General features: G+C 39.3%; 4 protein-coding genes across 5 annotated transcripts; all 4 read left to right on the top strand.

The window, feature by feature from the left end:
- The first annotated feature begins 1,255 nt into the window (after window positions 1-1,255).
- LOC106910586 (putative transcription factor ovo-like protein 3) lies at window positions 1,256-9,687 on the top strand. Its single transcript, XM_014977262.2, has 4 exons — window positions 1,256-1,502; window positions 1,606-1,823; window positions 7,753-7,942; window positions 9,204-9,687. Exons 1-4 carry the CDS (start codon window positions 1,403-1,405, stop codon window positions 9,524-9,526), a joined length of 831 nt encoding a protein of 276 aa, XP_014832748.1. The 5' UTR covers window positions 1,256-1,402; the 3' UTR covers window positions 9,527-9,687.
- Window positions 9,688-24,647: 14,960 nt separating this feature from the next.
- On the top strand, window positions 24,648-32,828 carry vps11 (VPS11 core subunit of CORVET and HOPS complexes). Its single transcript, XM_014977979.2, has 16 exons — window positions 24,648-24,839; window positions 25,708-25,856; window positions 26,034-26,169; window positions 26,252-26,415; window positions 26,514-26,761; window positions 27,413-27,614; window positions 27,706-27,857; window positions 27,976-28,162; window positions 28,303-28,446; window positions 28,729-28,926; window positions 29,032-29,193; window positions 29,601-29,734; window positions 31,044-31,246; window positions 31,482-31,653; window positions 31,737-31,959; window positions 32,137-32,828. The coding sequence occupies exons 1-16, from the start codon at window positions 24,698-24,700 to the stop codon at window positions 32,296-32,298; spliced, it is 2,778 nt and encodes a 925-aa protein (XP_014833465.1). The 5' UTR covers window positions 24,648-24,697; the 3' UTR covers window positions 32,299-32,828.
- A 963-nt stretch (window positions 32,829-33,791) lies between these two features.
- hyou1 (hypoxia up-regulated 1) lies at window positions 33,792-46,489 on the top strand. 2 transcript variants are annotated; one of them, XM_088012362.1, is made up of 24 exons: window positions 33,792-33,998; window positions 35,283-35,358; window positions 35,518-35,611; window positions 35,733-35,811; window positions 35,902-36,056; window positions 37,239-37,315; window positions 37,404-37,585; window positions 37,666-37,781; window positions 37,866-38,052; window positions 38,163-38,297; window positions 38,517-38,599; window positions 38,688-38,820; window positions 38,921-39,108; window positions 39,258-39,396; window positions 39,604-39,661; window positions 40,576-40,652; window positions 40,744-40,902; window positions 41,009-41,160; window positions 41,239-41,326; window positions 41,413-41,669; window positions 42,208-42,292; window positions 42,563-42,824; window positions 42,908-43,015; window positions 44,370-46,489. In XM_088012362.1, exons 2-24 carry the CDS (start codon window positions 35,289-35,291, stop codon window positions 44,417-44,419), a joined length of 2,934 nt encoding a protein of 977 aa, XP_087868488.1. In that variant the 5' UTR covers window positions 33,792-33,998; window positions 35,283-35,288; the 3' UTR covers window positions 44,420-46,489. The 2 variants fall into 2 exon arrangements, with proteins under 2 accessions (XP_087868488.1, XP_087868487.1); XM_088012361.1 differs by having other exon boundaries at window positions 33,793-33,998; window positions 41,006-41,160.
- Window positions 46,490-47,361: 872 nt separating this feature from the next.
- h2ax1 (H2A.X variant histone family member 1) lies at window positions 47,362-48,135 on the top strand. The gene has a single exon (XM_088012363.1). It carries the CDS (start codon window positions 47,519-47,521, stop codon window positions 47,903-47,905), a length of 387 nt encoding a protein of 128 aa, XP_087868489.1. The 5' UTR covers window positions 47,362-47,518; the 3' UTR covers window positions 47,906-48,135.
- The last annotated feature ends 12,813 nt before the right edge of the window (window positions 48,136-60,948 follow it).

Genomic DNA, 60,948 nt, shown 5'->3' with positions numbered 1-60,948 from the left:
ATGGATTGATTCAGACATTTATACTCCCTAACTCTTAGTAACATTTTGCGTTATTTGGACTCTGCTTTTTTGATGTTTGATTATGAGGCTGCTTGCAACCTTAATTATCTTTGGACTTATAGAGGAACAATCTAGAGTCAGCACACAGCTTAAGTTATTACAGCTAGAAACCAGAAAAAGGAAAAGTCTTACAATCTAAAAAAAAAAAATCAGCTTTCTCCTTCCACATGTCGATGTTCTCCTGGGCAAGGCAGTGAAGCCCCAAGTTGGCCATCGATCTCAGTCTCGCTGTACGAATGTGTGTGCTTGTGAGTTGACTATGTGAATGTGGCTCTAGCCTAAAGCTCTTTGAGTGGTAAACTCAGTCCATTTAGAATTCTCATATGAATATGAAGAGTATTTACAAAAAATTTGAAAGTACGGTTTAGTATGGTGCGCTCATAGTCCGGAAAATACTATAATTGGTCTTAAAAGATTTTTTTGAAAACGATTTAATTATCTGCAAATATGCATGAATGTTACTACATTCATGCATCACACACGACAGTGTTGTGGCACTGTTCTGGTGTATTTTTGAAGTGGACATGTTAAGTGCAATTTGAAATAAGAAATGTAAAATATGATAAAAATAAATTTTTGTATTTATTTGATTCCTATTCAATACACTTTGATAAGAACCACTATATATGTAATATAGGCGGCTACAGAGTATCTTTGTTTACATTTTTGTTTGGTGGTGTGCCTCGTGATTTTTTCAATTAAAACAATATACCTTAGCTCAAAAAAGGTTGAAAAACACTGATCTAAATTACTGTCAGACCCTTTCATGAGTCACCTCAAGTGATCAAATGATGATTGTAAAAAAGGTCCAACTCCTCTGTTAGCCACTTACAATACATATTGTGGAGGAATATTCACTAGACATTTATCATGAGAAAAATCGATTTACCTGTCAGTTAAGATTGTGGCTTCACTGTTTGCTCCTGTTACTTAGACCGTGCCCTTCCTCTGAGACCAGGGCTTAGTCCAGAACTTCAATTTGCATGTCAAAAGCTACTTGAATGAGAAGCTCCCCGGATACTCAGTACCTGACATGCAAATCCAATGGAGGACCGGTTAAAATGGAGGATATGCACAGTCATCACAGGTGTATGACTGTCTACACAGAAAGTCTCCTGCCACAGCCTCCCACACCCACCACTGTCATTCTCTCTCCACCACTCTGTCCGGAGAGAATGCAAATTTTTCCTGTGATTTTACTGGGATGTTTCACTTGCAGATTGTCTAGGAATAAAACTGTAGTTGTGAAGGGGGATATATATGTTAGTGAGTAACAGATCTCATCAGCCGTTTCAGTTTTCAACATCAAAGTGTACATTTTAAAAACAAACTAAAGCAAGAAATGCCAAGATCTTTTCTTGTGAAGAAAAAGCGCAGTGCCTGCGGTGCATGGCAATGGAAAGAACCAGAACTGCATCAATGGAAAGAGGACAATACTATACGTAAGATGCATATATTTTTTGTTCTGATTTTATTGCAGTATGGATTTAACTTGGCTCAGCTGTTTAATTCTAAACAAATGCTTTCTTAAATCTTATTTTTCAGTGACAGAAAATACTATGGAGAGGATAATATTCAATCATGACATCCAACAGCCCCGCACAGGGAATCACTTAGAACAGATTGTAGGACGTGGGACAACAGTGGAAGTTAGAGTCCCAGTATCTTCCACAGGATCAGGGGACCAAGGATCAGAAAGAAGCTGGTCAAAAATGGGGCCTTTCGGTTTTCCAGCCACATTAGCTTCCGTCAACAGAGCAAAGGTATTGTCAGTTTTATTGTTTAAACCAACTTTTTTTTTTACCCTCACTGTGTTAAGAATGTTGTCCTAACTAGCAACAAATTGAATAAAAACTTTTTCTTATTGGAAAAACATGAATGCACATTAAGAGGGAAAGAAATCTGAATATATCACAAAGGTTTTTTGACATCCAAGTCAAATTTAAATGTGACAAAGGAACTAATCTCCAAATTAGCACTCTTGTAGTTAAGGACAAACTACCACATTTATCAAATTATCAAAATTCAATTGAAATGTCTCAGATTCATTTACAAGCTCGGTCACATCAACTAAATCACATTGAAGTTCAATGTGATGCTTTGTACAAAAAAAAACTAGCTTTGATCACATTAACTGATCAAACTTCATGTAAATTAAAAAGCCTGTGCTGTTATTTACATATGAGATGGTCAGAGGAAAACAGGGTCATGCCAGCAAGCTGGAGAATGCTCATTTACATGCAAAACCAACATGGAGGCACAACTGAGTTTAAGGTTTGGCTTTGAGTGTTAGGAGTTTCGTTTTTTATTTTTACAAAACTTGGAAGTGTGTAAGAAAAAGATCCAATTCATTAGGACAGTGTATAATTTTTAACACTATGTAGAAGCCAGCAGCACTACAGCACTTTTTAGATTTAATTAAATGCAACTCGGAAGAAGAAAACACTGAAAACCAACATGTTGCATCTACTAAGGTTTTTTAGTTTACAGCACAAAATTAACATGGCCAGAAAAAAGTTGACGAAACAGTGACTTTACTAGTAATTAAAAACCACTGGCATTTACATACCAAGCTCCTATTTATTTAGAAGCTTAATGACTTTCCCAGAGAATGTCCCATCCAGATAAAACAAAATTGTTACAACTCCACAGCTGTTTAACATCATGCTAAACAGAGACAAATACAAGGTAATGCTCAGAGAAGGTTGGGAGAGGCTGCAAAAGACTTAAGACTGTGGCAGAATTTCATAATTCAGCCATGTCATGCAGCCAGAAATACAGGGGAGATCAAAGTATTTTGGCCTATCACAAAATTAGCATAGATAAAACATTTACAATAATGTTTACAGTTGTAACTTGACTAAATTCACATTTGTCAGGTTACTAAAACATTGCAGGGTTTCCCCCAGAAAACTTGCTAAGCCCAGTGGTCGGGGCATTGAGGCGGTCCACCGGGGTTTTGTATTAAAAATGTTATGTTGACAGGAAATGTAAAAATATTACTCAGTAATTATATTGCCAGTGAGATGCTATTTAAACCCACAATTATAGAGTCTTAAAAACAACACATATTCAAGGCCTGCATATTATATATTCCTCTTTGGTTATGCCTTATTTGTCTTATTGCTCAGAAATCTGGGGAAATGCAAGTAAAACAAACATTGATGTATTAGTTAAGTTGCAAAAAAAAAGCATAAGGCTTATTAATAAGGGGGGATACCATAAACCAACTGATAAACTCTTCTTTCAAAGTAATATATTAAAATTTGAAGGTATCGTTTATATAAAAATACTGGAAATAATGTATAAAGCATTGAACAAAAGTCTTCCTTCTGGTATTCAGAAATAATTTAAGTTAAGAGACAATAAATATAATTTGCGATTTGTTTATATTTCAATGTGCAAAAGAGAAGAGCCAGGTAAAATCAAGATGTGTTTCAGTTATTGCTGTGAAACTGTGGAATGAATAGAATGATGATTTTAAGTTATGTCCTTTCTTGGTGAACTTCAAAAGAGCTCTAAAATGTAAAATGATAACTTACACTGTAAAATAGATTTATATATGCATTGTGAAAATATCTTGGTAGGTTGTTGTATAAAATAGGGGAGGCAAGACTAAGCTTGGCTTCAGTCTATTCCTTTTTTGGTAAATTATGTGTTTGTTTATTGTTGTTTTGTTTGTGTCATGTGTTTAATGTGGACAATTTACCAAAATAAAGTATTGATTGATTGATTGATTGATTGACAAATAAAAAATTACAATTAAAATGAATATAAATTATTTGCACTTCTGTTAAATCCAAATTAAGTCAGCGGCTCCATGAGGCCCCCCAGGGCTTTAGGGACCCATAAATGATAATATTTTAACACAGGTCACAGATATATAAATGTAACATTTGTTTATTGAGAATATCAATGCTGCTAAATTTGATTGAATGATTTCAGCATACATAAACTAATAGATTTTACATACTTGAACATTTAAGGCAAGATTTTAAGGAGCTGGCAAGTTTACTTTGTAAAAGTTCAAAGAACAATATTCATAGTTAGATTATTTTGTTATGACATTGACAATCTGATGCTAAGACTTTAATCTGTGAGTTTGAGCTCTGTTCACAAATACAAATTAGTAAACTGCAATTATAACTTATTGCTTTTTAGGTTGGCCAACTAAACTACTGCCCCTCTCCCAGATTTCACTAAGTCTAACAAAGAAGCTGATAAAGATGTTGATGTTTTTAGCAGCAAGAAGGGCCCCCAAGTCAAACTTTGCTCAAGGCCTCATACAGCCTTGAACACGTGTTCTTTCTAAATAAATCAACTATAAACCTATCTTTTATAAATCCATCTTTTAGGAATAAATCTGCTCCGCCAGTGAATCGCTCAGAGAACAGAGACCCTTGCAATTACTGTACAGCAGTGTTGTGTTCAAGACCACCTAACCCGAGACCAAGACAAGACCAAGACCAGAGTGTATCGAGACTGAGACAAGACCAAGACTTTTGGGGTCAGAGACCAAGTCAAGACCAAGACCAGCGGCCCGCGCTACATGACACAATAAAATGTAAAATATGATCGAAATTGCTTCTCAAAATAATCTGAAAGATCCATATTACCAAACTACGGCCCGCGGGCCGGATCCGGCCCGCCACGTCATTTGGTCCGGCCCCCAGAACAATGCCGGATCCGGCCCGCCTCCTCATACCAGAGAGCATTCAGTGTTTTTTTTTCATATATTGTATTTTCCGGTTTATATGTGGATTTTTCTTCAACCACCAGGGGGCTTGAGCAGATGTGAAACTAACTTTCCCTCAATGGAATATATACTAATCAGTCCCAGTCACCGTTTCACTCGCGGTTTTTTCCATTTGCATTCTGGGTAACAATCTATGTAAAAGCGCGAATGTGTCGTCGCGCACCCCCCCCCCCCCCCCCGTGCTCGAAAGTTTCAAAGACAGAACAGCCCTCCTCCTCCTTCTCCTCCCCCTCCCCGCCTCCGTCGACAAGAATTTTCTAAGGTTTCTTTCTCCAAAAACTAAGACCGGCCCCCGACCAGAGAAAGTAACAGCTATGTGGCCCTCGCAGGAAAAAGTTTGGGGACCCCTGCCCTAGAGCTACCAGAGAGGGGCCACGTTGGCACTCCAAGAGAGGGTGTGAAGAGGCGCTTTTGTTGTGTAAATAAGGCCATTACTGACGCACCACAAGAGGGGGGGCAAAGCTGAACTCTGCTGTGGTAGGGACAGATACAGGAAATCTTTCCTGCCTCATGCCATCTCACTCTACAATAAAAGTTAAATCATTGTTCTGCACTAATCAGCGCAATTTTGCACAACTGCACATTTGCGGTACATATATTTACAATAAGCGTGAATTGGAGCAAAAACTGGTCCGGTGAGTTTGGCTCTCCCTCCCCCTGCTGGTCCCTCAGGCTATGGTCACATCTACAGGGATGCTAATTAGACCCTTGAGAGTCGTCAGTTTGGCCACATTTGGATGCTAATAACCCAGTTTGGCCCTCTCTCGGTAGTTCTAGGAAGATACCCAATTTGGCCCCTCTTGGTAGAGATAGAAATTTTTCAAAATCCTGGTAGTCCTAGTGCATTTTACCAATATTAAATATTCAATTTATGTGCTAAAAAGTGTGATGGTCTCGTGCCATCCCTAAAAACATAACGCCCTGGGCATTTGCCCATATTGCTCATATAAGAAACCACCACTGTTGCACCATTAAACATAGCAATTGAGGCAATGCCCTGATGGTAAATAACGCTCAACCATGAACACTGACCAAGGAGCAACAAGCAAGAAGTAACCAAACAGAAGGCGCTCACCGTGACTGTTCTCACTCTCTATCCCAGTACATGAAGCCAGGTAGTCAGACACCATGGCAGACATTACAGCTGCCACTTTGAACAAAAATAATCAAAGAGCAATGTGCATGCTCTGCGTTCTCTTTCGTTCTTGTGTTTTAGTTATTTGTTAATTTAAATATTAACGTACATAATAAAATAAAATAATGATGCAGTGTACACAGAGCATTACAAGAACAAAGAACGGGTGTTCTGTCAGGTCAGGTCATCATACGCTTAGCACAAACTCATGGTGTTCTGTCAGATCAGCATACGTTGTCAGATAGTCGTACGCTTAGCTCAGATATGCATACGCTGTCATTACCATATGATTTTATTTAATCAGCAACATAGAATCATGACGTAGATCATCATACACTTGGTTATTAACAGTTGTATGGCATCCAGCTGCAGCCAGACCTGCTTTAAACACACTTTGAAACCACGACAACGCATGTATATCTATCTAGTTATCATATTATGTCATATTATAAACAATTTAATGACTTATTTTCGTCATAACTTGTTGCGTATACTGACAACTCCACTGACGGTCGGACTTCTTAATGCGCATGCTCTGGCATGGTACTCACTGCATGTATGCTGTCCTGACAGCGTATGGCTATGTGACAGAACACCGGCTATATCTGTCAGACACGTCATTACCATAAGATTTCATTTAATCAACAACATAGAATCATGACGTAGATCGTCATACACTTTATTAACAGTTGTATGGCATCCTGACTTAGCGGTTAAGTGAGTTTTACACGAGCGTGTGTTGTAGCTGACTCCAGCTGCAGCCAGACCCTGCTTTAAATACACTTTGAAACCATGACAACACATGTATATCTATATAGTTATCATTGAAAACAATTTAATGACTTATGTTCATCATAACTTGCTGCGTATGGTGAACTGACAACTCATCTGATGGTCGGATTTCTTAATGCTTAATGCATGTATGCTATCCTGACAGCGTATGGCTATCTGATAGAACAACGGCTCTCAGTGAGTGACACTCCAGTCCTATCTAATAAGTAAAGAGCCGTGGAGAAGAATCGACTGTTTCTGAATGTCACCTCACTATATTGCAGACTTTTGGACACAGCGTTATCCCATATATGCGACAACATCTCCGCACAATAATTCAGCACAGTGAGTGATAAAATTTTTCATCACAATGCTTATGTGTCTCTGTACAGCTAGCTTTGATAACATCACGTTAACGGATCTTACCTTCTTTGAGCTACTTTTCTAAGTGACGAAAAAAGTTAGACGTTGTCCCCACCGTCTGTGAAAGCGAAGCGCTGCTGAGTTAGCTGTGGCCATCGGATTTCTTACTATTTATGCAGCGCTATTATATTACTGACGATTAGACAAACATTTTCTGCCGCTGAGAGGAAACCACTGCGCATGTCCTGGAGCGCCACGCGCGAGTGAAAGGTGGGGAGGAGAGGGGGGAGTAACAGAAACACGTAGTTGCTTGGATTTTAATCAGTGCGTTTTTGCATCCACTGAAAACAAAGATGTTAAACTGGACAGTATACTGTACGTTTAGTGATATTTTCACAGTTGCGGTCTTGACTGATCTTGAAATAAAATGCCGAGTCCTCAGCGCCCGAGACCGAGACAAGACCGAGACCAAATGCGGTCGAGTCCGAGACGAGACCGAGACCATCACAAAATGGTCTTAAGACCGGTCTTAAGACCAAGACCAACTTCGAGTACCACAACACTGCTGTACAGTAAATGGAATGTAGTTCCAATTCTTCATAATAACAGGAAATGAATCCTGTAAAATTCTGTAATCAACTTTCTTAAATTAGTGTTTCTCTTGCAGGCCCGCCCTCGCAGTACGCCTGTTTCAGGTGATTTTGGGTGCTCACTGTGCCACAAAATCTTTCCCCTGCAGCGCATGTTGACACGCCACCTCAAATGCCACAGTCTTGTAAAGAGACACCCCTGTCGATTCTGTGGCAAAGGATTCAATGACACCTTTGACCTCAAGAGGCACATGCGAACACACACAGGTTAGAGATTTCAATTGCTTATATAAAAATAATTTATATTCTCTTCACAGAGAATGAGAAAATGCTTAGGAAAGTAATAGAACATATGGTTCACCATCTGGAGTTCACAGCTTCAAATAACGATGGAATAGAAGACCAACTAAAGAAAAAAGTCATTATATTAAAACATCCAGATTTTGTAACATTTGTTATACTGATCAATTTTCCTTTTTGTGATGAAGTGAAAGGGATGAATCTTGAACAGATGCTGATAATTTAATCCTTGCTCAATGCAGTTTTAGTTTTTTTAACTTCAGACTTTGCTCACCTCTCCTCATCAAAGGGGGGAGTTTGTGTGTAACATCAAATTCTTGACATCCACATGACCTCTGACCTGTCTTGGTCACACATGTCTTTTCTGGAGAAGAAGGACCAACAAAGACTCTTCTTCTTCAGGAAAGTGCTGAACTCTACCCTCAGCTGCTCAGAAACTTTAACAGAGCTGTGATTGAGAACATCGTCTTTCTCAGTATCTTTCTCAGTATGACTGTGTGATATAGCAGCTCCAAAATTGCCCAGCTGACTATGGGTGTCAGCTCCCAGGCCTGAATTTGGTAAATGTTAGCAGATTGCAAAGGAAGGCCGGTCGTATTGCTGCTGATTTCACACTAGACACAAAGTTCTTATACATCTGCCAACCAGGAAATGAGGAAGGCATATAAAGACCACAACCAGCCAGCTGAGGGAGAGGTTTTGAGCGAATTCAGGTGTGCTGGCCAGGGGATGGAGGAAAAGTTGCAAGCCTGGAATTTGCTAAATCTGGATACTGTTCTAAGTTAACCAAGATGCAACTTTTTTTTCCCCCTGTGGTTGCCAAGATTAATCACATTATTGGAACTCTATTATAGATTTTTGCTGCAATATGTCTATCTGACCTTTTTTTGGGGAAATTCACAAGTTAATTTTGAGAAAAAGTTATGCACAAACTACATTTGAATATCAAGGTCAAGAACTTTTTGAAATTATTACAGCTTTTTTTTTCCTGAATTAGATACTTTAGTCCTCTGTGATATGGAATCCATTCATTGATGGTAATGTTTCCAGGAATCATTGTAGTATCTTCTATAGTCCACAGTGTGCATTGATAAACCTCAGATTCAGGAGGACAAATATTTTATGACCTAACTTGCTGCCAAAAGGTAACTGGTTGAGAAAAGATTAAACAACAACCACAGGTGACAGTACTACTATGTTTTATTCTTTATTTTTCTCCCTCCTGCAGGTATCCGTCCCTACAAATGTGAGCTGTGTGAGAAAGCTTTCACACAACGTTGCTCTCTGGAGTCCCATATGAGAAAGATTCACGGTGTTCACCAGCACTATGCCTACCGACAGAGACGCTCAAAGATCTTTGTATGTGAGGACTGTGGCTATACCTCAAGCCGGCCTGATGAGTACTTCCTTCATGTGAGGCAACATCATCCAACCAGTCCTGCACTCCGTCGCTACTATCGCCGACACGCCCATGAGAACAGCTCACTTTCATCAGCAAATTCTAAACTCAACCCTTATCTCTTGTACTCAGCCCAAACATACTACATGTAGAGTTCATTGTACTTCTTGAGTCATGTGAAAACCAATATGTAAGCTGCATTTATTTCAAGGTATTTCACTGTCATTCATTATGAAATACTGGATTGGATTAAATGTTTCATTGTGCAGCATCTATTTTCCCCTAATATTAAACAATCTTTGGTGTCAACAATCATGCTATGCTTTGAGTCAACATTTTCTGTCAAGAATTGAAAAATAGATGTCCTACAAATACCAATTATTTTACTCAATTATAACTCTTTTCTTTCTTGAACAAATAGTTCTAAGGTATTTGAGGATAAACTGAACCTTGTCTTCTCCTGCTTGATAGTCTAAACATTAAAGTAAAAAATCAGGAGCAAAGTCAATGAAGTACTAGACAACTATTGATATACTAAGGTAAGGTATAGATTAGTGGTGTGGAATAAATAATACAATTAATACATATGTTTTATGTCTTAGATTGGTAACAAACAAATACATTTGTAACAACATTGGTGTGCTAGTTGTCCTTTACTGATGTTCTGCAAATTATTTACTGTTATTAAATTTATGGAAAAATTATTTGACTTATGATGCTAAAATTTGTTTTCATTACTTATTGTTAAAACTTTAGCTTTACACAGTTCATATTATTGATGAAGTTAAAGTTATTAAAGTTCTCAGAACTTTATGTTAAATATCACCTGAAGTGATATTAGTAATTTGATATTAGTAGAATTCTACCATAATTTAGGACAGTGTTTTCAACCTTTTTTGAGCCAAGGTACATTGTTTTAATTGAAAAAAATCACGAGGCACACCACCAACCAATAATGTAAACAAAGATACTCTGTAGCCGCCTATATTACATATATAGTCATTCTTATCAAAGTGTCTTGAATGGGAATCAAATAAACATAAACATTTATTTTTATCATATTTTACATTTATTTCAAATTGCACTTAATATGTCCACTTCAAAAATACACCTGAACAGTGCCACAGTACTGTCGTGTGTGATGCATGAATGTAGTTAAATTCATGCATCACTAATTCTCTTGTTTTAATATAAAATGCTCTGTACCTACTGCCGTTTAGTGATAATAAAATTACATGATTACGCCGCTAGTCACTACTATAGCAAAGACACTCAAAGATGGCATTATTTTCAGATAATTAATCCGTTTTCAAAAAATCTTTTAAGACCAATTACCGTATTTTCCAGACTATGAGCGCACCATACTATAAACCGTAACTTCAAATTTTTTTTGACCCCACACCCACTGTCCTAGTCCTGTGATTACAGTACTAGACTCATAACAGGACCAGTGCTAGGTTCGGCTACGGGAGTAGGGAGAAGTGCAAGTGTATCAATGACCACAGACCAGAAAATAAGTTTAAACTGCTGGCTTATTATTTTTGTAGAAAAGAAAATAAACAACAATTTTACAAACAGTTGACATACAACGACACAAAATTCAATACAAAATAGTTTCCCTGTTTCTTTCAGAATAATTTATTTATTCCCTTCTCTGAAATTTAAACCTATTCTTAGGTACTAAAGGATACTATTTATTTAAACCTAGGTTATAGTTCTATTTAAGTTCAAATTGATACTGTTAATCTATTTAATTCAGAGTTTGTTTTAATCTTTTAAATCTATTAAAATCTATAAAAGTTAAACTGGCAGCTCCTCCGGTCTGTTAGCGGAGCTATGCTACTCCGAAAAACTCCGTAGCAATTATTAAAGTAAGAATATTCTGGATGAACTGAATGGATAGACGAAGCTATAAGGTCTACTTTCTCGCCTAAAAAGAAATTTAAATGAGTTTTCATGGCAATTAATGGTGGTAAAAATGCAATACATTTCTGTACTGACCTTCTATATTTACCGCTGCTGGTGGCGCATTGCATTGTGGGATATCTTGCTGCCTCAAGTCCGCAGAAGGATGCATTGATGCGTCCTCGATAAAATGGGCGGAGCAAGAACACATCCGGGTACTTTGAGCGTTCTTGCTTGGATGTGTCATAGACATAATATAAGGATAGACGCCTCATGGACCGCTCTCGCCTATTGTCGCTGACGAGATTTAGGGCGGCCATCTTGGAGCGGTACTCCACTCCACTCAGCCTTATGTGTTTAGCAGGCACAATGACGTATCAGCGGATTTAATCGATCATAACACACTTTTTTGTTACTGTAAACCATATTCAAACATCTATCAAAGCAACATTTATAAACAATTGTATTTTTTAAGTATGTTTTTAATACATAGTTCATCATATTTAAATATGCTTAGTGGCTATAACAATAGAATAGGAATGGAATATTCTGATATCGATGTATGAAGAGCATATTACAAAGCACACAGACGTTCATAATTTATTTAATAAATTATTTAGTAATATCAATACATATTTTATATAACTATACAAACACTAATAAATAAAAATTAATAATGGTACAAATAAATAATGACTAATATTGAATTATATATATATATATATATATATATATATATATATATATATATATATATATATATATATATATATATGTAGGAATGCTACTACTCAAGTAACCCTAGTCAGAGGGGTTACATGCAAAGACTGAGGGTGGAATGGTTACTTCGACACCCACAGTCTACAATGACTGCCAAACAACTAGTAGCTCAGTGCTCCAACATCCGCAAACGGCAACTGCTATCACAACTTGAGATTGACGAGGTACAACACAAATGCTACGGCATAAGGGAGGAGCCCAAAGGTAAGGTCAGGGGGGAGTTAACTACTCCCCACCCCGAGACTGGGTATGCAGCCCCAGTAATGAACGAACTATCAAAGCTGAACGAGACAGCAACTGACCTGAGAGAGAGAATCGTGGCCCGAATGAACACCAGGCAACCCCGACGCCAATTACAACGGCTGAGTGAAGTACCATCAGAAAGTCTCATTGAAGATGTGAATGCAGCATTGAGAACAATCCCTACCAACACCATAACAGAAACCAATGAGCTGATATACAACTCAGCATCAGTGATCCTTGAAATGCTCGGCTATAAGAGCAACCATGAGACCCAATATCCATCATGGAAAAGACGGTTAGAGGCTAAGATCAAGATAACAAGGAGGGAAGTGAGCCAGCTGTCAGAGCTCCTAAGGGGTGCAATGAAAAGATCAGTACCCAAGAAGTACAGCCAGATGCCCATACCTGAAGCACTCGAAACTGCCAAACAAAGGCTCCAAGCCTTGGCCAGCCGCCTAAAGAGATACACAAGAGAGAATGAAGCCAGGAGGATCAACCGGCTCTTCTCCACCCAACCAGCTAAAGTGTACTCTCAATGGCAGGGTACTAACAACAGAGCAGACCCACCAAGGCTGGAGACTGAACAATACTGGAAAGGCATATGGGAAAGGGAGGCGTCCCACAACAGCAAGGCACAGTGGCTAACCTCTCTACGAGAGGACCACAGCAACCTCCCTGAACAAGCCCCGGTAACCATCACTGTGGCAGATGTGCAAGAAAGAGTCTCGGGTATGAAAAACTGGACAGCACCAGGGCCTGACATGATCCATGCCTACTGGCTAAAGAAACTCACTGCCCTCCATGAGCGACTGGCAGCTCAACTGAACCAGCTGCTACAGAATGGGACTCACCCTGAATGGTTAACTGAAGGGCGCACAATCCTGATCCAGAAGGATCCCTCAAAGGGTTCAGTCCCATCCAACTATCGGCCAATAACCTGTCTCTCTACAACATGGAAGCTCATGTCAGGCATCATAGCGGCTAAGATAAGCAGGCACATGGATAAATACATGAGCACGGCACAGAAGGGCATCGGCATAAATAGTAGAGGAGCCAAACACCAACTCCTTGTAGACCACACAGTCGCCCGAGACTGCAAAACCCGACACACCAACCTGTGCACCGCTTGGATTGATTACAAGAAAGCCTATGACTCAATGCCACACACCTGGATCATTGAATGCTTAGAGATGTACAACATCAATAGGACTCTAAGAGCCTTCATTGCAAACTCGATGGGGCTGTGGAAAACCACCCTTGAAGCCAACTGCAAACCGCTTGCACAAGTGTCCATCAAATGTGGCATATACCAAGGAGATGCTCTGTCCCCACTGCTGTTCTGCATAGGCCTGAACCCCCTCAGCCAAATCATCAACAAGACTGGCTACGGATACCGACTTAAGAATGGGACCACAATCAGTCACCTCCTCTACATGGATGACATCAAGCTGTACGCCAAGAGCGAGCGAGACATCGACTCACTGATCCACACCACCAGGATCTACAGCACTGACATTGGGATGTCATTCGGACTAGAGAAGTGTGGCCGGATGGTTACAAAGAGAGGGAAGGTCGTCCGCACAGAAGGGGTCTCACTCCCAGAGGGAACGATAGCAGACATAGAGCACAGCTACAAGTACCTGGGAATACCACAAGCAAATGGCAACCTCGATGAGGTCACAAGGAAAGGAGCCACAGCCAAATACCTCCAACGAATAAGGCAAGTCCTGAGAAGCCAGCTCAATGGCAAGAACAAGATCCGTGCAATAAACAGCTATGCCTTACCAGTAATCAGATACCCTGCCGGAATAATTAGCTGGCCAATGGAAGAGATGAAGGCCACGGATGTTAAGACTCGGAAGCTACTAACCATGCATGGAGGGTTCCACCCCAAATCCAGCACCCTGAGACTGTACACGAGCCGTAAGGAAGGAGGCAGAGGACTAGTGAGTGTGAGAGCCACTGTCCAGGATGAAACATCCAAGATCCATAAATACATCAAGGACAAAGCCTCAACGGACGATGTGCTCAGCGAATGTCTCAGGCAATGGGGAACAGAGGACGAGGTGCTGGAGGAACCATCATGGGAAGACAAGCCCCTACATGGGATGTACCACCGACAAATAACTGAAGTGGCTGATATCAGGAAATCCTACCAATGGCTGGAGAAAGCTGGACTCAAGGACAGCACGGAGGCCCTCATCCTGGCCGCCCAGGAACAGGCCCTAAACACCAGAGCAATAGAAGCTCAGATCTACCACACCAGACAAGACCCAAGGTGTAGGTTGTGCAAGGAGGCCTCTGAGACAGTCCAGCACATAACAGCAGGGTGCAAGATGCTGGCAGGGAAAGCGTACATGGAACGACATAACCAAGTGGCGGGCATAGTGTACAGGAACATCTGTGCAGAATATGGACTGGAAGCCCCGAGGTCAAAATGGGGGACACCCCCAAAGGTGGTGGAGAATGACCGAGCTAAGATCCTGTGTGGGACTTCCAGATCCAGACAGACAAGATGGTAATGTCGAACCAACCGGACATTGTGGTGGTGGATAAAGAACAGAGGAAAGCCGTTGTGGTGGATGTAGCAATACCAAGTGACCACAACATCAGGAAAAAGGAGCATGAGAAACTGGAGAAATACCAGGGCCTCAGAGAGGAACTGGAGAAGGCCTGGAAGGTGAAGACCACAGTGGTGCCTGTGGTCATCGGGGCCCTCGGGGCAGTCACCCCCAAACTGGAGCAGTGGCTCAAACAGATCCCAGGAACAACATCAGACATCTCAGTCCAGAAATCTGCAGTTCTAGGCACAGCCAAGATACTGCGCAGAACCCTCAAGCTCCCAGGCCTCTGGTAGAGGACCCGAGCTCAGAGGATGAAAGAGACCACCCACGGAGGGTGAGAAGGGAATTTTTTTTTATTTTTTATATATATATATATATATACCAGTACCAGTAATTACCAGTAATCAGATACCCTGCCGGAATAATTAGCTGGTCAATGGAAGAGATGAAGGCCACGGATGTTAAGACTCGGAAGCTACTAACCATGCATGGAGGGTTCCACCCCAAATCCAGCACCCTGAGACTGTACACGAGCCGTAAGGAAGGAGGCAGAGGACTAGTGAGTGTGAGAGCCACTGTCCAGGATGAAACATCTAAGATCCATAAATACATCAAGGACAAAGCCTCAACGGACGATATGCTCAGCGAATGTCTCAGGCAATGGGGAACAGAGGACGAGGTGCTGGAGGAACCATCATGGGAAGACAAGCCCCTACATGGGATGTACCACCGACAAATAACTGAAGTGGCTGATATCAGGAAATCCTACCAATGGCTGGAGAAAGCTGGACTCAAGGACAGCACGGAGGCCCTCATCCTGGCCGCCCAAGAACAGGCCCTAAACACCAGAGCAATAGAAGCTCAGATCTACCACACCAGACAAGACCCAAGGTGTAGGTTGTGCAAGGAGGCCTCTGAGACAGTCCAGCACATAACAGCAGGGTGCAAGATGCTGGCAGGGAAAGCGTACATGGAACGACATAACCAAGTGGCGGGCATAGTGTACAGGAACATCTGTGCAGAATATGGACTGGAAGCCCCGAGGTCAAAATGGGGGACACCCCCAAAGGTGGTGGAGAATGACCGAGCTAAGATCCTGTGGGACTTCCAGATCCAGACAGACAAGATGGTAATGTCGAACCAACCGGACATTGTGGTGGTGGATAAAGAACAGAGGAAAGCCGTTGTGGTGGATGTAGCAATACCAAGTGACCACAACATCAGGAAAAAGGAGCATGAGAAACTGGAGAAATACCAGGGCCTCAGAGAGGAACTGGAGAAGGCCTGGAAGGTGAAGACCACAGTGGTGCCTGTGGTCATCGGGGCCCTCGGGGCAGTCACCCCCAAACTGGAGCAGTGGCTCAAACAGATCCCAGGAACAACATCAGACATCTCAGTCCAGAAATCTGCAGTTCTAGGCACAGCCAAGATACTGCGCAGAACCCTCAAGCTCCCAGGCCTCTGGTAGAGGACCCGAGCTCAGAGGATGAAAGAGACCACCCACGGAGGGTGAGAGGGGAATTTTTTTTTTATATATGTGTGTGTGTGTGTGTGTGTGTGTGTATGTATGTTTTTCAGCCGACGAGTTCAAAATCCGATGTGAGATTCATCCGTGCTGCAGTGAATCCGTCTCTCTTTATAGATTTCTCCCTCTTCTTCCTCACATCGTGTCTTTAGGAAACTTTCAAAACAAAAACGGAAGATTTAGGATGTATCTTACTTTTGACAGTGAAAGAATATAAATAATAGTCTTTACCACCTGTGTAAACTTTTCCGGTGAATGTTATAACACATAAGTTTTATAATATGCGTTATATTGTTTCATTTCTAATATAGGCCCTTGTGTCAGATAATCTAAGTCAATGTTAGAGAATAATTATATTTTTTAGATTTACAGAATCTCAGTTAGCCTTCATAGCGGGGCTGAACCCGTATTACACCAAGCACTGTAGCTAATATTAGCTGGTATCTCGCCGGTAGACATAAATACAGTAAAGTAATATTCTAATCACACCATATATACACAATAATATGTCCATCTTACTTGTGAAATGTTGTCTGTGGAGCCCTCGCATCAATAATCCATAGATCCGAACAACAATATCCCTCAGTGCTGAGGCATCTTCTGCTGTTTTGATTGAGCAAAGTAGGAGGGTATACCGCTCCAAGATGGCCGCCGTATTTCCTGCGCCGGAGAGGTCCATGAGGCGTCTATGCTTATATTATGTCTATGGGATGTGTACTTTGAATTGGAACAGTACTTGGGCCGCTGTCGATGACGTTTCACGAGGACGCGAGAACACAAGTACAGACAAGAACGCATATTGATTGCGTAAACGCAATTTAATGTTGATATTAATGTTGTTGATATATGGAGAGAAAAATTCCCAGATAACAAAATCTTTACATGGAGCAATAAAATAGGTTCCAGACAATCCCGGATAGATTTTTGGCTTATTTCCAAATGTATTAATAAAGACAATATCGCTGTTAACATACTTGCCACCCCTCTTACTGATCATAGAGCTATTCGCATTAGCATCCAAATTTATACTCCAGATAATACACCTTACAAATGTGCTTACTGGAAACTAAATAACTCCTTGCTAAAGCATGAAGTAGTTAAAGCTCATATTAATAAATTAATTATATATTATTGGAATAAGGCTAACAAGGAAGGGTCTTTCTGCAACAATTGGGAACTTTTCAAATTTGAAATTGGCAAATTTTTAAGACATTATGGAAGTCAGATTTCTAAATTAAAGAAAGCTGAAGAGGAAGAAGTCATAAGCATGATCACCTCCTATTACCTAAAATGCCCAGAAGAAGTTTCAGAGGAAGATAAATTAAGTTTAATAGAAAATCAGAACAAACTGGATGCCTTGTATAAACACAAGGCTGAAGGTGCCTTCATCAGATCCAGGAAACGATGGCTGGAAGAAGGAGAACAAAATTCTGCTTACTTTTTTAGGCTTGAAAAATACAGATCAAAAATAAACTCTATTTACCAACTAAATATCAATGACATTATCTCAAACAATCCTAAAGAAATTGCAACTTTTTGTGCCAAATTTTACTCTAATTTATACAGCTCAAAATATAATAAAGAGATTTCAGTAATAACACTCATTCCAAAACCAAACAAAGACCCACTCTTTATTGATAATTGGAGACCTATAAGTCTACTTAATAATGATTATAAAATTTTGGCTTCAATACTTGCTAACAGAGTTAAAGAGGTTTTGGACACAGTTATTGATGAGACACAATCAGGCTTTATGAGGAACAGACACATCTCTAACAACATTAGACTTGTTCTAGACTTACTTGATTATTCATATTTGGTGCCTGATGAAAGTTTTATTCTTTTCCTTGATTTCTATAAGGCCTTTGACACAATTGAACATCAATTCATCTTTCAATCTTTAAAAAAATTTGGTTTTGGCCCCTTTTTTTGTAACGCAGTCAAAACATTATACTCCAATTGCAATAGTGTTATTAAATTGCCAAACGGCACCACCCCAAGATTTGACCTAAAACGTGGCATTCGTCAAGGATGTCCCGTTTCACCATATTTATTCTTACTTTGCTCTCAAATCCTTACAACTCATATCTTCAATAGTGCCGTACAAGGAATCAGCATAGCTAATAAAGAGCTCATAATCAGCCAGCTGGCTGATGACACCACACTATTTTTAAGGAATGCAAACCAGATCCCTCTGGCCTTAGAGGTGATTAATACTTTTTCCAAGGCCTCTGGCTTATTTTTACATTAAAAAAAATGTGAATTGCTACCGATTAATGATTGTCATGCTAATGATATTTGCAATATTCCTGTTAAACAAAAAGTTTCTTATTTAGGAATCTTAATCTCTAAAGACCAGAAGTTAAGATGCTCCTCTAATTTAATACCAATTATACAGAAAACCAAAAATAAACTGAACCAGTGGCTTCAGAGGGATTTATCTCTAAGAGGAAGAGTATTGATTTCTAAAGCTGAAGGATTATCCCAACTGACTTATGCTGCTCTCCCCTTACATTTAGACAACAAAATCTGTAGAGATATTGATCGTATGCTTCTTAATTTTATATGGAAAAATCGTACTCACTATATCAAAAAAACTGTTATTATGAATAATTATGAATCAGGTGGACTTAACTTTCTGGATTTCTCTACCCTAAATAACACATTTAAAATTAAATGGGCTAAACACTTCCTTAAGAATCCAGCCTCTATCTGGAACCTTATACCAGAACACATTTTCTCGCGCTTTGGTGGCTTCAACTTCATTTTACATTGTAATTACAATGTTGAGAAACTTCCTGTAAAACTCTCATCTTTCCATAAGCAGGTGCTCTTAGCGTGGACGCTCATATATAAACATAACTTCTCACCTCACAAATACCTCATCTGGAACAACAGAGACATTTTATTTAAAAATAGGTCACTCTATCTTGAAACTTGGGTTCAAAATGGAATTTTACTGGTGGCTCAGCTGATTAATAAAGAAGGACGATTAATCAGTTACAATGAATTCTGCTCGATATATAACTTTCCAGTTAGTATCCAGGAATTCTCCATGGTGGTTAATGCTGTACCTTTGGGCACCTTAATGTTGTTTAAAAACACTAATTATACTCTGTCTGCTCCACCTGGTATCCCTGTTCTAGCCGAATCATCTGTGGGAAAAATCTGTTTTTCACTGGAGTATAGGAAAAGCAATGAGAGAATACGCAGGTTGTTCCAAGAACTTATTGTTTCTCGTCCAGCCATAACATTTTACTGGAGCCGTTATATCCCAGATATTCACTGGAAAACAGTTTGGATGATCCCCCATAAATATTTAATCATAAACAAGGTGAAGGAAGTGTCATTTAAAATTCTCCATAAAATTTACCCTGCTAAACACTATATGATAAAATATAAAAGCGACATAAACACTAATTGCAGTTTCTGTGAGGGCCATCCAGAAACTGTGACACATCTCTTTTGGCTCTGCCCTTTTATACAAAGATTTTGGTCAGAATTTAGCAGGTTTATTATTGACCATATTTTAAAGAATTTTTCCTTACGCTGGGAAAATGTTTTATTTTGTTTCTATAGATTTCATAGAAAAGATGCTAATCATTTCTTTATAATAAACTTACTAATACTCTTTGCTAAATTTTATATTCATAAATGCAAATTTGCTAATAAAACACCTTGTTTCTCTTTTTTCATTAAAGATATGGGTCTATATATCAAATCAATAACGGACTCTACAAATGAAAAGGCTCAAAGGACAATCTCAATATGTACGTCTTTGCATGTTCTTATCTAATCACCCCTGGCTGTGTGTTGCTTGACTGTTGTATACTTCATTATGTTGTTTTGATGTATACTAATTTCATTTAAATAAAGTTCTTTGAAAAAAAAAAAAAAAAAAAAAAGAACGCATATTGAGAAACGGCCATGGGTCCCATAGACATAATATAAGGATAGACGCCTCATGCCCCGCTGTCGCCTATTGTCGCTGACGAGATTTAGGGCGGCCATCTTGGAGCGGTATACCACTCCACTCGGTCCTATGTGTTTAACAGGCACAGTGACGGATCAGCGCATTTAATCGATCATAACACGCTTTTTTGTTACTGGAAACCATATTCAAACATCTATCAAAGCTACATTTATAAACAATTGTATTATTTAAGTATGTTATTTAAGTATTTAAATATGCTTAGTGGCTAAAACAATAGAATAGGAATGGAATATTCTGATATTGATGTATAAAGAGCATATTACAAAGCACACAGCCGTTCATAATTTATTTAATAAATTATTTAGTAATATCAATACATATTTAAATAACTATACAACACAAATAAAGATTCATAATGGCACAAATAAATAATTAATACATATATATTGGCAGTTCTAGGCACAGCCAAGATACTGTGCAGAACCCTCAAGCTCCCAGGCCTCTGGTAGAGGACCCGAGCTCAGAGGATGAAAGAGACCACCCATGGAGGGTGAGAGGGGAATTTTATATATATATCCATCCATCCATTTTCCTTCACCCTTGTCCCTCAGTGGGGTCGGGAGGGGTGCTGGTGCCTATCTCCAGCTCACGTTCCGGGTGAGAGGCGGGGTACACCCTGGACAGGTTGCCAGCCTGTTGCAGGGCAACACAGAGACACACAGGACAAACAACCATGCACACACACACACACACACTCACACCTAGGGGCAATTTGGAAAGGCCAATTAACCTGACAGTCATGTTTTTGGACTGTGGGAGGAAACCGGAGAAAACCCATGCATGCACAGGGAGAACATGCAAACTCCATGCAGAAAGACCGGGGCCGGGAATATATATATATATATATATATATATATATATATATATATATATATATATATATATATATATATATATATATATATAATCTCAGCTGCTTAATTTCAGCAGCTGAGATTAAGTCCAAAATCTGATGAGATCTATCCTGCTGCAGTGAATTCGTCTCTCTTTATAGATTTCTCCCTCTTCTTCCTCACATCGTGTCTTTATGAAACTTTCAAAACAAAAACGGAAGATTTGGGATGTATCTTACTAGTGAAAGAATTACATATAAATAATAGTCTTTACCACCTGTGTAAACTTTGCTGGTGAATGTTATAACACATAAGTTTTATAATATGTGTTATATTGTTTCATTTCTAATGCTCTTGTGTCATATAATCTAAGTCAATGTTAGAGAATAATTAATATTTTTAGATGTACAGAATCTCAGTTAGTCTTCATAGCGGGGCTGAACCTGTATTACACCAAGCACTGTAGCTAATATTAGCTGGTATCTCGCCGGTGGACATAAATACAGTAAAGTAATATTCTAATATATAATATAATCACAATATATACACAATAATATGTCCATCTTACTTGTGAAATGCTGTCTGTGGAGCCCTCACATCAATAATCCATAGATCCGAACAATAATATCCCTCAGAGCTGAGGCATCGTCTATTGTTTTGATTGAGGAAAGTAGGAGTTTATACCGCTCTAAGATGGCCGCCGTATTTCCTGCGCCGGAGCAGCCAATGCGGCGTCTACCCTTATATTATGTCTATGATGGGTCCGGTGTATCCTTCACGGCCCACGATATCCCATAATTCATTGCGGGTTCCAACTGGGCGTTCAGGCAGAGCGTCAATGGCGGTGAATAGCGACAAATTATTGAACTTTATTACACTTTAAATGACACAAGGTGATTTGGTGCAACGTTTTTAGGCGAGAATGTAAGTGTGTAAATCTCAAATATCTGCTCGGTTCATCAATACATCATCTAATTACAATATTGCTCTGACATTTTCGGACCTGTCTGCTACCGCTGCGTTAACAGCCAGCTCCCCGCCAGCTGTCAGCCGGCCAGGCGCTCCAGGTTCGGTACACCGAGAGAAAACGCCTAACTTCTGGCACATTGTTATAAAAACTCCCGCTAGCTTTCCCCAATGAGTGGGAGTTAAACACCGATATTATTCAGACAGGTCTGGTTGAAAATGTTTGGTTTATAAAGTATTTCAAAGCAGAGGCACATCGGTTTGATTGATTAATTAAAGTTAAGCCTTCAAACATAATAGGTTTATTTAACCGTAATGTCCTATCTGTGATGTGGAGAGTATTTTAATGAATAATTTGTATTCCTTGTAGAAAAGTGCAGTACACATTTGAACATTTTAGAATCAAAGTAAGAGATTTCCTTTTTACTATGGAACATCCTTTACTATAAAAAGTGAAGAATAATATAGAAATCAGTAATACATGACTGAAAAACAAACTTCGGCTCCGTTGTTTTTTCTCCTCTCTGCTTCGCGCTGTCACCGTTGCTTGGCAACATGAGTTACGCTGAGGTTAAATTTGCCACAGTTTCAACAGGTTGGCCATCAAGTGAAACTGGATGGCTTGTTTCAGCTCTTGTTTGTCTCACTTAATTAGCTCTTCTTAAGAAAATGAAAAGGTATGTTCTTTTGTGAGGGAATTTATCTTTTACTGTTCCAGTAATGCCAGAATTAATAATAAGTAATAAAGACTTTGTGGTATTCTGATTTAGTAATGTAATTAGATTAGTTGTGCTACCACCCCCACGCCACTAAAGGCAGTGGCAAGCCCGAAAAGATGCTACTAAGGAGCAAATTTAGAAGTACACCGAAAGCTACAGAATTTGCTAAAAACTGTGAACTGTCGTGAAGTTAATAGAAGAAAGAACTTCAAATACATTCTGAGATTGAAACTCCTTCCTAAAGGTGAAAATATATCACATATTTCAAAAGAAAATAAAAACGAAAGTGTAGGAAATAGCGCCCCCTTCACTTCCGGATTGCAATGGTACCATTTCCAAATAAGGTATGAGACTGACAGCGGTCCGTCTCCACCCCTTTCTGTTTGTTGCAGCGAGGTCCTTCTCGCCAGGCACGCCTGACGGCCATACCCGAACAACAACAACAAAAAAAACTTTAAAACGTGACAAACTAACACAAAATCACAACTAAACAAATAACATAAATACCCAGTTAAAAACGGTAAGAAAAAAGCCAAAGATAGAAAAAAATATACAAACACTCTCACTTGCTCTTCTTCCGCTCTTCCTCTCACCCACCTCTCAAACGAAGAAGAAAAAAACGTCATGTAAACCCAATAGTAAATTTAGAAACCAAAAAAAAAATAGAACAGTCCTGTGGAGGTTTTTTATTATATTACTCAGCAGTATTTAGAAATAATGAATGAAAATGACACAAATATATGCAGATGCATCAAAAAAAGATGGTAAAAATAGTAAAACAGGAGTAACAGTATATATTCCTAAACAAAACTTTTTGTACAAAGAACAACAAAAAATGTATCATTTTTTTCAGCAGGGTTGTTGGCAATTATTTTGGCATTGCAAATGGGTGGTGGAGGTGAAGCCCAGTAAGGTAGTTATCTGTTCAGATTCAATGTCATGCCTAACTAGTATTCTAAGTGGAAAATCTGAAAGCCGCCAAGATCTTTTAGATGAAGTTATTTGATATATGGTATAAAGCAACAAAAGATAAGTATTCAATTCACATGGGTTCAGCACATAAACGAATTGCAGGTAATGAGAAAGTAGATAAGTTGGCTGAAGAAGCAGTTAAGGCAAGATAAATTGAATATAATCTCTCTCTCAGAAGAGCAGAAATAAAAGCAATTATTAAAGATAAAATAAATAATATATGGCAGGAGAGATTGAATTTAGAAGAAAGACGAAGGCATTTACATAAAATACAGAAGGTGGTAATCATAAGAAATAGTATAATGAATAGGAGAGAGGAAATATGGATTAACAGGTTGAGGATTCAGCATACTAATTTATATTGTGGCTTAAAAATAATAGGGAAACATCCATCAGGATTGTTCTTATCGTGGGGAAACAGAAGAAGTAGAACATGTGTTGATTTATTGTAGAAAATATATAAGAGCGAGGAAAGAATTGGAAAGGGTAATGGGGATTTCAGTAACTATATCTAATTTATTAGGGAAGCATCAATCCCATGATATAATTCAAGCACTCATTAAATATTTAAAAGATGTAAAATTAGCTGAGAGGATTTAGTATGCGTGTGTGAGTGCATAGTATGTATATAATATAGTTATTTAACGTAGATATATAGGAAAAAATGAATTTCTGAATTACATCTCCGTCCAGTTGATGGCGGTAATACACAAAGTATGTAAACTGTCAGAAAACGAAGAAAGAAAAAGAAGAAACGTCATGTCACGTGACTGCCATCACGTGATGAATTTCTACGGTCACTAGGTGGCTAACCTTACGATAATGGCAGCATTTCTACAGTGGAGAAAATTTGTCTTCTTTGATAAGGACACGGTGAAGGATCCTGCAGATAGCGGAAAAACCTTTATTCTTCCTAAAAGAATCTCGGCGAGTGACTCCGGCCGGGGACATGTTGTTCTGGGAGATATCCTTGTTTAGCCAGACGATGCTACTCCGGTGTTAAGTTTTGTCGGTTAAAGGCAGACCTTAGAAGTACATGAACATCAGTCACAGAAATTGGTTGTAGTTAATTTAACAGGAAGTCGGGGCTGTAATTTTATGACTGAATGGTGCAGGCTAACAACGGAGCAGTCCGGCCGGCTATTAAGAGCCAGTCTGCTGATGTGTATTGTTGCTACAAGGAGAATGAGTGAATTGGTTTGTGAGGCAGTCTTTCTTTCCAAACGATCCCCCCTGCTGAGCTGTAAATTCCGTCTTTCAGGTAAAAAATAGACTTGGCCTGGTGATGAGTAAACAAAACTTACTTTACTTGGATTAAATCCCAGAACTGAATGTCAATGTCAACCTCAGTGAAGATGAAGATTTATAATACTTAGCATTGGACAACAATTCTCCAGTTTTTTGAGGTCACAAAAGTAGGAAAAGGCTGCCGGAGACTGGGTATCTTGCATGGAGGGTTCCACACTTTCTCCAGACTTGAATCCTATAGAACTGCTCTGGGATCAGCTGAGTCACAGTGTTAGGGCTGGTAACTCTGGACCCCAAAATCTCAGTGGCCCAGGGACGCTACACACCAGCAGATGATAAGTCGACTTGTGAACAGCATGAGGCATTGTTATCTAGTTCAACTGAAAGCTAAATTTTGTGAGTAGTGTAGGAATATGCCAGGAGGATGTATGTCATCTCTTACTAAAGGGTTTAGTAAGAGTTCTGAAAGACTGGAATGTTGGCCACTATTAAAGATGTCTAAATAAATCAGTTCACTTCTAACACTTTGATCAGTTCTTTCCTAACATATATTGGCATACAAATTCTTAACTCTATAATATCACATATGGAAGGACAGATCTGGCTGATGACGCGCTCCCTGCAGTTGACGTCATTCCAGGCGTACAAGCTGCGGGTGACTCACTTGTTCCAGCTGAAACAGCACAGTATCCTGGTATCAGTGGGACAGGATGAACATGGCATTAATCCTCTGGTAGGTGTGGCCTTTTACAATCATAACACTAACTTGGATGGTTTCTCAGTTACAATTGTTGAGATACTATATTGTAATTATTATACACTTCTTTGCCAGTTTACAAAAATTAGTATTTTCCTTAGTGGAACCACAGACATGTACAAAATGAGAGACTGATAATGTCTTATTTTTCAGGTGAAGGTTTGGAACCTTGACAAGAGAGACAGTGGGAATCCACTCTGCACCAGAATCTTTCCTGCAGTTCCCAACAATAAACCAGCTGAAGTATCTTGTCTCAGTGTACATGAGAACCTGAACTTCATGGCTATAGGTAAGACAGCTCTCCCTCTGCCTTTAACTTGTGGAAGTCACATGTTCCACTCTCTCCGCTCAGTAACAGTGTTTCTTGGCAGGCTTCACAGATGGCAGCGTGGTTTTAACCAAAGGGGACATCACCAGAGACCGTCACAGTAAAACTCTGACTCTGCATGAGGGAACCTCCCCTGTCACAGGCCTGGCCTTCCGCCAAATGGCAAAAGTTACACATTTGTTTGTTGCCACTCTGGAAAAAGTCTTTGTAAGTCGGCATTCCCCTAAAGCATTGCAGACTGTGTCTGCCAGTTGATCCAACAAGTTCTGAACAAATTGGTTGTGTTCCTGTTTTCTGTTGCTTAGTGCTACACTCTGTCTAACAAGGAGTATCCAAAGGTAGAGCTGGATACCCATGGCTGCGCCCTGTGCTGCTCATCCCTGGCAGATCCGTCTCAGGATTCCCAGTTCATTGTGGCTGGGGATGAATGTGTTTATCTGTACCAGCCTGATGAACGAGGGCCCTGCTTTGCTTTCGATGGCCACAAGCTGTTGACCCATTGGCACCGGGGATACTTGTTCCTGCTGATCAAAGATGTGAAGTCACCCAACAAGTAAGAGCCAAAATCTGATTGATTTGTCAAATGTAATGGTACTCTTGATGCATTCAAAGATTTTTATGATGGAATTAATTAATTTATAGGTTTCTAGGTAGGGAGCTCCAAGGGGGTACTAGGGCGCTCTGGAGGCTAGCTCCAGAGGTCATTGGGAGAAAGGCGGGGCAGGATCTACCCTTGCACGGGTTGCATTCATTTATCGATTTATCAGCAAAGACGTCTGCTAGAAACGTATGACAAGCAACCAGACACACACACTCTTACCAGATGATTAGAGTTAGATTAGGGTGTGGAGTTTGGATATAAACCTCAGTAAGAAATACCCCAAGTCGGGATTTGAACCCAGGAAATTCTACAAAACCACTGTTCTGTCAAGTTTTTACCAGCTACAGGATTGTTAGGCTGATGTGTCAACTAGCAACACATTCCAGAAGAGATGGTTCAGTGTGCTTTGTCAGACGTCTGCCAGAAACATATGACTAGCAGATGTCTTGAAACGTTTACTCAAAATGTAGGACTGCATAAATGTCTGCAATATTTGGTGTAAGATATTTAAAAGTGTTAGGAGACATGGTTTAACATCAGACTTCCATGATTAATAAGCAGTGCACACGAAGGAAGCTGCTGACTGTCTGTTTTTATCCCCAGATCAGGGTTTGGCAGCGGCGAGAGCTCACTGTCAGAAAAGCAAGTTTTAACAATCTATGACCTGGACAACAAATTCATCGCCTACAGCGCCTCATTCGATGATGTCATTGATGTGTTGGCAGAATGGGGATCCTTCTACATTCTGACCCGAGACGGGAAAATGTTTATTTTGCAAGAGAAGGACACACAGACAAAACTGGAGGTCATTAATTGCTGATCATTCACTTCCTTCGAGAAGTCCAATAAGCTTCTCAAACTTTTTTAACACTAATTATGTCTCGTTGTCTTTCAAGATGCTGTTCAAGAAGAACTTGTTTGTCATGGCCATAAACTTGGCTAAAAGCCAGCATCTGGACAGTGACGGTCTGTCAGAGATCTTTCGACAGTATGGCGATCATCTGTACCTGAAGGGAGATCATGATGGTGCCATCCAGCAATATATTCGGTAGTTTATCTTTAATCTGTTTCCAGAGCAAAAGCATGTATTGCTTTTTGTTGGTGTTTGATGTTTCTTTCAGTCAGGACCTAACTGTATCTTTTTGGTTTACCATGTTTCCAATCAGCACCACTGGGAAGCTGGAGCCTTCGTATGTCATTAGGAAATTTCTGGATGCCCAAAGGATCCACAACCTGACGGCATACCTGCAGGCCCTTCACCGCCAGTCTCTGGCCAATGCAGACCACACCACGCTGCTGCTGAACTGCTACACCAAACTCAAAGACAGCTCCAAGCTGGAAGAGTTCATCAAGGTGATTAGTGAGAATTTAATGTCAGTAGTGAAAAATAAATGAAAGAGAGCTCTGACTTGTGTCATTGTTGCTTTTTCATGTGACTTTTGTGGTAAACAGATTAGTCTTTGAGTAATGTTTGTGTGTCTGTATTTTCACAGAGCAGCGAGAGTGAGGTCCATTTTGATGTTGAGATTGCTATCAAGGTTCTTCGCCAAGCTGGATACCACAGTCATGCTGTGTTTCTGGCTGAACGCCACCAGCATCATGAGTGGTACCTGAAGATCCAGCTGGAGGACCTGAAGGTGACGCGTGTGTCAGGTTGACCTGATCTTCTGGAGAACATATGTATGGTTATGAATTGATTCAAAAGAATCTGCAAAAGTAGCTTCCTAATGTGGGAATGTTTTTTTCCTCTGATCTTTTATCAGTTACTGTTTCTTTAGGAGCATGTTAAATGTGTATGTCACGGTTGCTTTTATAGCAGCTCAATCTATACCTACGGTTTCCCGCTGATGAAATATAGTCAATTATATTTCGCTCGCTCATAACACTAACTCAATCATCTCTTTCTGTTCCCACTGCAGAACTATCAGGAAGGTTTGCGGTACATTGGCCGTCTGCCTTTTGAGCAAACTGAAAGCAACATGAAGCGCTATGGCAAGACACTCATGCACCATGTTCCTGAAGGCACCACATTGCTCCTGAAGCGCTTATGCACCAACTATCATCCAAATGAAAACTTGATGGAAAAAGTCAGCCTGGACAGTAGTCTACTTAACAAGGTCCCGGTGTATTATTTTTTTTGTCTCCACTGTAAACCAGTCTGGCTAGTCGCCAACATCTATCAGTAATACTCTCATGTGTGACGTTTGTCATTTTAATTTAAGGCAAATTCTGAAGAATTCATCCCAATTTTTGCCAATAACCCTCGTGAGCTGAAAGCCTTCCTGGAGCATATGATTGAGGTGGACCCTCGTTCATCCCAGGGTGTGTATGACACACTGTTGGAGCTCCGACTGCAAGACTGGGCACATGAACAAGACCCTGAGGTTAGTGCCAAACCAACACATTTTCAACTTTATTTTTTTTTAGAAACAGGACAATATGTATTAATGGACATTTACATGTAAATACATGAGATTATAGTCAAGTTGCTAATTACCATCTCTACTCCCATTAGCAGGTTGATGTTAAAGCACAATAACATATACATGGATAAATAAAAAAATTTTAAAAAAAACGCAGAAACACTTTCGAATAAGAAACGTGTAAAGCCACCTTAAAATCTATATATCTTTACTCAATGTTGACATTTTTGGCTTTCCTAGAGCCACTTTTTAAGATGTTCTGAAATTAAAACACATGAGCTTTTCCTTAACATAGATGTCTGTATTTTCAAACATTTTTTAGCTTTGCTATTACCGATTAGGTTTTCTAATCCACGCATATTTGACAGAAAAAAAAGGTGTGCCAGGGAGAAGCCCTTTCACTGCTCAGAAGTGACAACACTGTGTTTGATAAGGCCTTGGTCCTTTGCCAGATGCACAACTTTAAAGAAGGTGTCCTCTACCTGTATGAGAAAGGCAAACTGTAAGTAGTTTACTCTAAGTCTTCCTAGAGAGCAGGGTTCATCAATTAGCCATGTGTGCTCAAACCAGAACAGACAGGCAGAATTTTTTTTTTTAAATATTACAAATATTTTTTTTTAGGAATGCGTGTTTATATCTGGTATGCAACAGAAATTATTATAATTTGGCCTGCAATAGAGATCTGCAGTCTAGCCGCCAACCACAGTAATGCTTGTTCAAGACGTAATCAGACAGCATCAAAACAGAAAAAGTGGGAAGCAGTATGACTGAAAATGCAAGGGAAAAGCTTGTTTAAAAGGCAGATGCAAAAACGGTTCAGGTTTAACCTCTCGCATGCTTAGCGCGATGCTTAAGAGGAGCACAGCAGATGTAACGGCCGAACAGCAGGAAAGCGAAGGGTAAAAGTGCTCATTTGGATGAACGTGTGATTTTAGAATTTTTTGTTCTAAAAGTTTGGAGGCCAGATGAAGTATTTTTCAAAATTTTTGTAAATAAGCCTCCCACACTTCAACCAACCATGACCATATTAAGGCCTATGTGGTGCACAGCTTGGTGAAAATCTGATCATCAGTTTTTGGGTAACAAATTTTGCAATTGTACAGTGCCACCTATATTGCAGTTGGGCTAAAAAAATAAAAAAAATCCAAAATCTGGTTTTATTTGGCTCAGAGTTGATTGTTTTGGCAAATGCAATTTTCATAGCTCTCTGGGAAATAATATGCTAGTCCAACAACTTTTGCACAGTGGCTAGCTGCCAACCATGGTAATCTGTTGGAGAATATTTCTAAGAAACTTTGCCCACATCATTTTTTGCTAATGTGACTTGTAGTTGTGGAGTTATAAGCTGAAACCATATTTTCTACCATAGCACCCCCTAGACGAGAATGTGGCTGAATATTTGTATCAGAGTAGATGTCCATTGGAAGACAATGGACTTATGCACCACTAACATTTGGCTGTGGGATGTGAAAGGAAAACCTGTGTGAAGCCAACATTCACACACTGGGGGACAGGTGTGGCTATGTGGCACCATGTCCTAAATATTTTGTACTTGCCCTGCCTTAGCAAATTCCCAAAGGTCTTTCACACCCTGAATATGGCTGTTGATCTGTGTAATGAGTGAAAGTGACCCTTCACTTGTTACTTGTATAGTGGCTCAGGAGGAGAAATGTAATCTTGTCATTTAGAGAGTTCATTACTGTTTAATAACCTGCGGAATGAACAGTGGTCTGAATGAGCAGGTGTTCATTACAAAGAACATCTTGATTGTGTTTTCATTTCATAACTTAATGATGTATGTGTATGTGCAGTTACCAGCAAATCATGCATTACCACATGCAGAATGAGGAGTATGGAAAAGTTGTAGATGCCTGCAAACGTTACGGAGACCTGGAGGGCTGCCTTTGGGAGCAAGCTCTCGGATACTTTGCCAGAAAAGAGGAGGACTGTAAGACCTATATCAGTGAGGTCCTACATCACATTGACCAGAAAAACCTCATGCCTCCATTACTTGGTGAGCTGCTCGATGTATTCATAACACAGTGTGCTCTGAAATTGTAATGCGTAACTTGTTGTTGGTTTGGTTTAATGATACATTGTGTTTAAGATAGGCTAAAATATTTTGGACTTTGTTTGGCTTAAGAACCTTACTGTCTCCGTCTGATTTTGTTGCCATTTATGCGGGATGTGGCTTTATTTTCTCTGAGGGTTGATGCTCAGCAGCGAATAACTAGTTATTGTCTAATCAGTCGTGCAGACACTGGCACACAACTCAACGGCTACTCTGTCGGTTATCAAAGACTACCTCATCAATAAGCTGCAGAGAGAGAGCCAGCAGATAGAAGATGACGAGCGTAAAATTTGCCAGTACCGTCAGGAAACTTCTCATCTCCGCTCTGAAATCCAGGAGCTGAAGGCGAGGTGAGTCAAATAACGGTAAAAAACTCATCCCTGCAGCTCTCGTAGGGCTTTTAACAGAAAAATACTGACACATTTCCACACAGTGCCAAGATATTCCAGAAGACTAAGTGCAACATGTGTAACAGCCCCTTGGAGCTTCCATCTGTACACTTCCTGTGTAGTCACTCCTTTCACCAGCACTGCTTTGAAAGTTATGCAGAGAGCGATGCCGAGTGTCCAACATGCACTCCAGAAAACCGCAAAGTCATGGATCTGCTGCGCGCTCAAGACCAGAAACGGGATCTCCATGACCATTTCAATCGACAGGTAACGACGACAAGGAAAACATATAAATATTCTAATCACTTATTTCTCTGGTTACATGTTTAACCTTTTTTTGCCTTTAACTTATTTCTAAAGGTATCTTCCTCAGACTTTGAATATTTTATATTCTACGTTGTCTTCTGCACATGTTCTATAAACTTTTTTTTTTTTTTTTTAAAGCTCCGAAGCTCCAATGATGGTTTCTCTGTGGTGGCTGATTATTTTGGTCGAGGAGTGTTTAACAAACTGACGCTGGTAACTGACCCTCCAGGGAGCAAAACTGTTGGAAGTCTAGAAGTCAACCTGCAGCGAGACCTGCTGATCCACACCAAGAGAAACTGATGGACATCTCAGTCTTTAATTGTGTTCTCAATGCTCAGACCAACCACTCAGGCTTACAGTCGCATTGGATGGTCACTCATTTATCAGCAAAGACACATGCCTGCTTATGGAAACTGCTCTATGAATACATTATCCTTCAATAAATTTCCTGAATCACATTGCTTCATATGTACTTGCTTGTAATTCTTGCACAAAGTGATTTAACACTTTCATCAATATGACGCTCTTCATGAACTGTATAGTTAATATTGTAAAAGTCATTAGATTTTGTGTTTTTTGTCTTTTTTGTCATTTCATACAAACCATTTGTCAGTAGTAAAATTATCTATGATACTCTTAATCACTAAAACGGAATTAGTTGTAAAGGTCATTGATGTGTCTGTTGTAGTTTTATTTATGTCACAATTTCTCGTCTTAGTTAACTGGATCCTACTGCTTTGTCGCATAGGTTGATCAGATTTATTTCAACTGGCCACAGTTTTTGTTACTTCACAAATAAACCTAATTTGTTTATCTCTTTACATAGCCAATATGATTTCTCCTTGTTTTTTCTTTTTTTGGTTTTGGAGTGATTGGAGGGACTTTTTATGAAAACATTGTGTTGCTTTTAAGAATGATGGAAATAGGGCAACACACGGTGTAGAGGAGACACCACATGTACATGGTCCACATCTTTAGTTCTCACTGCAGAGGGTTTTATTTCTTGAACTCAGTAATGTGATAGTTGCTGTGGTTACTGGATATTTTCTCCTTCCCCCTCTGCCCATATCGTTCTGAAACACTGTAAATGCAATGCAAACCACTAGACTTAAAAATTGACTATTGAACCATAATCTATACGTAAGCCCAATGTTGTTCCTAAGCCTGGTTAATTTGATATATATATAGAAATTAGGGTGATGGCATAAGGATATAATTTTCAACGTTACATGTTTTTATAATATTTTTTTATCAGATGTGATTTTTTTTCCAAAGTGATTTTTCTTTTACATTTTAATTCTATAAGGGGATTAATATGAGATTTATCTGTCACTACTGTATGACATTAATTCATGAGGGAACATTCAGTTTGTCAAATTGTTACCTGGAAATGTCGTCACTTGAACGTGGACCAATAGGTTTTAGTTATATATATTTTTTTTAGCTTCGCTCACGTTTCGTGGACCAATCATTCAACATTGCGTGGAATAAAGTGGGCGGGACTAGACCTGTAGAAAATATTCCGGTTACAACAAAAATGCAGCATTTACAAACCGGAAATATAGACTTCTCCTTACACAATAAGGGTACAGTATTTATTTTTTTATCATTAGAATAAAGCACGGTTACAAAGTCACCACGTTTCTCACTAGAGATTACAGCTGCTACCATCATATAAACGACTCCATGTAAAATATACCACAGAGTCATCCTACTCTCTCTCAGTATTTTAGGGTGAGCCGGAAACGGCGCGTCTGAATATTGTTGGCATGACAGCAGTTTTTCACCGGCTACATCTTCGGTAGATCCAATGAGGTAACGCCGCGTTCTGGGCCCGACTGCAACCAGTAAACCTGTGATAAGGGGAACTAAAATTCCCAACTGGGACAGCAGAGAGACTGCAAATCAAGGCAGTACGTAGTGAACTAGTGTTAGAATCCCCCGCTGAAAGTGTATTGTGTGGAAGCTCCTGTACAACTTCATCTGATCACCTGAAGAACGTAAGTTCCTGCTCCGCTTCCGAGTAGCTAGCTGCTCGTGCGCCTTTACTTTGCTCCTTGTTTCCGCTTCATACTGTATTACTTGTGGAGGATGAGTTTGTGTTCATACATATAGTAGGACCTAAAGGTTACTCGTTCTCTGCTTCCAAGCTAAACCTTACCGGTACGATTAAACTTAACTCCACCATAAACTTGCCTTTACTTCAAACAGCACATGCCGATGCTTTCTGAAAGCCAAACAGACTGCATGGAAAAGTCAAGTGACCATTTCTCATCTGTAACGTCGTCGTCGTGTTTGATCAGAAGTTATGTGTAGGTTGTTACTTCGGATGTGAAACTGAATCTCTCTGGTAAAGGGGGCACTGACATTCTCCCTCTCCTGACATTTGACCTCATACTCTTAGTGCGTTCACTGTTTATTGCTAAAATCCAAGGTTCAGCCAGAACACATCCTGGTGGTGTTTGTAATGTTTTTTGCAGCTGTGCACAGCTGGGTGGATGCAGGTGAACTGAGAGGAGTCCCTGATGTGACAAAGGTGATGTCATCTTACTAACGCCATATTAGTAATAGTCAAGTAACTGGACTAAATGTGATCCAAGATATAAAACCAGAACAGCAGTGTCTGTTTCTCAGAAATAAACCCGTGTATCTGTAACGCTGGGTGATAACAGGTTTAATTGAAAAGCTGACCTGAGACTCGGTTGTTGCCATGGCGTTTTTATTTTTTATGCAACAAGAAATTGAGGAAATTGAGTGTCTCCTATATTGCATCATGTTTACAGAAGCATGGATGCATGCAGTCTGAAAATGAATGTTTTATCATGTTCAGTAGGAGGCCCGTTTACTAGTTGTTCAGCAAAGGGTCCTCATTCTATAATGTATCAAGGAATTAAAATGCTACAGTTTCCATGCCACCACCACCAGCATTTTCCATCATACTCTCCCTACAATTTGCAGACCTTAAATTGACACTTCTGTTCCTGCACACTGCCAGTCAGCTGGATGAAACAAGGCTCCCATAGTTGCTCTTCCTTACAAATATTTTTTTCTGGACCATCAGCAGTCAAAGTCTCTATATTTTTTTCTTAACTTGCTGCTTTAAAGTTAAAATAAAACTAAACATTACATGATTATATGTTATGCCATATTATAATTATAATGTATGTAATATAATTCCAACTAATTTATATATTTTAGCAGAAAAACAATTAGTTTTATGTTCCAAATGCAAACTAATTAAAATGTTATGTATTTTTAGCTGGAATCTTTTTGTGTCTCTACAGCTCATAATGGGAATAAGGATCCAGATGGTGGTTGCTCTCACCTCTCTCCTCCTTGCCGTGTTCCCTTCTTTCACAGGTAATCATCCCTCAGCATGAAAAGAAAAAGAAAATCAGTTCCTGGTAGATTTGATGAGGATTTATCACAAAATGTTTGATTTGTCATAGATGGAATAATTTGACCAAACTGTTTCACTGCCCTCCCAACTGAATGTAAGGCTGCTCTTTGTGTTTCCAGTGACTGTAGCTGTGATGTCAGTTGACCTTGGGAGTGAGTGGATGAAGATGGCAATAGTAAAACCTGGTGTGCCAATGGAGATTGTTCTCAACAGGTGAGTAGGAACTGATTGATTAATTTTATTTCATTATGATCAGACAATCCTGGTGAAACATTTAGAAATGCTTTGCAGTCTTTAAACATGTACTTAGCAATATGAAATCCTTCCTCCTCAGTGAGTCGAGAAGGAAAACGCCCACAGTGGTCTGTCTAAAGGAAAACGAGAGATTGTTTGGAGACAGTGCATTAGGAGTGGTATGATGTTCCTTCGGGTTTCAGACAGATTCAGGCCATCACTTAGGCAATTACATCACTATTGTATGCTGTCCTTTGTTTGTTTTTCAGTCTGTGAAAAATCCCAAAACAGTTTATAGACATCTGCAAAGCCTTCTGGGTAAAAAACATGACAACCTGCAGGTGAAGGTCTATCAGAGATATTTCCCTGAGCATCAGCTGCATGGTGACCCAGTGAGAGGAACAGTTTACTTCAACAGCTCCCTGTGAGTTTTCACTTCTCCGTTATTTTCAGTATCCACATTTATATATTCCTGCTTCTATTTAATCTTGAAAATAGCAGCTTTATCAGAAGAGTTGATGGAGACCAGCAAGAGAAACAAATGTTGAGTTCCTATTCCAAGGTTTGCATGCATGCTTCAAACCTTGAAATAAAGTGTTGTAAAAGACTTAAAACTGCTTTAATTTTGAATAAGTATTTCAAGAAGTTTTGTTTCCATCTGGACCTGCTTATATGTACTTACTTTAATAAACAGACTCATAGTTTAATATTGGTACATTAGGTACCAATATTAAACAAGTACAAAGATTGACTTGGAAAGTGACCGATTCTGAGTCGGTGCAATTTGAACTTTGCAACTTACGTTTTATTTGGGGCACAATTTTGTGTCTTTTTTATTGTGTCTTTTTTATTGTTGGTGTGATGTAATATTCTAATCTTAAATGTTGTCTTTTGGTCAGCTTTAAGGAGAAAATGATCATAAGTAACCGAAATGCTGTATAGTTATATAAAATTGCTATATAGCTTGTTTCCATAAACTACTGAAATAAATTCACTTTTTAAAATGTTAATACAGAACAGTCTTGGTTCATTTGATAACATGACTGAGGCGTCATGTCAGGACATTATCAATAACTTTACTCTCTTACAATATTTGAAGCACTGGCATGATTTTTTTTTCATAAATGTTTGGCATGTCTCCATATTCATTCTAAACTTGAACCTGAATTAATTTATAGTAAAATAATTCTTTCATAACCCTTGTCTTATTACACTTATGACTATGAGACTGTTGAGGAGAAAAATGTAGCCATGGCAAATTTCTGTCATTGTTCAAATGTTCTTTTTGTAGGTCAGAAGGACTCCCTCTGGTGGTTCTGTTGAAGTACTGAAAATGATAGTTTGTGGTTAATTAAATGGTCTTTTTTCACTAAGATAAATTAAAAACACATTATTTGCACGTCTAAAAAATGTGTCTTTATGTGTTCAGATGCAACAGGGTGTATGTTTCACAGGGCCTGACTGAGTTATTACTTTGATTCTCTTGTCAGCATAATGTCATAAAAACACAGTCAGGATGCTGTTGTAGTTGGCATGGAGACATCAGTTTTGTTTTTTAGTAGGGTGTGTTACTAATTTCTTTCTGTCCTGTCTCTTTCGCTGGCAGAGAAACTTATTACTCACCTGAGGAGCTGCTGGGGATGATGTTGAATTATTCACGTGGGTTGGCTCAGGACTTTGCAGGTCAGTTTGCTTGAGAAAGTTGATTGATTGTTGATTAACACATGAGAGTAGATCAAGGACACTCTTCCTCTTTCTGTGAAATTTACAGAACAGCCAATCAAAGACACAGTCATCACCGTACCAGCTTTTTTTAACCAGGCAGAGCGAAGGGCAGTCTTGCATGCTGCACAGATGGCAGATCTAAAGGTCCTTCAGCTCATCAATGACAATACAGCCGTGGCCTTAAATTATGGTGTTTTCAGAAGGAAAGACATAGACAGCACAGCCCAGGTGACCCCAGCAGTATCTGTTGGTTTATGCCATCTGTATAGCTCAGAGCGGAGTGTAAGGCTCTACCTGTTTCATTACAGAACGTCATGTTTTATGATATGGGCTCAGGAAGCACGACGGCCACCATAGTCTCATATCAGACGGTGAAAACCAAAGAGTCTGGTACCCAGCCACAGCTACAGATCCGGGGAGTTGGGTGAGTGCAATGATCCCTGATGAATGTGGCTGCTGGTGGCTTCACTACGTAGACCAAGCTATGCTTCATGTCATCTGGCTGAAGGTTTGATCGAAGTCTGGGGGGCTTTGAGATGGACCTGCGACTGCGGGACCACCTGGCCAAGCTGTTCAATGACCAGAAGAAGAGTCCGAAGGATGTGAGAGAGAACCACCGAGCCATGGCCAAGCTCCTTAAAGAGGCACAGAGGCTGAAGACGGTGCTGAGTGCAAATGTTGACTTCATGGCCCAGGTGAGCCCTGATGGCCTCGATGAACACTCATGGGCTGGGTGAACCCGTGTTGCAAATGTAACTAAGCTGATCCAAGTTTAACTGGTTGCCATGGTCCCCTCATCCTACAGGTGGAAGGCTTGATGGATGATATCGATTTCAAAGCGAAGGTGACCAGAGTGGAGTTTGAAGAACTGTGTGCTGATCTGTTTGACAGAGTCCCTGGGCCGGTGCAGGAGGCCCTCACAGCAGCAGACATGAAGCTGGTCAGTATGTCCTTTGCTGCTTCCTTCATTTACATCACACTCTGCTGCTGCTACAGGCACCTTGCTCTGTCCTGTCAGCACCAATAGAATTTCTAAGCTATTTTCTGTTTGATATAAGTTGATATGTCTAAAAGTTGTTTTCTACAAATTGTAAACGGTAGACACACAGTGGTTAACTTTTGTTACAGCTGTGACTGCAAGGTGTCTTTCGGTCAACAGGAAGCTATTGAGCAAGTGATTTTAGTCGGGGGTGCCACTCGTGTCCCCAAGGTTCAGGAAGTGCTGCTCAAAGCTGTGGGGAAGTAAGTATAACAAAGTTTCCGTGATTTGCTGAAGTTCACTGCTTCCGTGGAGGTTTCATTAGAAGGACTGAGTGTGTCTGTGTTACAGAATGGAACTGGGGAAAAACATCAACGCAGACGAGGCGGCAGCAATGGGAGCTGTATACCAGGCAGCTGCTCTCAGTAAAGCCTTCAAGGTCAAACCCTTCCTGGTCCGAGACGCAGCCATCTTCCCCATTCAGGTCAGAGCTGCTCTGGTAGGGATTTGACCTCTGCTTAGAGACTGGATATTCAGACAGCAGACTTTATCAGAATTGTCCCTGTATACTTTTACTGGTTCAGGTGGAGTTCAACCGGGAGGTGGAGGAAGAGGAAGGAACCAAAACCCTGAAACACAACAAGCGCATCCTGTTCCAGAGGATGGCGCCCTACCCGCAGCGGAAAGTCATCACCTTCAATCGCTACACTGATGACTTTGCCTTCAATATCAACTATGGAGACCTCAGCTTTCTAAGTCAGGAGGACCTCAGGTTTGCTTCAACACCTTCTGCTCTTGGAACCTCCAAAACTTCCAAATATTTTTGTTTTTCTCATCATGAAGTTTGACATATGTTGATTCTTCTGCTTTATTCCTTTGGGGGTAATATTAGCTATTTCCTGTCATGGTTGTGTTTGGCAGTGTGTTCGGCTCTCTGAACCTGACGACGGTCAAGCTGTCTGGAGTGGGCTACAGCTTCCAGAAGCACACCGATGCTGAGTCCAAGGGGATCAAAGCTCATTTCAACATGGATGAAAGTGGAGTTCTGCTGCTGGACCGGGTGAAGTCCTCCACAGTCACCAGTCTAAGCTCCAATCGGAAGCATCCTTTCAGTCAACTTTCTACATTTATATGGAAAAATTCTGTAGGGCTTTTCAACTTTCTGGTTGGAAGCAGTTTGTTTTCTTCTAATTGTTCTTCAGTTGTGAAAGGTGAGGAGAAGGTCTCATTCAATTCATTAAAATTAATTTTAATATCCCTTCTGCAGGTGGAGTCGGTTTTTGAGACAATTGTGGAAGAGAAGGAAGAGGAATCTACTTTAACTAGTAAGCAGTGCATCTGCATCAGCAACAAACATGAAGCACCGGAACGGCATCAGAAACACACAACACTGTGAAGTCACAAACATGCAAATGTTGAACATTTACCGATTGACGTTATCTGTTCCTTTCAACAGAAACGCATGATGATTATAAAAGTTAATTTAACCAGTAATTTGTTGGTTTAGCCGATAATCTGTACTCCACTCATGGTTGGTTGGCAGAGAAAACATTAAGACAATCCAGCTTTGCATTTAGATGTCAATTTTGAACCAGGGCTGAACGATATGGCTGAAAAATTTATCATGATATAAGCGTTTAATATATCAGTCTATATCAGTAATTGTCAATATCAATGACTCTTGATGTTTTTTATTTTAAATATCTGAAATACTGCCAAACTGGTGGTGTGACGTTTCCCGTTTTATCCACGGTTTCCTCTTGGGCTTTTTTAAAAATTATTTTTATTTTTTTTATTTAAGCTGTTATGAGGCACGGTGGCAAAACCTGAAACTGCTGCTGCTCAAGTTACTCAACAGGTTGTTGCTAGGATAACCAAAAGTGAGTGATGCCGCCCACCTTACTTAGCTGGGGCCATGAGAGCAGCTAAAGCCTTTTCTCTATCTACATCCCCCAGAATCCTGTATTATTCTGGATTGGAGTTCAGTGAATAATCTATTTATTAAATATTCTACCAGATGTATTATCTATTGAGATTGATCACATGTCTATCACGATATATATTATCAATAACAATATCCAGCCCTACTGTGAGCATTATAAGAATTTTTCCAGAGTAAGCTAAATGCCTACTGTTAAGTTCATTTATCAACTAAATCACATGTACAAATTGAACTGCGTTTAAACTATCATAATGACAAATTACTTCTAATTAAAACTAAAGTTTTGCTTTTTGTCAGAACTGGGCAATACCATTTCCACGCTGTTTGGAGGAGGGTCCTCTGAGCCAACTTCAAATGTATCCGAACCCGTTCAGGTAAGTGTCCCTCAGTGATGTGGTCCGCCCAAGGCGACAAACATCATAATGTGAGGCCTGGGGATGAACATGAGCATCTGTCTCTAATAAGGAGGAAGAGGAAGTTCCTCCTGAGTCTGGGAAGGAGAGTAATGAGGCCCAGAAAAATGAGGACAAGGACAATGAGACTAAAAATGATTCAGGGAAAAGTCCAACAGAAGAAAAAAACGAGGAGAAACCAGAGGACACAGCCAGCAAAACAGAGACTCCGGTAAAATGAGTCACTCTCCACAGTTTTAACCAATTATCTGTGACCTTATATTGTTGTTTGGGTGTCTGCAACAGCTGTTATAAAAACTTTCTGTCATATTCAGCAGGAAAAAGGTGACCAGAAATCAGAAAATGCCGAGACGGAGAAAAAGACAAAACCTCAGAAAAGAACCAAGATATCCGAAGATGTCCCCATGGAACTTCTCATCAATGACATTATGGACCCCACCGCTGATGACCTAATTTCCTCAAAAAAGAAGTAAGTGTTAAACTTCTTATTCCTACAATGCAATATTATTGGTGCAATCAGAGAAAGCAAAGTTTCGGCTCTCTCCAGGCTCCAGGACTTGACAGACAGAGATCTAGCAAAGCAGGAAAGGGAGAAGATCCTGAACAGTCTGGAAGCATTTATCTTTGAGACGCAGGTTAGTGACTGCAGCTCGATGCCAGCAGTCGCTGAAGCTTTTCTCCTGTCTGAACCAGCGCTGCATGTGCCGCCTGATGTCTGTAGGACAAGCTGTACCAGGAGGACCACCAGCAGGTGGTGACGGAGGAGGAGCAGGAGCAGATTTTGAGCAAGCTGAAGGAGGCTTCCGACTGGTTGGACGAGGAGGGCTATGGTGCCACCACCAGGCAGCTGAAGGAGAAGCTGTCTCAGCTCAAAGGGTTGTGTAAGGACGTGTTCTTCAGGGTGGCGGAGCGAAGGAAGTGGCCGGAGCTGCTGACTGACCTCGACAACACACTCAACACATCCAACTTCTTCCTTAGGTCAGTCCAACACCACAAACCGTGCCAGTCACTATGGGTGAAATGTAACCCATAGCAACTGTAGAAGATAGAAGCTATTTGAAGCCAGTTTAGCAGAGACCCAAAACACTTGAGTTCAGTTCACTGTGACTCTATATGATGCTTTATGATGTTGATATCACAGACAAACATGAACCTCATGGAGTGAAATCCTCAGACCTCAAACTAGTAGAGAACTTATCTCTGAAGACAAAATCCAGAAGTGTTGAGAAATTGTAGAAAGTACTTTGATCATCCTTTGCTGGAATACTTGTTAGTGGTTGTGGTGCCTATACACTTGAACAATCACAGGAAACTAAATATTCAAGCATTTTTCCTTCTCTCAGTAAAGACTAGAGCTTGTAAATTTTGACACGGCTGTTTTCTTCACATGTGCCTTGTTCTCAATGCATCTGTCTCCACATAAATAAGACCTGTACTTGCTTAAAGCACTATTTTGAACTCAGCTGTGTGAATCCATTTCTGTGTGGTTTTTGATTGAGCTCTCCTTGTTTCACAGGGGTGCCAAACTGATTCCAGGGGATGACCAAATATTTACAGAAGTTGAGCTAAATATGTTGGAAAAAGTTATCAACGAAACTACGGTAGGTGGTTCATGTCAATCTGTGTTGTTGTTGTGAGATTGAAGGCGTTGTGCTGCAGATTATCAGGAAATCTCATTCCTGCAGTTTTCTCTGCTGGTTTATTTCTGGGAAAGGCCACATCAATTTGAACTGTCTTACCCCACTGTGGGTTTTGTCTCTTTTTTTGTTCAATGTATTCTGTTATTGTCTTAGTTGCACAGCTAAAACATGTGTAGTCCTCTCTTTAGTTCTGGTGAACTGGCCTTCATTTTTGGTATTTTTCTGCTACAGGTTTGGAAAAACGAAACGGTGGCAGAGCAGGAGAAGCGATCTCCGCATGAGCGGCCAGTCCTGCTGTCCAGAGACATTGAGTCTAAGCTGCTCCTGCTGCAGCGGGAAATGAATTACCTGCTGAACAAAGCCAAGTTCGCAAAGCCAAAGCCTAAACCTAAAGCCAAGAATGAGACGACCACCGATGCTGGCAACAAAGTCAATGCCACAACAGAAGAGAAAGTTATTCCTCCCACAGAGGAAAGCAAGAACCCAAAGACCAGTGGGTTATTAGCAGAGCAGGTCCCTCTATTAGTTGTACTTGTTGTGTGTTAGACTTCATAGAATGTTTTTGTCTCACAACAGAAAGCTTAGAAGAACAGGAGCCAGGTGAATCCCCGCCCACTGAAGAGAGCACTCCACATACAGCTACTGACAGCCAATCACAACCCATAGAAGAGACCCTGAGCAAAGGTTAGTCTGTCACAATACTGGAGAGAAATCCACAATAACCGAGGTAACACGGAAAAGCAAAGTAAATTTCACTGCATCACAAAATAACAGAAACTTTTTCTTTATTGAATGTTTTTCTGAGCATGTGGCTGTATGTACTGTTTAGGTGTTACTCAGCTTCGAAGGAAACACATTAAGAATTCTGAAACATGACATTTCCAAGATTAGGACATGGGTCTGCAACTTTTAGAAAGAGACATTTTTGTCCAACCTAATTAAAATCAGTTTAGAGGCACAAATGCTATGACTTTTTGAAAAACAGACAACTTATTTTTTAAAAATATCAGAATATAGAAAATTTATTTTCGAAGAACTGCAAATTTTTTATTATTAATGTCATTATTTTGAGGTTTTGAAATAAAGATTAGGCATTAGGGAAAAAAGATTTTTTTAAATTGCAAAAAGAGTATGGAAACATTTTTTCTATGGGATGCTGAAATTTGAGGAAAATTATTTGAACAACGCACATAGCTTCCAAACTGGTAAGAAAAATGTTACTTTAATGTCAATCTGTTGTGGAAATTCATTGTTGTAACTCTGTGGAAACAAACTGCCAACACCTGCATTTGATATTGTCTATATATTTAATAACATTAGTTGATTCTTGATTATTTTTAGCTAAAGCTATCAGGAGCCATTGTGGAAGGTCCAAAGAGCCACTTAAGGCTCCGGAGCCAAGGGTTGCAGACCCTTGGACTAGGACATCGATGAAGTGAAGAATGTAGCTGTTGTAGTAAAATGATACATTTTATCCAATATGTTAGTTCCAAAAACAGAAAAAAATTCAAACAAAAGTAAATTGATAGAGTATATGAGATAGACTTATGAAGCAAAGAATTCAAACTTTAAAGCAAATGATCATTAACTATAATAAAGTTTACAAAATCAGATCTGAGAAATTGTAAAACAGATTTTTATATCACTGAAACAGAAAGGAGGCATCTGCGATGTAGAAGACATTTAACAACATACTGTAGCTAAAACTTTAGGGTTGCATGACCAACTGCAAAAAAAACAACAAAAAAACAAAACAGTTGCGATGCAACTTGTGACAGCAGGGGACACATTTGAGTAAGTTCTTGATTAAAGTCAAGTGGCCATCATTTGCCACTGGATTGTGTGCAGCAGTACTTTCTCAAGTCAGCAACAGCAGTAGGTAATTGGTCTTGAGGGGCCTCTAAAACCAGATTTGGCATCTAACCAGCTGAGATAACTGACTGCTCTGAGTGAGAACAAGTAAATATATAACAGCAGAGTTCCTCTAAAGTTTAGTAAATCCAGGCCTAACCGTCTCATCCTGTTTGTTCCTGTTTAGAGACTGCAGAGAGTGCTACACATGGAAACCATGTAGAAGATGAATTATAACAACTGGACCTAAGGCGGGAAAAGAAAATCACTATTTATTGAGACATTTTCAACTTTGTTTGCCTTTTTTTAATTTTGGATTTTTTATTGCCCTGTTTGTTCAGTTGCTGGGCTGATTCTGGTTAAAGACTGGAGAATATTCCTTCCACCTCTTCCTTCCCTACCACTTTGTCCCATCATATCTTCTGGTCTCTTTGGAGTTTGTGAGCATTGGACATTTTGAAGAAGAAGAAGTAGGTTATGAATAAATACAGCCTGAGAAACCATTGGTGCCCTGAAATACTGCACAAAATATGTCAAGTTTAAAATCTAGGTCTCTGTTTTTCAAAACTGTTAGATATGTAAATCATTTTGAAATGTTTAAATTATTTAACCTTGGCTGACCAGTTGGTCTGGAATGGTTTGAAATTCCTCTGGCATCAGCCACAGCAGCTACGGTTCCATTGGACAGACTGGCATTTAATAAAATAACCTTTTAATTTTGTTTTATTTGGCACAAAATTGAAAATTGAAAAGCTCTAGAGTTATATCTGCAAAAAAAAAGAACAGAGATGAGGCAAACTTTATATTTAAGTATATCAGCAGTAATCGCCATGTTTATTATAAATCTGACATTTAGAACAGGCCAAATTTTAATGCATCAACAAACTGGAATACTTGAAGCAGCATCTCCAGATGTCCAGCAGCATTTTCACTGAATCATATGAATATTGGAGATATCGATGCCTAGTGGACTCCACATTAGTGGAGCTCAGTCGGTATGCTAGCATCCATTTTTTTGGTTCTAATTGCCATCGTAGATGCGATTGAGCTTTATTAAAAGAAAAATACTTGACCTGGTGTGGTCCGTCATATAGCTATGAAGCTATAAGTATTGCAAATGATTGGTCCAGTCATCAGGTCTGCTCATCAGTCAGTCTTTCTCTTACTTAAAGGTGTGAATGGTAAATATATCTGTGGAGAAGTGTCATTGTTTTTCACTGTTATATATCCAGAGTGGGTTTTTTGTTGTTTTTATTTCTCTTTAAACTGGTTCTTGTGCTAAATCTGAGCTGTTGCCAGTTGTCTTGAGAACTGAAAAGACCTATCTCAGCACAGTAAAACTGGTTCTGTCTCAGTCTGGTCAGAGAAAGGAGAGATGCTCATATAGAACCCAGTAGCCAATAAAATGTGAGTTCTACGTTTAAAACTCCAGAGTTACTTTTAGTTGTAGACTAATCAAAACACTGACGTAACATCAGGCCCCTCCTGTAATATTGGGAATTTAGACCAATGTGTTACATTGAGCTTCTATAGTCCCATTTTTCACTTCATGGCTGTAGTGTGTGTGTGTGTGTGTGTGTGTGTGTGTGTGTGTGTGTGTGTGTGTGTGTGTGTGTGTGTGTGTGTGTGTGTGTGTGTGTGTGTGTGTGTGTGTGTGTGTGTTCACATGGACTCACTGTTTGGTGCATAATAATAGAAATAATGGGATTTGTTAAGATAAAGTGTGTTGTTAAGATAAACCACAGACCAACTTTGGGTTTGATTTGTGGTTCTTTGAAGGAAATAACTAAAGACAGTAAGAAGAGATGAAATGTTTGTTTCTAAACCATGAATAAAGTTTTTTTTTTTTTTTTTTTTTTTTTTTTTAAGTATGAACCCATGTTTGATTTTACTTTGGAGTGACTGAAAAAGTTGAACATGTCCCCGAGTCCATAGCAACATCTGATTAGATTCCGTTCTAGGATATTTTTAAAAGCCTAGCAACTTTCTAATGCCATCCATGGTGCAAGTAGCCAAGACAGCTGTACCTATGCTCTATTTTGGGTGGAAACGTATCTGACTTATTGCATGATGAATTACTTCCTTAGACCAACTCATAACTTGGTTGTTGAGGGGAAACCATAACAGCCCCTTTGGATATTTTTTAAGTGTACCTTTTAAACATCGGAACTTTTTTGACCAGGACAACCATATGGAAGTGTTCTGTTTATTGGCACATACACACCTACCTCCATCACTGTTTTACTTTTTTTTTTCCAACTGGCAATTCCCTTCATGAAAAAATAAATGGCAGATTTAAAGGGAAAAGGAAGTGGTTTGAATTGCTTGAAAGTTTTCCTGACGCTCCATGTCCTTAAACATGTAGTTCTGCTAATGGTATTTTATAGAAGAGTAGGTTGACATCCAAATCATGCAGCAAGAGGCCTCGGATGAGGAGCGGGACTCAGGACAGCCGCATGGAACCCTACCTGCCCTATGCAGCGAGCCATGCGGCTCATTGTGTATCATGATCTCATGAGACATTTCAACTTTTAAACAAAAGTGGTCTACCTAGTTCCAAAATAAGTGACATAAATTCCATTCACAAGCAAATAAATGGAATCCAGATATTCTGATGGTAAAATAGTATTTTGCAGGTTGAAATGTTTTCTGGATATTTCTAATTCTTGGAGGATCAGCAAAGACTGTGGAGCTGGGAGTTTAGTGATGGTGCTGAAAATCCAGATAGTTATTCATATAACGAACAACAGATGGGACATTCCAGTTCACATCTGACTGCAAGTCGCTAAAAATTATTTACACTTCATGGTTGCAATGGCACAGTAAGACCAGATTCAGTGCAATCTGCTATTAGCACATATGGAGCTGTCTGAGAATCCAGCTGAAATCATTTGATCATTAAATTCTACGTAGGTTCCTGGAGCTGGGCTCCAGTAGAGGACAATTTTAAATATTTCAATTCAAATGTAGAATTGAAGAGAAAAGCTGTTTTAGTCTTGGTAGCTACTGAGATCTACTGGTTATACCGTAGAGTTAATCAATACTGTAGACTCGATAAGGTTTATCTTTAAAACAACTTGTTAATACTCGCTTAATTTTTAGGGTTAGTCGAAGAAGTAAACCATGTGAAAACTGCATCTCCTCGCTCACAAGACCGCCCTGTGTTCCTCTCTCAATATGGCGGAGGGGTTAACGTATTGCGCAACGGATTTACAGTCGTGCGTCTCACTGATACGTGATGAACACCGGGACAGGAGACATCAGTCACCAAGTTACGCCACATGAAGGTTGAGGCGTTTCCTCGCACCACTCTGGGATAAACCACCATCTGTAGCCATGTCTGGCAGAGGGAAGACCGGAGGCAAAGCCAGAGCCAAGGCCAAATCTCGATCCTCTCGAGCCGGGCTCCAGTTCCCGGTTGGTCGAGTCCACAGGCTGCTCCGCAAAGGGAACTACGCGGAGCGCGTCGGCGCCGGAGCCCCGGTATATCTGGCGGCGGTGCTGGAGTATTTGACCGCCGAGATCCTGGAGCTGGCAGGCAACGCGGCGAGGGACAACAAGAAGACCCGGATCATCCCCCGCCACCTGCAGCTTGCCGTGCGCAACGACGAGGAGCTCAACAAGCTACTAGGAGGTGTGACCATCGCTCAAGGGGGGGTCCTGCCCAACATCCAGGCTGTCCTCCTCCCGAAGAAAACCGAGAAACCCGTCAAGAGCAAGTGAATAAAGCCGCTGTAGTGGAGCTACCGCTTTTATATCACCGTCTTTCTAACTCGAGGCAGCGCTTCGGTTTCTGCTGTTTTCTATAATAAACTGCTTCATGCTTGATGCTGTGGAACAAACCTTTCTTTCTTTTTAAGCAGTCCTGAACGTTGATTTTGAACAGCTCTGATGTAAGCTAATTTTGGGTGTGTTTATTTGTGGTGCTTTCATTAAAGGGTGTTTGAACTGCTTTTTTGTTGTTGTTTTTGTCTTACGGGTATTTACAAAATGTGGCAGCATTCTCTTCCTTTTTTTTCCACCCTGATAAATTTCCAGAAGCCGCATCAGTTCTGCCATTTCATCTGTATGCCTCTCAGCTTGTGTTTCAGCATAAAAACATAAATGCCAACTGTATCATGCTGACCAATTATGTTTATGTATTTCAATTGTTCTTTAAAAACAATTATAATTACTTGGTATCTTGTTGTTCTAAAGTAGCAGACCAATATAAATACACAGAGATTGGAGTATGTCACTCTGCAAATATACTTGCCTAAACTTTATATTTAGCACAGCTGTTTTATGAAAGTCACACATCACCATAATTTACAATTATAAACAGTAAAATCTGATTACTTCATAGTGTATAGTGCCATTAAACACATTTACATTTACATGAAGGTTTTACCCTTTTGTTTCCAAATCCATCCAGCCAGCCCATTTGTCACTGCAGGGTTGCGGAGAGGCTGCTGGTACATCTCCATCAAAAACTGAGACAACTGGCTGACATTCCAGCAAGGGAGAATGTTGAATTGATGTTTCTGATTTATCATTATTATATTAACTATATTACTGTAAGTTGAATTACAGTAAATTAACAGAAAATGTTGGCAAGACATTTTATTGTTATTTTGCAGTTCATGTTATTAACCTGAACAGGTTAATAACATGTTCAGGTTAATCAACAATAACTGTTGATGTTATTGTAATTTTATAGAATGTGCATATCAGTCTACAAAATATAATGAAATCTACATATTCCCATAAATCCTTTAAAATTTACAAAAACAGAATACAGATTCACTAAATATTTTTTGTTCACAGGGTATATTTCTTAATGTTAGGTTTTAGCGAAATAACAATCTCAATTGCTGAATAAAAATGGTCATCAGTAATGAAGTTGTGGTACAATAGCAGCAACAATAACATGATGCCACAGTATCATGGCAGCGATAACAGGGTAATGAAGAAGGAAAACAGTTGCGATAACACAGGTTCAACAACAGTATAGAATGTGTTACAGTTTTGACTAAAGTCTGTCAAGGAAACTGGCATGAACTTGTGAGATCTCTCTAGGTACACGCAGAAAGCAGGATAAAAGCCTGAGGAATAACAGTGATCTTGTACATTGATTTAAGAATGATTAAAGAAATGAAATACAAAATACATAGGCGTGTAATAGTGTAACAGTTGAAATGTTTTGTAACCACAATGTCTGTAATGTATGACTGAAATATATAATCTGTATTCATGATCTGCGGTAACAGTAACAACTTAATTGTTATATATTTTCAATGATTTCAGATAATGGTAAAACAAATTGATTATTCTTTGAGTTGATTGTGTTTCTGTTGACTGTTGCAGCAGTCAGACGCAAAAGAGGGAGGTTTGTGTATTACCAAATTCAGGGTGGAACAAGGTTTGGGCAAGACGGTACTTTCCGATGAAATACTCGGGAAGGATGAGTCATGAGACCTCTCCCATACACAACTGTGGGCCAAGAGGGTTTAAAAGCCAGCGAGCTGGGGAAGAAACTGTTCTTAGTCCGCGGCGCTGAAGGAGAGTCAACAAGAGGACGCAGGCGAAAGATCAGCAGAGGACCACACCCTGGGACCAGGGGAAAAGTTGAGACTTCTCGCCGCAAAGAAGGACAAGATCCGTCAGCCCCAGCCCTGGCCCCTGAATCCGACCGTCTCCTCTGCCTCCACCCTACGATCACCATTCAACTGCAGCAGACTTGGGGAAAAGACAAAGGTCACTGAGTGATGAAGATTCTGTACGCCTGAGAGATAACGAATAGTTTGACTTTGCTGCTTTTCTGAAAGAGGACTTTGCCCCTCCAGGACAGAGACTCTGACCAAGGACGTTTAAAAGTTTCGGCTGCCAAGATTGACCAACAACGGGTGTGAGTTGCCCTGCCCCTAAAGCCTCGCTCAGTGAGATTAGTGACACAGGTTAGGAATTAGAAAGAGGATAGGGTATGGTTAATGTTATAATTAGAGATTATTCTTGTTACAATTTTATAATTCCTTCGACTAAATCTGCTTGTCATTTACCCCTGCTAAAGCTTGCTTAATAAAATATATAATAAAAATACTGATAGAGGTTGTGGACATTGAATTCAATTAAGACACCGATTGTTAAGAGTTCTTCTGGTTTAAGTAAAATCTACATGCATGATTCTAGAAATCTGGTGGCTTCGTACTTTCCTTTGGTGAGTAAAAATAATGGCCCTGGGACTTATATCTAAGTCACTAAATCCAATCTAGCCTATAACAAGTGCCCGTTATTTTCAGGAGGAAAGCTACCGTTAACAGGAGTGGTTGTTGAAACTATGCGGCAGCTAGGGCTACTCTGCCGACTGTCTCTCAACTGGGAAGGGCCGTAACTTCTGGATCTGAAGGTAGTTAGAGCTAGACGAGTTTTCTCCGCCGCCAGTTTAAACAGAATCTCTCTAGTAAACCTATGATAGGGTAAGACCCAGGTTTCAGGGACTTTCCGGACCTGTTAGACAGAGAACTGGTCAGTAGTCAGTCGGTGGTAGAGTTAGGGCGTGGCTGGCTATTGCAGAATAACGAACAAGTCTGTTACAATTCAGTTTTGTGTGAGTTCTCTTTCTATAGAGGATCTTCGTGGGAGAATTCTGGCCAAGTAGACCAAGTACACCTCGCTGCATCAAACAGAAAGGGGAGGGGACGGAGTACTGTCAGTCTCATACCTTATTTGGAAATGGGACCATTGCAATCCGGAAGTGAAGGGAGCGCTATTTCCTATACTTCCGTTTTTATTTTCTTTTGAAGTCTGTGGTATTTTTTCACCTTTAGGAAGGAGTTTCACTCTCAGAATGTATTTGAACTTCTCTCTTTTATTTACTTCAGTGCAGCTCACAGTTTTTAGCAAATTCTGTAGCTTTCGGTGTACTTTTAAAACTGCTTCTTACTCACATCTTTTCGGGCTTGCACAACTAATCTAACTACATTACTAAATCAGAATACCACAACGTCTTTATTATTTACTATTAATTCTGGCATTACTGGCATTATAAAACTTTTTTTTTTCATTTTCTTAAGGATGTAGAGCTAATTAAATGACAATACTTTCATATATTATAAATAATGTCTATATATCTCCATCAATTATAGGAGGAACAAAGAAATAAGGAGACATGAAAAACAACATGATCAACTATAATAAAAAATACCATTTGCAATGTATATGTAAGAAATTTAATTGAGCAAAAGTCAATAACAAACAAATGAATTAGGTACAGAATAATAATAATTCAGGTTGTTACAACCAGGGTTGTTAAACAGATATAAGCAAAAATTCACTTTTTTTTTGTTTTTACAGTGCCATGTGTATTATTGAGACTTTTTGTTGTAGAGTCTTTTATATAGAGAGAAAAATTAGGAAATTCTCCTTTGACTCTAAAATGATAAATCATATTCATGAATCACATTATTACACGGCCCATCTGTGGTGACGATACAAAAAAGTAGCCTGCAGAAACTTTATGTACCATATAATAATGGCATGAGGATACTACTCAAAGTGCCTAGATGGAGTAGTGCTAGCCATATGTTTGTACATAATGCTATTCCCACATGTGCAGTTGTGCTCAGGAATCTTATGTATAAATGCATGTGTAGATTATCTGTGTCATGCAATAATATAATTGCAATTTCAGTAAATCCTGTTTTTAGTACTGTGAGATTCTCTTCAAGATTATGGAATCATTGGCGTCATCATTTCGTTGTGACTCAGTGAATAATATTATGTCATGTTCATTTTTATTTTTCTCTTATTTTGCTTGTTTTTACCTTTTTCTATAGACCTTTTTGTGTCTGAAATAAAGACATGATTGATTGATTGATTGATTGATTGATTGATTGATTGATTGATTGATTGATTGATTGATTGATTATCAACAATTTGTGAATAGAGCAAAACACTTAGCACATTATAGGTAAATATTATTTAGTTTGGTTAAGAATAATTATTATTTAGTTTGGTTAAGAATAATTATTGCACTGTCAATAAATGACGTCTAATAGATGTTCTTAGTTGCCAGAGGAACACAGTACCAGAGGTTCAAACTGATGAATGATGAGGATAGATGCTCCCTGCTAAAGTATTCCTGCCATTTTCATGTTCTTTCAGCAAACAGTTGAGACAGAGTTGTCTTTGGTTTCACCACTATTTACCTGCTGTTATACCTGCCATTCAAAGTATTCTTGTTAGTCTGCTCATGTGACCAAACCAACTGAGGAGATGAAAAGTTAAAACTTGATTTAAAATGTTGTTTTAACTTGAGTTGAGTTAAAACTCATGTTAAAATGTTAAGTTTTAACATTTTAACTCAACACACTCTACCTAACTAGAGGTTGTACACAGACCTTGGGTAACCCCAAGGTCTTCTTTAAAGATTGAGTCTCTTTGAACAGTTCTTAAAGATATACTCAGTGTTATAGCAAAGTTGAGCTGACTGTCCAGGAATGACTCGAGGTATTTAAAATTTGCCACAGTTTCAACAGGTTGCCATCAAGTGAAACTGGACTCACTTTCAGTTCTTGTTTATCACATTTAATTAGCTCTACTTCCTTAAGAAAATGAAAAGGTATGTCTTTTGTGAGGAAATTTATCTTTTACTGTTCCAGTAATGCAGCGAGGTCCTTCTCAAGTAGACGAGAAGGACCTCGCTACAGCAAACAGAAAGGGGCGGGAACGACCACTGTCACTCTCATACCTTATTTGGAAATGGGACCATTGCACTCTGGAAGTGAAGGGGGCGCTATTTCCTATATTATCCGCGGTCTCCCGTTTTAATTTTCTTTTGAAATCTGTGATATAGCTTCATCTTTAGGAAGGAGTTTCTCTCTCAGGATGTATTTGTACTTCTCTCTTTTATTTACTTCAGCGCAGTTCACAGTTTTTAACAATTTTCGTTGCTTTCTGTGTACTTCTAAATCTGCTCCTTTTTCGCATCTTTTCGGGCCTACTACTGCCTCTAGTGCCGTGGGGATGGTAACACAACTAATATAAGTACGTCACTAAACGAGAATACCACAAATTCTTTATTATTTACTATTAATTTCGCCATTACTGGCAACGTGTAAGATAAAGTCCCTCACAAGACACCATACCTTTTAATTTTCTTAAGGAAGTAGAGCTAATTAAATGACATAAACAATACCTGAAAGTGGTTCCAGTTTCACTGGTTGGCCAACCTGTTGAAACTATGGCAAATTTTAAATACCTTGGATCATTCCTGGACAGTCAGCTCAATTTTACTGAAAGCACTGGCTACATTTTTAAGAAACGTCACTCTATCTTTTAAGAAGACCCAGTGATCTTGGGGTTTTCCAACAAGTGCAACTCGTGCAAAACCTCTAGTTAGTTAGAGGTAACATTGGCTAACATTACCTCTAGTTAAGTAATGTTAACATTTTAACAATAAGTTAAAATGTTAAAACTTAAAAATTTAACTTAAGTTTTAACTCATCTCAAGTATTAACTGTTGACTGCTTTAGCTTTTCATCTCCTCGGCTGGTTTGGTCACATGAGCTGCAGACTAACAGACAATCTTTTAAGAATACTTTGAATGGCAGGAAAAATAGTAAGTAAATAGTGGTGAAACCAAAAACAACTCTGTTTCAACTGTTTGCTGAAAGAGCATGGAAGATGGCATAAAATATTTCAGCAAAGAGCATCCGCCCTCTTTTTTCCGTCAGTTTGAGCTCATGAAGGCATTGCTGTGTTCCTCTGGTAACTATAGAACATCTATTAGAAGCCATTCATTGACAGTGCAATAAATATTCTTAGCCAAACTAAATGATAACATTTACCTATAGCATGCTAAGTATTTTACTTTATGCACAAATTGTTGATATTGTGATTCTATTAATGATTTTTATTTTATTGTTTTAGAGTCAAAGAAAAATTTCCACCTTGGAAGACTAAATAGTTTAATCATATTTTTTGCTATATATAGGACTCTACCAACAAAATAAAAATCCATGGTTAATCGTCTGTGAACCTAATTAATTTGTTCGTTATTGACTTTTGCTCAATTAAATTTCTTATGTATACATTGTATATAGTATTTTTATTGTTGTTGATAATGTTGTTTGTCATGTCTTATTTCTTTTGTTCCTCCTATAATTGATGGAGATGTATACATATTACTTATAATGTATAAAGGTATACATTATATATATATATATATATATATATATATATATATATATATATATATATATATATATATATATATATATATATATATATATATATATATATATATATATATATTAAATAAATTATGAACGACTGTGTGCTTTGTTATATGCTCTTCATACATCGATATCAAAATATTCCATTCCTATTCTATTGTTATAGCCACTAAGCATATTTAAATATGATGAACTATGTATTAAAAACATACAATTGTTTATAAATGTTGCTTTGATAGATGTTTGAATATGGTTTCCAGTAACAAAAAAGCGTGTTATGATCGATTAAATGCGCTGATACGTCATTGTGCTGCTAAACACATAACGCTGAGTGGAGTGGTGTACCGCTCCAAGATGGCCGCCCTAAATCTCGTCAGCGACAATAGGCGAGAGTGGTCCATGAGGCGTCTATCTATGCTTGTACCGAGTAAAAACGGGGCGTGGCCGATGAAGCCCCTCTTCGAGGCTTGTGTCGTCTTGCTGAAAACCACGTGACTGGCAACAAACGAGGCCTCGCATTGCATGGGTCACGTGACTGCTTCATTTTGCGTGTCGGTTTTCAATATAAAAGCGCGATGAGCCTTGCTGTGTCATGGGTTGTTGTCCATTTGGTCACGCATCAGAGGAGGACATTTGTCTTCAGTGGCCAAATAAAATGAATATTCACCAACATATTTGATGTATATTGATGGCACTCATCAAAATGTTTGTTACTGGTTTTCTCAATTGTAGATTATGTTGTTTTTTTAATAACTATATTTTTGTGATTTTATGATGTAAATCTCTTTGAACTGCATTGTTGCTGAAACCTGCTACACAAATAAACTTGATTCTCTGAAATGGAGCCAGCAAGAGGAAAATCTGACATCTGAGAATACTTTGAGATTATCCTCACAATAAAATTCTTTTTAGATAACAATAATTAACCCTCCACCTCCCAATTTCTCACCTTCTGCAAAGTTTCATTATTATTTGTAGTCTGATTGGCAAAGATATATCAGTCTTGCACAGCAGAAACAGATTTAATCCTGTTGCAGAACTAAAATTCAACATGTAGCCAAATATGAGGGATCAGAGCCAATTAGAAATCCAAGAAAAAGTGAATGCCCCAACAGACACTGCACTCTCAAGACACTAAAACGTCAAATGTCTTTATTGTCAAATCCATCTATGACATAAAAGAAAACCCAACACAACCACTAACGTTCAACATAAACCAGGATTAGATTGGTTACAAATAATTGTAATAATTAAAACATATGACAATTAAATATGGTTTCATGATTATCCTGTTACTAAACATGAGTTTGATGAAAACTTTGTGACCATATTGCATTTAGTAATTTTTGGAAGTATGATCCAACTGAGTGACAAGACTGTTACAGTTTCACCAGCAGATGTCACTATAGAGCAATGAATGAAGCATCGAGTAAGAAACCTGTTTGCAAAGCAAAGGGTTGGAAAGGTTCATGAGGCTTCATGAGCCCATCACTAACTCCCACCACAAACCTTCACACAAAGAGCAACAAGACATGTGTCAGGTGACAGAGCCAGTCAGGCAGATCTCCCCAGCTGGGCTGCTTATATACAGTCTCCCTGGATGCTGATTGGGCCATGGTTGACGAGGATCAATCAGGGGAGATTGACACCAGCTTTCCCTAGTACCTGTGAAGAGACAAGGGGGAGGGGAAAAACAGCCTGGCAGGCAAGTAAGAATATGTAAAGATCTTGTTTCTGATATATGGTGTTTTATAATTTATCTTTTATGGTGGCGGTAATGCCTGAATTAAGACCCAAAACATTCAACGAAAGAGCAGAAGTACACAGAAAGCTACATAATTTGCTAAAATGAAGTAAATAAAAGAGAGAAGTTCAAATACATGCTGAGAGTGAAACTCCTTCCTAAAGGTGAAGATATATCACAGATTTCAAAAGAAAATCAAAACGGGAGACCCTGGATAATATTGTAAATAGTGCCCCCTTCATTTCCGGAGTGCAATGGTCCCATTTCCAAATAAGGTATGAGACTACCATGTGCAGTTTCATGTGCCTTCTTGCAAATGTGTCATGTGCAAGAAGGTCCTGGGTTCAATTCCTGGCCCAGGGTCTTTCTGCATGGAGTTTTCATGTTCTCCCTGTGCATGCGTGGGTTCTCTCCGGGTACTCTGGTTTCCTCCCACAGTCCCTGCAAAAGACTGCGACAGACTGGTGACCTGTCCTGTTCCGCCTCTTGCCTGGAAGGTTGGCTGGAGATTGGCACCAGCACCCCTCCCAACCCCACTAGGGACAAGGGTGTTAGAAAATGGATTGATGGATGGACTGCCATGTGGTCTGTCCCCGCCCCTTTCTGTTTGCTGCAGTGAGGTGTACTTGTGGCAGGCTTTGTCAGCCCAATTGTGCCAGCAATCGGCTGCTGGACTCTTAAGAAGCAGCGAAGCTGCCATTCATCGCTAGATGATCCCACTTGTTTGTTAGAGCCAAACCTCAAGTTCATGTTACTGTTGTTTTATGAGTAATCAAGTTAATCCTGTTTTGCCGTCTCCCAATGAGCTGTTTGGATCAAGCCAGGAATCACGTCCAGCCAAGATCGCATCTGCGACTGCCCCTTGCCCAACTGGACATCACAGCCTGCCGCTCTTTCCCCGTTACCATCTTAGAGCCTCAGCACTTTCCTTGATCCTTGCCTCTCCCTCAGCACCTGTTGGCGTTGGCCCTTATAAAAGGGACAATTACAAGAGAAGAAATGAGCAGAGACGAAACTTGGGGGGTGGGGGGGTGTATTTAACATTAAATACACCCTTCTCAACAGGCGAGGGCGCACTTTCTCTGTCTATAATCACATATTTTAATGACTTGAAACCATTCCTCCCTCCCTGGCACCTCCAGGCCCAGGCCCCCATCCGGCCTGGTTTGGGGGGCAGCAGCCCCCCCAGCCCCCTATAGCTCCGCGCCTGCAATGCGCCTTTACTTACTCTTGTATTGTTTGTAAAGAGTGCACGAGTCCCCCTAGTGAACTCTTTTGATTATGATGCCAACGCACAGCTCTTTCAGGCAAAGGACTTAACTATATTTCTTGCACACACCAAATCAAACTAAATTAAGATAATCAAACAATTGGGTCTAATATTGACAAGGTCAAATGAATATCATACTCTGTAACACATCCACCTTTGTCTAAAAGACCGTAAGCCTTTCCCTCCATTCCTCTGTCAAGATCCCTCAACCCTGGTCACTACTAACTTCTCCCTTCTCCAAGCAAAATCTGAGCTGACCAGCATTTCCCAATTTCCAGAGGGCAAATCTGAAAAATATCATTGTCAAGATTTACTGTTAATAAATCATCACTGAATCAAAGATCCTCTGGCTTTATGTGTGAACCTGCATGTGGTTAAGAAACTCAAATCCAACATGACAAAGTCTTTTGCAAATGCAATAACAAGGAAAAGGAAATACAGAAAGTGAGAGATGACACACAGAAATTGCTTGACTACAGTATTTGATTGGCATCATCTACACAGGTGTAAAACAAACAAAAGAGAAGTTGCACATCACTAGCAAAGAATACAAATGGAGCTGAATCAACAATTGAGTTATTTGAATTTGTAGGTACAGCACAAGAATTAATACTTTCAGTACTGTAACCACCTTTTGGGCTTAAATTACTACACCAATAATACAGCCTACTTTTAACCAAAAGTAAAATAATTCTGTGTCTTTTCTTCTGTCTCTTTTATCTGCTCACATGCACACAGCTGCATGCTTACATAACTGTAACATATAAAACTGGTAAGTCACACATAAACAAAAAACTGATTAAGGCAGGTCAACTCCCATTAGAGAAGGATTGTGCAGAATGAGGAGAAGCTAAAAGCAGAGCTCATGCTATTATCTTTGCTTCACTTGGTGTCACCCCTAAGGTGAGCTAAGTGGACCCCAATGCTGGATGGTGAATGTCACTCTGTATCTGTTCCATTTGTATGACTCTTATGACTTGCAACATTTGATCATTTTCAGCATTAAACCCTGTTTTATACTTAAAATCTCATTATTTCTCAAGGTATGACACTGAGGGGTTTTGGTCGGGTCCCGAAACTGGTAAACGGACCTGGGTGGTACACACAGGGGGAATGGGTGAACTACAACACCAATGAACTGAAAAAAGTAATTACGATACCTTTATATAAATATAAAAACAGCAGTGTTCTCTTTCATTTTTTGGTTGCTCCTTTGAAGGGTCAACGCTGTGGATCATCTGCTTCCATCTCAACCTATCCCATCGATACACTATATTGTTACACCAACCAACTACATGTCCTTTTTCACTTCATCAATGCATCTTCTCTAAGGTCTTCCTCTTTTACCTGACAGCTCCATCTTCAATATTCTTTGTCCACTATCACTCTTGTTCAAACCATCTCAACCTGGCCTCTCTATAGCTTAATTTCTAAACTGCCCCACCTTCACAATTCCTATTTAATTTCTTTTATTCCAATTTCTAACCTTGTCCATCTTATCACTTCCCACAAAAATCTCAAGGTTTTTGACAGTCTAATTAGACCTTCCTTTATGTTTGTAAAAAAAACTGATTTAGACTCTAAAGAACATCATCTGTATGGTGTCTGAACACCATACAGATGATGTTCTATCATATAGAACATATACCATATTATAGAACATCATCTATATGGTGTATTGACACAATATAGATTATGCTCTTTAGAATCTAAATTCATTAGACCTTCCTTTGTGTTTGTAAAAGAAAACTGATTTAGACTCTAAAGAATATCATCTGAAATGGTGTATGAACACCATACAGATGTATGAACATATACCATATTATAGAACAGGGGTCACCAACTCCAATCCTCAAGGGCTACCATCCTGCAACTTTTAGATTCACCTTTGCTCCAAAATGTCTGAATTCCCTCACCAGCATTCATTCCTCTCTGCAATAGGCTGGAAACGAGCAGTTTATTTGATCCAGGTGTGTTTGAGCAGAGACGCATCTAAAAGTTACAGGATGGTAGCCCTCGAGGACTGGAGTTGGTGACCCCTGTTATAGAACATCATCTATATGGTGTATTGACACCATATAGATGATGTTCTTTAGAATCTAAATTAATAAATAGATGTCTATTTAAAAGCAGACATGTTTACAAGTTGTAAAATTTGAGGTGAAAAGGCAACATGGTTTCCAAGTAACTTTAAGATATTCTGTTTCATATTTCCTCTGTATCACAGAAAAACTCAGCAAAGGGCAGCCATTTCATTTTTTTCATTTCACAAACTGATATTGTTGTTCATGGTGTTACTTCCTTATTGCATGTTGCATAAGGAACATGCAGCGTAGGCCCCTTGAAACAGAAGCTAATTAATCCTGGTAGTGGAATCGACCACATTACTGACATTACTCCAAAATGACAGTGATGTGTCATTCTGAATGCAAGTGTTTGTGAATGGAATCATTTGGCCTGTTGTACGATAAGTGATAACACTAAACAAATTAAACTTAAAGGTAATTCAATTTGATTATTTAGTATCAATTCACAACAGATATTGTCTCAAGACACGTTACAAGAAAACTTTCTTTTAATATCCAATGCTGTTTTACTTACTGACCAATCATTTATGACCAGATTCCAGAGATTTTATTTTTAATAGAATAAATTCTATTTATAAATAATTATATGAAGTCATTACTGATGAGAGCTATGGAATTGGATAGCTCACCAGAACCATGACTGTTTTTTGGTAGCTGTACTGAAAAGAAACCTAGGATGGTTCTTATTTTCCTCTTTCAATGATGAGAATGAGGATACTGTTCTAGCTCAGTAAAGGGTCTTTTTATATAACAGCAGACTTTATTTCCAGGTCAAGTAGAACTCCGCTAGATGTGTAAAGCTCTTTTTTCTTCCAATTTTCTAGTACTGCGCTTTGAAATACATAGTTTTTAATTAAAGCAGGGAGTCCAATGCCTACTTACTTTCTTTTTCAAGGGGGCTACATTATCTAATGCAACATGCAATGAGGAAGTAACATTACAAAGTTTGTGAAAGACCAGAATTGAGATGGCTGCCCTGTACTGTGGTTTTCTGTGATACAGAGGAAAGTAAAAATGGAAAAGATTCATTTAAACTTGTAACAGCATTGTCAGAAAATGTCATTTTGCCTTAGGACGAGAATAGATTAAACTCAAAGGTAATTTAAAAAATAGTCACACAGGAAAAGGTTCTGTTATTCACACTTTATATGATATGTCAGCACAAAGTCCAGACTATGAAAATAGGAGAGAATGGGTCTGTGGACATTTTGAGCAAAGCCAAATAAACCTCAGCTAGCATCAAAGACTACATTTAGGATATCTCTTTAAGTGTCAATATGGATGATGACCCCATTACAATAACTTTATCAGTATTTAACACTAAGTCAGAAAAGAAATCTGATAATTGGTCTACAATTCAAAAGTAAGGGCCTGGTGTATGACTACAAACAGAAGCAGTTTTAGTGGTCATGTAGCTATTAAATGGCCTAATAAATATGACTCAAAGATGG

The sequence above is a fragment of the Poecilia mexicana genome, unplaced genomic scaffold (genome assembly GCF_051168715.1).
Source record: "Poecilia mexicana isolate PSO_F unplaced genomic scaffold, ASM5116871v1 scaffold_14, whole genome shotgun sequence".
Classification (NCBI taxonomy): domain Eukaryota; kingdom Metazoa; phylum Chordata; class Actinopteri; order Cyprinodontiformes; family Poeciliidae; genus Poecilia; species Poecilia mexicana.
The sequence above is the reverse complement of the archived record's forward strand: the minus strand, read 5'-3'. Positions and strand labels throughout refer to the sequence as shown.

What these genes read in the sequence shown, in the direction of transcription:
- LOC106910586 (XM_014977262.2), top strand. Translation starts at nt 1,403, where the DNA reads ATGCCAAGATCTTTTCTTGTGAAGAAAAAGCGCAGTGCCTGCGGTGCA. An exon ending in GAAAGAGGACAATACTATAC is followed by an intron (nt 1,503 to 1,605) that starts GTAAGATGCATA and finishes CTTATTTTTCAG; the next exon opens with TGACAGAAAATACTATGGAG. An exon ending in GCACATGCGAACACACACAG is followed by an intron (nt 7,943 to 9,203) that starts GTTAGAGATTTC and finishes TCCCTCCTGCAG; the next exon opens with GTATCCGTCCCTACAAATGT.
- vps11 (XM_014977979.2), top strand. Translation starts at nt 24,698, where the DNA reads ATGGCAGCATTTCTACAGTGGAGAAAATTTGTCTTCTTTGATAAGGAC. An exon ending in CACATGAACAAGACCCTGAG is followed by an intron (nt 29,194 to 29,600) that starts GTTAGTGCCAAA and finishes CATATTTGACAG; the next exon opens with AAAAAAAAGGTGTGCCAGGG. An exon ending in CCTCATGCCTCCATTACTTG is followed by an intron (nt 31,247 to 31,481) that starts GTGAGCTGCTCG and finishes TTGTCTAATCAG; the next exon opens with TCGTGCAGACACTGGCACAC.
- hyou1 (XM_088012361.1), top strand. Translation starts at nt 35,289, where the DNA reads ATGGGAATAAGGATCCAGATGGTGGTTGCTCTCACCTCTCTCCTCCTT. An exon ending in ATGTTGACTTCATGGCCCAG is followed by an intron (nt 38,053 to 38,162) that starts GTGAGCCCTGAT and finishes CTCATCCTACAG; the next exon opens with GTGGAAGGCTTGATGGATGA. An exon ending in CAGCCATCTTCCCCATTCAG is followed by an intron (nt 38,821 to 38,920) that starts GTCAGAGCTGCT and finishes TTACTGGTTCAG; the next exon opens with GTGGAGTTCAACCGGGAGGT.
- h2ax1 (XM_088012363.1), top strand. Translation starts at nt 47,519, where the DNA reads ATGTCTGGCAGAGGGAAGACCGGAGGCAAAGCCAGAGCCAAGGCCAAA.